General features: G+C 35.8%; 1 protein-coding gene and 4 long non-coding RNA genes across 10 annotated transcripts; 2 read left to right on the top strand and 3 right to left on the bottom strand.

The window, feature by feature from the left end:
* Positions 1 to 5900: 5900 nt before the first annotated feature.
* LOC128213116 (uncharacterized) lies at positions 5901 to 8889 on the bottom strand. Its single transcript, XR_008257684.1, has 3 exons — positions 8761 to 8889; positions 7314 to 7403; positions 5901 to 6225 (listed from the first exon to the last, which is right to left on the bottom strand). It is a non-coding gene; the product is annotated as an uncharacterized LOC128213116 (long non-coding RNA).
* Positions 8890 to 13791: 4902 nt separating this feature from the next.
* On the bottom strand, positions 13792 to 15131 carry LOC128213069 (uncharacterized). The gene is made up of 3 exons (XR_008257675.1): positions 14883 to 15131; positions 14513 to 14640; positions 13792 to 14330 (listed from the first exon to the last, which is right to left on the bottom strand). It is a non-coding gene; the product is annotated as an uncharacterized LOC128213069 (long non-coding RNA).
* A 9295-nt stretch (positions 15132 to 24426) lies between these two features.
* Positions 24427 to 30836, top strand: LOC128215233 (uncharacterized). Its single transcript, XM_052921942.1, has 3 exons — positions 24427 to 24477; positions 24725 to 25619; positions 30016 to 30836. The coding sequence occupies exons 2-3, from the start codon at positions 24725 to 24727 to the stop codon at positions 30834 to 30836; spliced, it is 1716 nt and encodes a 571-aa protein (XP_052777902.1). The 5' UTR covers positions 24427 to 24477.
* Positions 30837 to 33977: 3141 nt separating this feature from the next.
* LOC128214979 (uncharacterized) lies at positions 33978 to 48877 on the top strand. Of its 6 annotated transcripts, none has more exons than XR_008258012.1 (7): positions 34008 to 34039; positions 41920 to 42014; positions 42762 to 42897; positions 43144 to 43247; positions 44298 to 44375; positions 45273 to 45379; positions 46701 to 48877. It is a non-coding gene; the product is annotated as an uncharacterized LOC128214979 (long non-coding RNA). The 6 variants fall into 6 exon arrangements; XR_008258013.1 differs by lacking the exon at positions 34008 to 34039 and adding an exon at positions 34196 to 34295; XR_008258014.1 differs by lacking the exon at positions 34008 to 34039 and adding an exon at positions 34215 to 34295 and having other exon boundaries at positions 41908 to 42014.
* A 13764-nt stretch (positions 48878 to 62641) lies between these two features.
* LOC128214691 (uncharacterized) lies at positions 62642 to 64134 on the bottom strand. Its single transcript, XR_008257961.1, has 3 exons — positions 63873 to 64134; positions 63129 to 63530; positions 62642 to 62898 (listed from the first exon to the last, which is right to left on the bottom strand). It is a non-coding gene; the product is annotated as an uncharacterized LOC128214691 (long non-coding RNA).
* Positions 64135 to 72089: the final 7955 nt, after the last annotated feature.

The following is a 72089-nucleotide window of genomic DNA, read 5'->3' as shown; positions in this document are numbered from 1 at the left end:
GCTGTTTCAGGTGGGTGGGGTAAATTGAAGCGGTTCTGAAAACCGGACCAAAAATTGAGAATTTTCTTAAAGTTTCATTGTGAGGAAAAAACTGCTATGTTGAATGCAACTGACACCAGCAATTATGTTGTATCAAAGCATGATTATCAGGGTAAAAGCATACATTTGCATAAACAGTGGCGAGCTAAAATTATCCAAGATGGCTGACCTTTAGGTTGGATTCCCGGCAACATGGACAATTTTTCATGATTATATTTATAATAGTATTAAAAAGTGTATAAGTAGATGAAAGTTTATTAATGAACAAATAACAAAATAGTGATATTTAAACAATTATATCATTTTTCAAAATGAATTCACTTCATTAAATCAATGATGGATAACAAAATGACTTCCAAGATGGTTGCTAATATTTGATATCTTTGACAAAATAACAGTAGGCACATACAAATAATTTTTACCATTTTGCATATGAGTATATACAAGTGCATCTTAATAACACTTCTGGGAACTAATAAAATCATAAAGCTAATTTAGCAATCTTCTAACTCAACATCTGCAAGTTCAGTAAAGCCTGCTGCAAGAAGTTCTTTTTACATCATCAATTGCAAAAACCGTTGTAAGAATTATACGCATAATTCCATGACTATTGTTTTTACATTATATATATCTCGATTAAGGTGTTAAATACATGTGTGACTGTCCTACTTATTCAGTTAATAAATTTTAATGATACGATTTGTTAACCTTTAGGTACAAATTGATGTATTGTTCGGCATTGATCTTATAATTAATGTATTATATTCATGTTTCTTTATGTTTTTGTATAACATTTTAATACGTACCCTTTTGAAATAACATAAATTTATGCTTGCGTTTTCATTCTAAGCATTTATGTGTGTGTGCGTGTGTATGTTCTTTCAGAAGGCCACATTGTAAATAAGTCGTGTGTTATGTTTGTTTATAATATGATGCCTATGTCTTAATGTGTTACCTTCTTTAAATAAAGTTATTATTATTATTAGTAGTAGTAGTAAACAAGTTCTGACATGAACTTGTGTTTGTCAAGCACCCCTTACAATCGCATGCTTCGGTACAAGGTTGCTCATTCGAACAACAAACACAATTATCTTTGCATGAATTACAATGAATTAGCAAAGTTCTACAAACCAAATCACTTAGCAATTCAGTGGCAGCTGCAGATTGTGTCATCATCTGAGGAATAAAAAATCCTGAATGTGGATCAACAGTATAACCATAGTCCACTAGATCAGCCAATGGTGTTGGGGATAATGCACCTCTCCAGATCAACAATTGGTACATACATCGAAGCAAGTGGAGCATGAAACTGTCATTGGCTCGAGGAAGTTTCCTTGGTTTACTTTTGTTTTTGCAAGAACAAGATTTGTTCTTAAAACATTCAGTGATTTACAATTGTTTTGACCATACAACAAGCCAACAAAAACAACAGCTGCTGCCTTTGTCTGAGGTAAAAGTGTGGACTGAGCCCCAAGGTCTGCAAGATCACTGACTTGCTCTGCCGATTTGGTCATGACTTGGAAAGCTCTCTTTTTACCAATACCAAATAATGAAGAACATGTATCACAGCCCGTGATACAAAATACCGGTAACAATATTTGTGTAACTTCTGGCTGAAGAGATTCAACTGCGGAATGAACTGGAATATACCTTGTTTGATCAGAATACGCCACTTTACGACCCGTTTTGAAAAATATCTTTTCAACTCTCAACTGATCAAAATGATGTACAAGGAGAACAAACAAGTCGGTGTCCGGACTAGCAACAACAATTGTATTTGCACCTAAATCAGATGCATGTGCAACATGAAATATCAGTTGAACATCTGCTTCCTCCTGGTCGGATGTTAGGCCACCAACAAATGCTACTGACAGACCGGTGACTTTTAAAGCCTTTGTACCCATACCACCAGCAACAAACAATGTCTCACCATTGACAAGAATATCATGGGCATGCAATGCAAGGCGTTCTGTATAAAGTTTAGTCAACTCACATTTACTCTTTGTGCTGGTCAGTATACTTTTCCAGTCCCTGATCTGCATATTTAGTTGAATTGTAACTGGCGCATGGGAAAGAGTTTCACCCCGTTTTTGGCGCGTTTGGGCCTTCAAACTGTTAGTCGAAAACCACATGGATGTGTTTGATACCATAACTGCTGGCTAATAAACATCTCCAAAACTCTGAAGCCATTTCCGAGTAAGTGATTTGTCTATTTGTTGAAGGTTGAAGCATTTGGACAATAGCCATCCCATCAAAGACAATACAATCAGAAGCAGCTGGGATACTGTAAATAACCTCATCTTTAACAAGACCTTCAATTTTGTCTAGGAAGTCAGATTTCTTTGTCATTGTTATGGAACCTTCATCAGTGAACAAACTAAGAGGGACTGGGGCATTTTCAAATGATAAAACCCGTTGCAAAGGCACCTTTTTGAATGTATTAATGGCTAAAAGCCGAAGATACATCTCCTCACCATTCATCTGAACAGATTTTGTGACCGTTCGAACAACAGACTTAGACAGAGCCATGGCTTTTATTTTAACTCGTGCCATTGGATCAAAGAATGACTTTTTTGTTGAATGGTCTTCTTCAACTATGAACCTCTCACTAACAAAGGTTTGCAGCAATCCTTTGCCTGTATCATGACAATTTAAAAGGCTCTCCTCCACTTCAAGCAGGGCTGCTACTCCTGTAGCAATGTTTACTAGCTTTTCAGGGGGAGACGAAAGAGATTGATTCATTCTCAAAAAGGGACAACATCTGACTAACTGCACTATTGTATGCATTTGTATGGAATGGAGTGTCTGTGTGATGTTTTGTTGATGTGGTCTGTCTGCGGTTTGCAAATGCTATGGCATACTTTGCAGTTAACGGTCTCGATAAAAACCACCGTGTTAATGCACTGTCATTGTGTGTTAACCCTACAATACCACCAGAGGAGTTGAGTGCCTTATTTTCTGTGACTTCAAGCACATAATCTATCCAGACGGCATTGAACGTGCCTTTTGTGAGTTTAGCAACAAACTGACCTTGATCGAAATTCTCTGTCAGGTGATCAGGAATTCAATTCATCTTCAACACCATGTATGTCATGAACCTGACATAGATAGATCTATTTGAGGCAAACAAAAAAGGCAAAAGCATCCGTTTGGCATCCTGGTGGGCACTCCAAATACCATGTCTCGAGGAAGATAGATACACTTTGATAGGCAAAGAAACCTTAGTGAGATAGTCATCCCAAAATTTGAACAATTGTGACATTGATCTTCCCTCAGATCTGAATAACTCAATAAGAGGAATCATCTCAGAATCGATCAATCCTGAAATGCTATCAAATTCATTGCTATCAGAGTCGGAACTTTGTTTCATAGAGGCAATCCTCTGAAAAAGATTTTGTGGAAACACTTAATTCCCTTGAATAGACAATGTCAGTCATCCCTTCCCTCTGAATGAACCGCAGTTCAGGCCAGACTTGTCTCAAAACATGTTTAATGAGCTTTGACTTTCATTTACTGGCTCCAGTGTGAACATTTGTGTTTGTACAAATTTCAATAACACGATTTTTGATTTTTGAAAAATCAACAGTCTCCTTGTTTTCTATCATTTCGTAATATTCAGATTTTAAAACTGTTATAGTGCCTTCTAGTTTACTCTTTTGTTGAGTTTTATCAGTGTTGTTGCCACTTTCTCTTAAGTAATTACTGAGACAGGCTTTTTTGCGATGATATCTCGCTTCAACTGCAACAAGTTCACCACTACACCCAAGTAGCCTAGCATGTAACGCATGGTCATTTTTGGCTTCAGTCACTGTTAAAAGTTTGGTTATGAGTATAGAATTTTCATTTGTGGAGCCTTCCACTTATGACCACTCATTTCTATGTTTGTTGCTACATCTTTTACTACAGATAAAACAGTTCTCTTTCCAATCAATTTTTTTTTGTGATCTGGTAAATTTGTTTGGTTTGTTGTCATTTGGTTGCTGATCAATCATGCCATTCTATTATAGCCGTTATAAAATTGTTGCATAAACTTTGATCTGCATGCCTTATGGTAGTGAACTGCTATTTCATTGTTCCTTATCACAGACTCATACTCTACAAAATTTGCAGATATTTCATCATTTCTGCCTTTACAAGTTGTAAGCAAACTTCTTTGGATTAAGTGTAATTCTATTGCTCTGAAAACCTTTCTTACAAAAACAACATGTTTCTGGACTGAATATTAATTTTCTATTTTTGTAGTACATGGGACAGCCTCAGAAACGTCCATTATTAAACTTTCATACTGAAAATACAGTGGATATATGTGAAGGGATATCATTTACAATTGCACCGTTTTTCGTATATAGAATAGATTTATTTGCATTTCAAGCACATATTGTAATATTTATACTTATTCAGCTGTCTTATACTGAACATACATGTAAACACATGTTTTTGAACCATTTTCACTCATAACATTATTGCAAATTAACAAAACAAATAGTCTAGGACCAAAGGTGCTCGTCACATTGCCTGGATACAGTAATACATTTTTTTTATAATTTTTTATTTTTAATATTTATTTTTTTTTAATATATTTATATATATATTATAATAATTTTCTTTCATGAAAAATTGTGGAATATTTTTTTAAATGACATATATTCACTATTTTGACCAAAAAAAATAATTAAAAAAAATATATATAATTATATTAAAAATAAAAAAGTATGCTTGAAATCTATATATACTAATTTTCTTTCATAAAATATAGTGGAATAATTTTTTAAATGACATGTATTCACTATCTTGACCGAAATAAATAAATAATTTTAAAAAAAGAGAAGAAAATATGGTTAAGTATGTATTACTGTATCCAGGCAATGTGACGAGCACCTGTGTCTAGGACACTCTCAATTCAACTTTTCAAGTTTCTGATCACATAAATATTAAATAAATAAACAATCCATCCATCTCTTAAATATTTTAACATTTTATACATGACAAAACACACTTACTATGTTTAAGAAGGAATAAATGTTTAATATTTATTATAATTATACTCACTTTAGTGTCAAAATAGTGTCAAATGTTGAAAAAAGGCCTTTGTTTACATGTTTTTAAATTTTCCTGCCGAAAAAACTTCCACGGTGCTGATGTAAATTTTATCCCTTGAAAATGATCCTCACTGTATAAATGGCTTTTAATTTATAAAATCTTTAAATTAATATGCTTTGATCAAACATGATTATAGATGGCAGTTTTGCAACTTAACAGTCTGTTCTCTCTAGTATATTCTGAACTATCCTGACCTGGTCCGAATTTTAAACCACTTTAATTTACCCCACCCACCTAAAAACAGCTTTTGACAATTTATGACTTGGTGATAGATGGAAACAAATTTGTAAATAATGTATAAATGTTTATAGTTATCTTTAAATCTAAGAAATAGGTAATGGGTGCAATAAATAAAAAGATACAAATTAAAATAGTACCCTCATATACAAAATTCTGGCAAAATTTTCACTATTTATTATGAAAAAATTGTAAATCTTTTATATTTTTACCAAGTTACATCCTGAAAAGACATAAACCATCTATATTCTTGCAAATGAGATGGAAAAATATGTAAAAATAAGATAAAAAGTTCTATTAACAAGGCAAAAAAGAGCATAGCTGATTTTCAGATTGTGGCGGCCATCTTTGTCGGCCATCTTGGATTTTCTCGGCTCGCCGCCATTTATGGCAATTTATGCCGGCAGTCTGATAAACTTCAGACCTTCCCGGTTATTTTGGTATATAACATGAAATGTAGCAAAGGGGGGTCCGGGTCCTTGTTTTCAAAAGTGCTGAAAGTCACCCTACCATAAACCATTCTGACAGAAAGAAAGAAAAAGCAAAACCCAAGGTTACTAACACTCATGTAAAGTATCATGACTGTAAATACTTCTAGAGATATATGCAACATAAACACTCAAAACATAAAGACATATGAAAGGCTGGCACGACAAAGGCAAAAACCACAGTATAAAAATCTTTTTTAAGTCATTTTAAGTCTTTTTTCGAAGCCACACAGGTGATTTCTCCAATGGTTTTCCCTTCATTGAAGTTTTTGGCACCAGTCTTCAGGTACTAAGCGTGTAGCGACAACTTTCTCAATATATCCAACTTATCTTCCAAGAAACTGTACGAATCTTTCCTTGCCTGTAAAAAAGAGGAATCATATATTTAAACATTGTCACTGATAAACTGTATGATAAAGTATGGTTTAGAATCGATTTACTAGAGTTTTTTACTTTTAAATCCCATATGACCAAATAACAAACACAACACCAATTTCATGCAGACAATTCGACTAAATTATGACTTTTGGGTTAAAGTATGGCTTCCAGTGTTTGCAAGCTTTGTGTCTACAGTTTGACCTAGAGAAATATAAACATGACCAAGTTTGGAAAATGACCTACCATTCAGGGCATTACATTCTGACCAAGTTTTAAGAAGAATAAACCAATCATATTGCCAACCTTTTCTTTATTTTGACCTATTGACCTACTTAATGACCAACATGAACCAGTTGTGCTCCCATAAGCATTCAAACCCAGTTTCCTGATGACTAAGCCAAAAACGTTTTATATAGATTTGACATCTAGTTTAAAGCTGCACTCTCACAGATATACCATTTTTAGAACTATTTTATTTTTGGTCATGGAAAGAGCAAAATTTTGCGTAAATATCTGCAAACCCATAATATAGGATTGCTGACAAAAGATTAGATCTCAGATTTTCATATTTCCGTTCGAAAATTTATGTTTTATGGCTTAAACCATTACTAATGGTTTAAGGAAAATGCACAAAACATCAATTTTTGAACTTATATATAAAAATCTGCGATCTATTTTAGTTATCTTATATAAATATAACTGGTTTCCATGGATTTTCGCAAAAATGGTTCGTTCCAAGACAAAAAAAAAAAAAAAATGTCAAAACGTTCAATCTGTGAGAGTGCAGCTTTAAAATTACTAAACTTGATACAATTTCAAAACAGATTACAAAAAGACAAATATTCTGCTACATGAAAGTGTTAACAAGTTAAATTTTGGTGACAACACATGACATACATTGGATGGTTATAAAAGTTCCCTATAAGCACTTCTTGCTCGATGTCACATTATTTTAAATTGTGTTTCTAAATATTATATCTGATGATTCATTATATGGATATTTCGTAAGAGTTCATATATGAGCAGCTGAATCTGGCAATCATGTTGCATAAAACGATGAATATACTGTACCTCAGTCTTTGATTTTTTGGTCATTATCACTGTTAACAGAATCCTTCAATGTTTCTCATAGAATCTTTGGGTCTGTTATTGCCAATTTCACTGAAACAAAAATATATCAGAAATTGTAAAACCAGACCATTAACATAAATCTGTAACATTAGTTTTTATTTTTATACATTTGACAATACTCCACTTTGTCTTAGAAATGAATAAAACAATGATGTATATTGTATAATGTACCTTTCAAAAGCAATTAATACAGTCAAATAACAAAAAGGAAACATTTTACGCCCCAATCTTTTAAAACTTGTTTTTAATAACTGACAGTACTTCATAGTGAGATTCAGTTTTACCTGTATATTGTGTTTTTAGTAATAGTAACCTTGACCACACGGATCAATTTGCCCTAAAACTGAACACAATGTCCCTGGACCCCCCAAGCTAACCAGTTCACATTCTTTTAGAGATTTTTCAACCTGATCTTATTGGGAACCCTCTTACAAGCAATGATTAAGGGGACCAATATATATGGATGCCACTGAAGTTTCAAACAGTCATTCAGGGGACCAATACATGAATGACACTGAAGTTTCAAATAGTCATTAAGGGGACCAATATATGAATGTCACTGAAGTTTCAAATAGTCATTAAGGGGATCAATATATACATGGATGTCACTGAAGTTTCAAATAGTCATTAAGGGGACCAATATATGGGTGTCACTGAAGTTTTAAACAGTCATTAAGGGGACCAATATATGGATAACACTGAAGTTTCAAACAGTCATTAAGGGGACCAATATATGGATGACCAATATATGGGTGTCACTGAAGTTTCAAACAGTCATTAAGCAATATATGGATAACACTAAAGTTTAAAACAGTCATTAAGGGGACCAATATATATGGATGTCACTAAAGTTTCAAACAGCCATTTAGGGTTCCAATATATATGGATAACACTTAAGTTTCAAACAGTCATAAAGGGGACTTATATTTTATGACACTGAAGTTTCAAATGGTCATAAATGGGACAATTAAATGACACTGAAGTAACTTAATGTCATTAAGGGACTAGTATAGATGTCACTAATGTTACTAACAGATATGTAGGGGACCAGTATATAGTTGACACTGATGTAACAGTAATTCAGGGAACCAGTATTTCTACAAACTAAAATTTTGAACAGTTATTAAATGGACCAGGTTGTTTTGTTTATGCAGTGTAATATGTTTCTTTTATTACAGGGTCTGCTCAGCTAAATTTGTCCCCATTCATTAAAAAAGCCAGTTTATTGACAAACCAAATCACTATGGAGACAAGTATAAAAGAGATATCCATAAATGTACACACATTCAGGAGAACAGATAAAAGGACAAGTCTTTCTTGATGCAATTGTACAAAAAAAAGGTTTTGCTACTTTTTAATAAAAAAATAATCAAGAACAAACTGTTACCATTTTACTCTTTGCTGAGGTAACAGTTATAGGCTCTTTGTTTTCTTGGAACTCGGCATGTTCCTGGGACTCGGCATGATCCTATGACTCGGCATGTTCCTGGGACTCGGCATGTTCCTGGGACTCGGCATGATCCTAGGATCCTAGGACTCGGCATGTTCCTGGGACTCGGCATGATCCTAGGACTCGGCATGTTCCTGGGACTCGGCATGTTCCTGGGACTCGACATGATCATAGGACTCGGCATGATCCTAGGACTCGGCATGATCCTAGGACTCGGCATGATCCTAGGACTCGGCATGTTCCTAGGACTCGGCATGTTCCTGGGACTCGGCATGTTTCTAGGACTCGGCATGTTCCTGGGACTCGGCATGTTTCTGGGACTCGGCATGTTCCTGTGAGACGTTATTTTCCTGTGAGACGCCTTGTTCCTGTTTCATGTTCCTGTGAGACGCCTTGTTCCTGTTTCATGTTCCTGTGAGACGGCTTGTTCCTGTTTCATGTTCCTGTGAGACGCCTTGTTCCTGTTTCATGTTCCTGTGAGACGCCTTGTTCCTGTTTCATGTTCCTGTGAGACGCCTTGTTCCTGTTTCATGTTCCTGTGAGACGCCTTGTTCCTGTGGCATGTTCCTGTGAGACGGCATGTTCCTGTGAGATGCCTTGTTCCTGTGGCATGTTCCTGTGAGACGCCTTGTTCCTGTGGCATGTTCCTGTGAGACGGCATGTTCCTGTGGCATGTTCCTGTGAGACGGCATGTTCCTGTGGCATGTTCCTGTGAGACGGCATGTTCCTGTGAGATGCCTTGTTCCTGTTTCATGTTCCTGTGAGACGCCTTGTTCCTGTGGCATGTTCCTGTGAGATGCCTTGTTCCTGTGGCATGTTCCTGTGAGACGCCTTGTTCCTGTTTCATGTTCCTGTGAGACGCCTTGTTCCTGTGGCATGTTCCTGTGAGACGGTACGTTCCTTTGAGACGCCTTGTTCCTGTGAGACGTTATTTTCCTGTGAGACGTTATTTTCCTGTGAGACGCCTTGTTCCTGTTTGATGTTCCTGTGAGACGCCTTGTTCCTGTTTCATGTTCCTGTGAGACGGCATGTTCCTGTGAGACGCCTTGTTCCTGTGAGACGCCTTGTTCCTGTTTCATGTTCCTGTGAGACGCCTTGTTCCTGTTTCATGTTCCTGTGAGACGCCTTGTTCCTGTTTCATGTTCCTGTGAGACGCCTTGTTCCTGTGAGACGTTATTTTTCTGTGAGACGCCTTGTTCCTGTTTCATGTTCCTGTGAGACGCCTTGTTCCTGTTTCATGTTCCTGTGAGACGCCTTGTTCCTGTTTCATGTTCCTGTGAGACGCCTTGTTCCTGTTTCATGTTCCTGTGAGACGCCTTGTTCCTGTTTCATGTTCCTGTGAGACGTTATTTTCCTGTGAGACGCCTTGTTCCTGTTTCATGTTCCTGTGAGACGCCTTGTTCCTGTTTCATGTTCCTGTGAGACGCCTTGTTCCTGTTTCATGTTCCTGTGAGACGCCTTGTTCCTGTTTCATGTTCCTGTGAGACGCCTTGTTCCTGTTTCATGTTCCTGTGAGACGCCTTGTTCCTGTTTCATGTTCCTGTGAGACGCCTTGTTCCTGTTTCATGTTCCTGTGAGACGCCTTGTTCCTGTTTCATGTTCCTGTGAGACGCCTTGTTCCTGTTTCATGTTCCTGTGAGACGCCTTGTTCCTGTGGCATGTTCCTGTGAGACGCCTTGTTCCTGTGGCATGTTCCTGTGAGACGCCTTGTTCCTGTGGCATGTCCCTGTGAGATGCCTTGTTCCTGTGGCATGTTCCTGTGAGACGCCTTGTTCCTGTTTCATGTTCCTGTGAGACGCCTTGTTCCTGTTTCATGTTCCTGTGAGACGCCTTGTTCCTGTTTCATGTTCCTGTGAGACGGTACGTTCCTGTGAGATGCCTTGTTCCTGTGGCATGTTCCTGTGAGACGCCTTGTTCCTGTTTCATGTTCCTGTGAGACGCCTTGTTCCTGTTTCATGTTCCTGTGAGACGCCTTGTTCCTGTGGCATGTTCCTGTGAGACGCCTTGTTCCTGTTTCATGTTCCTGTGAGATGCCTTGTTCCTGTGGCATGTTCCTGTGAGACGCCTTGTTCCTGTTTCATGTTCCTGTGAGACGCCTTGTTCCTGTTTCATGTTCCTGTGAGACGCCTTGTTCCTGTGGCATGTTCCTGTGAGATGCCTTGTTCTTGTGGCATGTTCCTGTGAGACGCCTTGTTCCTGTTTCATGTTCCTGTGAGACGCCTTGTTCCTGTTTCATGTTCCTGTGAGACGCCTTGTTCCTGTTTCATGTTCCTGTGAGACGCCTTGTTCCTGTTTCATGTTCCTGTGAGACGGTACGTTCCTGTGGCATGTTCCTGTGAGACGGTACGTTCCTGTGAGACGCCTTGTTCCTGTGGCATGTTCCTGTGAGACGGCTTGTTCCTGTTTCATGTTCCTGTGAGACGCCTTGTTCCTGTTTCATGTTCCTGTGAGACGCCTTGTTCCTGTGGCATGTTCCTGTGAGACGGCTTGTTCCTGTTTCATGTTCCTGTGAGACGCCTTGTTCCTGTTTCATGTTCCTGTGAGACGCCTTGTTCCTGTTTCATGTTCCTGTGAGACGCCTTGTTCCTGTTTCATGTTCCTGTGAGACGCCTTGTTCCTGTTTCATGTTCCTGTGAGACGCCTTGTTCCTGTGGCATGTTCCTGTGAGACGCCTTGTTCCTGTTTCATGTTCCTGTGAGACGCCTTGTTTCTGTTTCATGTTCCTGTGAGACGCCTTGTTCCTGTGGCATGTTCCTGTGAGACGCCTTGTTCCTGTTTCATGTTCCTGTGAGATGCCTTGTTCCTGTGGCATGTTCCTGTGAGACGCCTTGTTCCTGTTTCATGTTCCTGTGAGACGCCTTGTTCCTGTTTCATGTTCCTGTGAGACGCCTTGTTCCTGTGGCATGTTCCTGTGAGATGCCTTGTTCCTGTGGCATGTTCCTGTGAGACGCCTTGTTCCTGTTTCATGTTCCTGTGAGACGCCTTGTTCCTGTTTCATGTTCCTGTGAGACGCCTTGTTCCTGTTTCATGTTCCTGTGAGACGCCTTGTTCCTGTTTCATGTTCCTGTGAGACGCCTTGTTCCTGTGGCATGTTCCTGTGAGACGGTACGTTCCTGTGAGACGCCTTGTTCCTGTGGCATGTTCCTGTGAGACGGCTTGTTCCTGTTTCATGTTCCTGTGAGATGCCTTGTTCCTGTTTCATGTTCCTGTGAGACGCCTTGTTCCTGTGGCATGTTCCTGTGAGACGGCTTGTTCCTATTTCATGTTCCTGTGAGACGCCTTGTTCCTGTTTCATGTTCCTGTGAGACGCCTTGTTCCTGTTTCATGTTCCTGTGAGACGCCTTGTTCCTGTTTCATGTTCCTGTGAGACGCCTTGTTCCTGTTTCATGTTCCTGTGAGACGCCTTGTTCCTGTTTCATGTTCCTGTGAGACGCCTTGTTCCTGTGGCATGTTCCTGTGAGATGCCTTGTTCCTGTGGCATGTTCCTGTGAGACGCCTTGTTCCTGTGGCATGTTCCTGTGAGACGGCATGTTCCTGTGAGACGCCTTGTTCCTGTGAGACGGCTTGTTCCTGTGGCATGTTCCTGTGAGACGGCATGTTCCTGTGAGATGCCTTGTTCCTGTGAGACGGCTTGTTCCTGTGAGACGGCTTGTTCCTGTGGCATGTTCCTGTGAGACGGCATGTTCCTGTGAGACGGCTTGTTCCTGTGAGACGGCTTGTTCCTGTGGCATGTTCCTGTGAGATGCCTTGTTCCTGTGAGACGGCTTGTTCCTGTGAGACGGCATGTTCCTGTGAGACGCCTTGTTCCTGTGAGACGGCTTGTTCCTGTGGCATGTTCCTGTGAGACGCCTTGTTCCTGTGAGACGGCTTGTTTCTATGGCATGTTCCTGTGAGACGGCATGTTCCTTGAAATTACGGTGTTCCTGGGGATTATCATGAACCTCAGGCTTCAAAAACATTGGTTCTACTTTCGGAACAGGAACTGAAAAGATGGAGGTGTAACAAAGTTAACTTTACCTAGCCCTGCTACATGTACAGGTATGTATCAGTCAGTTTTGAAGTACATGTAGATTCCTGAACAGAACAGATAAAAGAGTCACTAACAGCAAGCGGACAAAACATTAGTGAGTTTACAAGCATGCTTAAGCTGATCATGGTTTTAACACTTGGCCAACTGACTATAAATCTCTTGGATATCTACCAGTTGTGATTATTTGATGATGTTAGGAAAATTAAAATAGAAGGAATAGACATCAGAACTTAGCAACAGCCTCCAACAAATCCAGTTCTCAAGTAACTGCCCCTTCGAGTTACAGCAGTTTAATTGCATATACTAAGTGAGAAAATGATTACACTTTTACAACCCCATATGATGTTATGACACCAAAACAGAGACAATTGTATTTTATTGAACACAAAAGGCAGCTGATGCAATTTTAATACACATGTACCTATTGTAGAATCTGCACTTATATTGCTGCACTCATCTCTTTCAGGCACCACCAAAGCTCTCATGTCCTCAACTGAAACAATTAATTATTTTATGATGATGGTCAAACTGACATGTGGGATGTTTCTTTTCTTACAAGCCTTCTGTTATAAAGATACAATACTGTATGTTAAAAATGAAAAACATTCCAAAAATAGTTTAGGACTCATAGCTAAGGAACATTAACTTTATTCTTGACCTTGGCTAAAGGTTAAACTGCAGTGTGGGAGGATGCTTGTTTAAAAGGCTTTCATATCATAAAGCTACATGCTAAATATGAAACCTATCCCTCTTTTGGTTGGTATGCAAATCTGAAACTGTTACCTGCATTTACATCAGGGCTCATCCTAGACAGAAATTTTAGGGAGAAGTGAGAACGGGGGAGGGTGCGGGAGGGGGTTTCCCCCTCTTGCAGGTCGGAAAATTTTGAGATTTTAAATGTCAAATGGTGGGTTCTGGTGTGTCCTGGACAACTTTTCTATGCATTTAAATAGGTGTTTAAATTGTTTTAAAATAGTCATACTGGTTGTTTTTAGTTGGAATTAATTTGTTGTATATATCTTTAAAAAAAAGTCAAGTTTCAAACATTTTATTCCATGCAAACCTATCATGCACACATAAATATATACCAGAATTTAAATACATGATAAATAAATAAAATAAGCTTATAAATACAAACAAAACTAGCTGAAATCAAACAACATGACATCAATTGTAAAAAAAAAAGTAGTCAATATATCATCACATTCTAGTTCTCAAAACAAGAAGCACTATACACTTGTTCAGTCTACACAATGTAGGTCTCAAGGTCAGCCGAGATCAGCCCCTATGGCCCAGGCAAGCTGGAGGTGGTACTGAAATTCCTCCTTGGGGAGCTCCCGCTTGGCCAGGTGGTAGGCAGTCTTAAGGAGCTTGACCCCAAGCTCGTCATCCTTGGACAGTTTGGCCAGTACAATTTTCTTCATGGGTTCCTGGGAACTCAGAACTGTCTTTTCCAAGGCGGCCTTGTGCTGATTTGCTGAAAATACACAAAATATTTCACAGTATCTCATCATTTTCAGCTGTCATTTAAAATAATTTGGGCATATATTACAACATGTTTTAAAATATATTAAGCCAGACACCTTAAAATTAATACCACTTTGAACTGATTTATCTGCGGACTAAGCAATGCTTCTATTGTTTTTAATAAATACTTACACAAGCCATGTCTCTGATGATTGGTTGTTTTTGCTGGTTGGTCATGTCCACGGGCGTAGGCGTTGTCCAACTTAGCACCTCTACAAACTTCGCAGTGCCAATTTTTATCTGCATCTTCGTTGTACCAACTGAAATTATTTTGATAATTTGACTTTTTGAATGATTTCTTATTTGAACTGTCGATCATGTCATCACTATCATTCAACATCGTCAGCTTTGCGTTTCAGGCCTGGGGAATCCCGCAGAAGCCACGTAGAAAGCATGATTACTATTAAACAGAATGCAAAATATCTCATATATAGAATATTGATGTGAACCGTTCGAAGAAAAAATAATAATGAAAGCATTTCTGAAATAAAAAACAACAAACCTGGAACTGTGATTCGCACTTGCCCTTCTCGCTAACTTCGCGATAATCACACCCAATTAAGTTCATTTGTCATCAGTGCACATCATTTAAACCGCTATCGTCATGAAGTATAAATCCTAATTGGCACTAATTGACATTTTACAAACATCGGCAAGTGTAGATATTAATCCCTTACAATTTAATTACATCGATGACGTAGCACATGTACACATAGTCAATGGTGCAAACACGTGCCTCGATTAAATAAAACAAGCGTTCTCATTGGCCGAAGTCAATGGAGCATATTTACTAGGTTTAACACGATTGGCTGTTTGTCAATCGAGCTGACAGGCGGGAGGCGGAGTCGCTCTGTTTTGACAAGCGTTAGTTCTTAGCGATATCGACTTTTTGATCTTTGAAAAAGTCGGCGAAGTTGACTTCGCTTTGATCTTAGAAAATAGCGAAGTTGCCGCGGGCAGGGCGACTTAATCGCCTAAGTCGCCTGGTAGGATGAGCCCTGTACATGTTCCTCATCAGCGCTGTAATCCTTCGTCTCACTGATATATAAATGTAGCTGTCCAATTCAAAGAGATCTGAATCTGTGCCTGAAAAAAACTATGATAAATAACTCCTTGAACTTTCAGATAAAGTCATCATATATACAGGAGCATTCAGATATGAATAACATTATTGCAAAAAGTTACATGATCCCTACATCTTTATTGACAAAGTGAAAGTGTCATCAACAACAACAAGAGCTGTCGTAGGATTGCGCGCTCAACTTTACCCAGTGATGCCTGGAACAACTATGCAAAGTATTAAGTCGATTGAATGAAGGGTATAGGAATTATTTGTGAAGACCCTGAATTGCCCCAAAAGTTTAACCTGACGCAATGGTCCTAAGTTTAACCTACATTGTAAGTTTGAATGTCATTCACTTTCAGGGGCCATCAACTGTATTGAGGTTGATATGGTTGTGTTGAATGATCAGTATTGGAGTTTTTATGGAAAATGCAAAAAACTTGCCCTTAAACATTTACCGGACACTAACACTGACTAGTGTAGACTAGCTATCCTTATTTTTTAATAGTCCAGCTAAAAATTGTTTTCATTTAATTCTGAGAGCAAGTTGCTTAAATGTTAAGCTCATTAATTGCTCACGATTTATTATAAGTCATTCTTGCATAAAAGACATGTGTTTCCGGTCATGTGTACAGTGCTGGAAAAAACCCTCTTACACCTGCCATTATGGATAATGCCATTTCAATTAAGTGCAATCAAGACTTTTGATTAAAATTGAAACTAAATAATCATCAAAAACATGATTTTTAGAGAAACTATTTGACGAAAGAAACGATAAGTTTTTATATATGTACATCATGTTCAATTTCGTCTCATGGATTTGAAAAAAAACAACAACTCAAAGTGTCAGTAGTTATCATTTCAAGTTATCTGATAAAGAGCTAAGTGTAACCTGCTGTTTGCCAGGAAGATTCAGGCATGACAGATTTGTTTTAAACACTTATTAATATGGATGGCAACGAGTACTCGAGTACTTGATCAATCAACTGAGTACCAGAGTACCAAATCACTACTCGAGGACTCGAAAAAAATAAGTTGTTTTCTTATAAAATTCACCAAATACACAATTTACAGACGCAAGTATCAGATCTGGCGCATTTCCAAGACGACAATTTACGGCCCCTCTAATCCCCACTGTGTACACAATTGGCCCTAATAAAATAAATATATTAATTGACAGTTATTGTGAGAGTTGCAAACTGTCAACAAAGGGCCCTAATTTGCAAAGAGCACTGATCTCAATTAGCAAAGTTTTGATAGCAGTTCATCTCCTACACAATTGTATTGTTTACCTGTAAGAGAGTTTTCACCAAACAATGGATGTTGACAAGCGAATTAGTAACGACTGTTACAAGCACTGATTCCTGAATGGGCGTATTTTTGCAATGCTTATCACAACTGATTGGTGGATAGCTTAATTCAGGAGTTATGCATATTAATACAACAACAATATTTCAGTATCATGAAAAACTGTCATTTTTTAATATTATTTCATAGAGAACCAATTAAACAAATTTATAAATAATTTTCGTTCATTGTTATTCTGAATGTTGTTTAATATTGGGTTGTTCCCGATCATTTTGACACTTGAATATGATTCGAGTTTTACCTTCCATTTAAATTGATTCAGAAGTACATATGTATGTAATCATTGTATAAAATGAATTGAAAAGGACGAATTAAAATTATCTCAACAAAGTCCATTATTCATAACTAGTTAAATCTACATAATCTGAAATAAATTGGTATCTACACCATTCATAAATTTCTGCTTTTTGTACTATTAGCCAATGAAACGTGGCGAATTTTCATTCATAAAATATCCCGAGGCAAGTTTAAGGGACTTGTTTTTACTACAAATCTGCTAGTAGATCAAGGAGTAGTATACATGCAAACTTCTTAAGCTGTAAAACTTTGTATTACATGGATTTCCTTTATCATGCCTGTTAGCAATTTGTCACTGTACCCGGTGGTAAGATTGCCTCAATTTTATTGATATTAGGGCTGTGTATCGACGGACAAAAGGCGATCCGATTCGAATCACGATCTTTGACTTGCGATCCACGAATCGATTCACGATTTACTTGGTTATAAAGCAATACATAATTTGAAAGTAAATGAATAATAAAGGTTAACCAAAAGCTTCATTTTTGTTTAGTTTTCACTTTTTTTTGTCATCCTTTACATCAAACACGAAATATTTCCAGATTTTAGAAGAATAGGATGCTGGTTCATTTCTATATAGCGCTGGATTTGATGTTTTTGTTGACGGGGATGCCATGTTGACTGAATTGCAGACGAAAATAAATGATAGTTGTACAAGTTTCGCATTTTATTTTATTAGTGTAGATCTTCTCTTTATAACTTCTTTAATGCCCTTTGAATTTTTATTTCTTTATTTGTATTCTTTCTAAAACACTGTATTCCCATAAAACATTGACAAGAAGCATTCTCCATTCGAACACCGCACACTGAATTGAATGCTAGCTTTGTATGAATTTACTTATGGTTGCGTCAGTGTAACATATTTCGGACATTTTGGATAAACAATGCATTATAATTTTTTTTTTTAAACAGCCACAATATTTGCTAGAATTGAATTAAATCATTTTTATTCTTTTATCAAATTTTGCACTTGAATCGCGATCCAGCGATCTCAGCACTGGCGAGCATTTGTGTCAATATTTTGCTTTGACTCGCGATTACTCCGGTACTCGTTACAGCCCTAATTGATATGTTATAAAAGTCTGTTATTCATGTCTAAGATAATGGTATTTAGAAAAGGGGGGCGTATAGGAAAATCCGATAAGTGGACTTATAACGATCAGGCTGTTGATATAGTCAATTCATTTAACTACCTCGGTATTGTATTTTCCAGTGGTGGATCTTTCATGCAGGCAGCTACCACGCTGGCGGGAAAGGCATTGCGCTCTATGAATGCACTTAAGGCTCTGCTCAAGCATAACCGCGTCCCTATTGATATTACGTTTAATCTGTTTGATTCACTGGTTCTGTCTATATTGAACTATAACTGTGAAGTATGGGGCAATATCCAGACAGAGGTTATTGAAAGAGTACATAGAAAGGTTTGCAAGTGGGTCCTAAATGTCAAACGCTCTACAAATACCTTGTCACTTTATGGAGAGCTAGGCAGATTTCCATTATATATTGAGCGACATATTCGTATTATTAAGTATTTTCTCAAGTTATACAATGAGAAACAAGATAACTGTATTCTCATGGCAATTATTACAGAACAATACCGGGAACTTCGGGTTAACCCACAAAGTCTAAACTGGGTCGACAGAGTTAAAACTATCCTTCAGTCATCCGGGTTTGCGGACGTTTGGCAATTTCCTGAGTCTGTAAATGTATGTGCATTTGTCCCCATGCTCAGAGACAGATTACGAGACATGTATATAACCGGTTGGCGGGCTACCATGGAAACACATTCATCCTTGTATTTGTTTAAGGAAATCAAGGAAACATTTAAAATATCAACTTACCTTGTTTTAATGGAAAATTTCAAATATAGAAATATTTTAGCTAAGCTCCGATTATCCTCCCATAATCTAAACATTGAACTTGGGAGACATAACAATATTCAAAGACAAGATAGAAAATGTACACTGTGTAATTTAAACGATATTGAAGATGAATTTCATTTTGTATTAGTTTGTCCAATTTATAATGATATAAGGCAGAATTATATTCCTAGATATTATGTCAGACATCCTAGTATGGTAAAATTTATATCATTACTCAATTCTGACAATAAATCTCTGTTAGTAAGATTAGCTATTTTTTGTACCAAAGCTTTTAAAATAAGAGACTTGAATGTATAATTCACCCCTAAAGACCTCCTCACATTCACTTCTGCTAAATTAGTAATTTAAAGTTTGCTTTTTCTCTCTCATGGTATTGTGTAACTCGATTGTAAGTAATAGAATGCAAATTATTCTTTTTTGTTTTTTCATGCATGCAATATTGATTTGATTATGAATATTGAATTGATTAGGTGTATTTATTTTTGTGTTTATAACGATGAGCTGTATATGCTTAAGTTAAATAAACATTCTGTTCTGTTCTGTTCTGTTCTGTTCATGTCGGAAAATAACTCATTGAGCAAATGTTCCTTCTTAACACATACCCAACTTTAAATAAAGATTCTTGTATCTTGAATCTTGTATCTATTCTAAGGTATGCATTCCATTATTGCTAAATAGATTGAGTGATGCGTGGTTGGAGTGACTTAGTTTTTAAACATATATCTCGACTATGGTTATATGCAAGTAGTCCAAATAATTATATGTTGACAGTTTTTTACGATTTTTGATACATGGCAAATCCTTCATGTACAAATTGTTTTTACCAATAGTGGGTAGTTTTTCCGATCGGGATTCTGGATTAAAGCATATTGCCTCTATACAATAACACCAATACAAGAAAAATTACAAGATAATGTTATTATATATTGTACACAAAATAAATACCCAACAAATTATTATGAGTTTGATGTGGTTTTCATTGCCTTCTGTCAAAACATAACGATATATACATAAAGCCAGGCACCTGCAAGGCTGCAGTTCAGAGTCCCCCCACCCCTGTTTTTGAACAAACCCGTTTTGAAGTATGGGATAAGAAGTATCCCATATAACACGTCTATTATTTTAGACCAATATGCAAGTAAGATCATTATCATGTTTTCCAAGTTCCAAACCGAGATATCAGCTTATCTACTTTAAAATATCATTTTTATATCTCCATCCTTTTAATACAGTACTAATAGCATAAAAGCATTAAGGGCTGACAAGGTATTTCACAGAATAGCAAAATTGTATCACATGCATTTCACTTATTTGGTATAAAACAAAACAAAAATCATGTTTACCATCCGTTTCCCATTCGCCTGGTTGTCCGCCATTTTGGATGTCGCAGTAAATAATAAAATTGAAAATATAGGTAACAAAATATCGATTTTTTTATTAGTCGGAATAATTAATTTATATTTTGGATACATACAGAAAATATACTCATTTAAATAAAACATATTGACTTTTTCATATATATAGCCGTGTAATGATTTTATTTCATATTTAGTGCGGTCCCCCTAATGCACCTTTTTGGGTCAATACTAAACTGCTGACCGATTAGCTGACCATATAAAAATAAAAGAGAGTTGCTGACCAATTGCTGACCATATAGACAAAGAAGGAAAACACATGAAAAAAAAGTTTTGATATTTAAGATTTTTCAAGACATATTATGTTAAATTTATTTTATATACTCCTTATAGTGTAAGAATAGACGGATTTTTGGTGTGTTTTTTTTTTTTTTGGGGGGGGGGAATTGCATTTCAATGAAATGAATTGAGTTGTTTTTTACTGGTTTGTTGAAAATATGTGAAATATATCACGGTTTTAATTACGATGTACAGTACAATTATTTGAAAGCAATATTTTTAATTGTTAATGTAGCTTTAAATGTTAGCTTCATTACCTGTGAAAAACTATCTGCACTACATCAAAGAACGATCAAAAGAATGGTGTTTGCCAAATCGCCATCGGTCATTTTAATTAAGAAATTATTTCTCTTTAATCTGTTGTATGTTCTAACTTATTTTGTGAATAATAAGTCAATCATAGGCAAACTGTTGCTAATGAGTAAAGTTTGATAAGTATATATTTTATTTTCTTGGTCAAGAACATCACTTTCATAGTCATTGCAAAATATACTCCGAAAGATTGCCGTATTTTTCATATTTTTCTGTAATTAGTGTGATTCCATTTGTAAATTTAAATGATTTTGTCTAGTGCAGTTTTGCGTTCTCATATAGTTTTATAAAGTGAAATATTGTTTTTAGCTGGACTTTGTGTTTCCTATTAGTTTCATTATGGCTTTAATTGTTGGACATTCGCAGGCGAAATACTAAGGCAATTTAACCAAGTGTCCAGTGTTTTCATACTCTGGATTTAAAGCTCGTGATTTCCTTGATAAAAGTTTGGAATTTTATCCGTTGGTGCCTAATTAGTCGGTAAGTGAGAAAGAAGATTATATTATTTTACTCATATTATGCGTATAGGATAAATCGATATTGAAAAGTTACTGACCAATTTCTTAGCTGACCAATGTAACGTATAGGGAAACTCGATAATGCAAAGTTGTTTCTATATGGTCAGTCAACTTCACGGTTCATTGCATAGTGCTGACCAATGTAACGTATAGGAAAACTTGGTATTGAAAAGTTACTGGACAATTTCTTAGCTGACCAATGTAACGTATTATAAGGAAACCCGATATTGGAAAGTTGTACTGGTTCTATATTGTCAGTCAACTTCACGGTTCACTACATAGTGCTGACCAATGTTATGTATTGGAAAACTTGGTATTGAAAATTTACTGACCAAATTCTTAGCTGAGCAATGGAACATATGAGGAAATTGGACTATGATACAATTCCTGACTAAATACTTAATAAATTAGTTATGTAAGCAATATGTCATTGACAAATATTTTACCTATAATATTGTTATGTAGGCATTATATTATATTTATTCATATTATGTTTAATTACAAGTCCTTTTAATTCCTAGCTGACCAATGTAACTTTTAAGGACAATGGACTATGATATTGTTATGTTTTTGACTAAATACATAATAATTTTGTTATGTAGGCATTATAGTAGACTTACTCATATTATGTGTAATTACAAGTCCTTTAATTTTTTAGGAAATAATTGTGATTCGTTGTGCATACAGCATAATGAAATGTTCACACAATATAAACAAATAAAGCATTAATGGTGAAACTAGTGTACGCTTTTAATTTATATTTATTCATTAACTCTTATGTTCCATGAAGCCCCTTAAAATCTTGTAAAGATAAGAACGCTAACACTGTGCGACTATCGAGTTGTCACGATTTGCACCAAGAGCCTCGGGGTCAATTGTTGTTTTGTCACTCTATTTCATGGTTCAGTGCATATTGATGACAAAGTAATGCATCATTCATAAGATACTGACCAATTTCTTAGCTGACCAAAATGACTATATGGTCAGTCAACTTCACGGTTCACTGCATAGTGCTGACCAATGTAACGTATAGGAAAACTTGGTATTGAAAAGTTACTGACCAATTTCTTAGCTGACCAATGTAACATATATGGAAACCCGATATTAAAAAGTTACTGACCAAATTCTTAGCTGACCAATGTAGCGTATAAGGAAACCCGATATTGGAAATGGACTATGATACATTGTTAATTTTTGACTAAATATCCAATTGTTATGTAAGCGATATGTCATTGACAAGTACTTTTACCTTTAACCCGATTTATGGCCTGATATTTGTTGATAAATGAAAAAGTAATACGAGTTACGGACTTGTATCAGACTAAGTATTATCAAATTGATTTTGTTATTATAACATTGAAACTTATAGCTGTCTTTTTAACTTATTTTATATGCCGTTAACTATTACTCAATGATAGAGAGGAGCTCTTAAATCTTAGCTGGCCAATGTAACGTATAGGAAAACTCGATATTGAAAAGTTACTGACCAATTTCTTAGCTGACCAATGTAACTCATAAGGAAACCCGATATTGAAAAGTTACTGACCAAATTCTTAGCTGACCAATGTAACGTATAGGGAAACTCGATATTGGAAAGTTACCGACCAAATTCTTAGCTGACCAATGTAACGTATAGGGAAACTCGATATTGAAAAGTTACTGACCAAATTCTTAGCTGACCAATTAACGTATAAGGAAAATGGACTATGATACATTGTTAAGTTTTTGACTAAATATTTAATAAATTTGTTATATAATAACATTGAAACTTATAGTTGTCTTTTTAACTTATTTTATATGCCGCTAACTATGACTCAATGATAGAGAGGAGTTCTTAAATATTAGCTGACCAATGTAACGTATAGGAAAACTCGATATTGAAAAGTTACTGATCAATTTCTTAGCTGACCAATGTAACTTATAAGGAAACCCGATATCGAAAAGTTACTGACCAAATTCTTAGCTGACCAATGTAGCGTATAAGGAAACCCGATATTGGAAAGTTACCGACCAAATTCTTAGCTGACCAATGTAACGTATAGGGAAACTCGATATTGAAAAGTTACTGACCAAATTCTTAGCTGACCAATTAACGTATAAGGAAAATGGACTATGATACATTGTTAGGTTTTTCACTAAATATTTAATAAATTTGTTATATAATAACATTGAAACTTATAGTTGTCTTTTTAACTTATTTTATATGCCGCTAACTATGACTCAATGATAGAGAGGAGTTCTTAAATATTAGCTGACCAATGTAACGTATAGGAAAACTCGATATTGAAAAGTTACTGACCAATTTCTTAGCTGACCCAACGTATAGGAAAACTCGATATTGAAAAGTTACTGAAAATGGACTATGATACATTTATCATGTATTATACACATATTAGGTGACTTTTATTCAGGCAATTGCGCTTGCACTTATTCACTAGCACACTCATTCAATCAATCACTCACTATCAATCACTCACTATCAATAACTCTTTCACTCACACAATCACTCAATCACTCAATCAATCACTACTCACTAGCTCATTCACTCAAAAAAAAAATAGGCCATGGTAAGAGCGCCTCCACGTGGTGTGGCCTGGATGTAGACAGTTTTATTTCTATCTTTTACTGATAAAAAGACATCTACTGTATCTGCAACGAAACGCTCTTGGAATAACAAAAAGAATATTCGTCAATTCAATTAATTATTTCATATGACATTATAACATTTAAAACACTGAAAACAAACATAACAAACAGAAAAACTTAAAAAATAAAAATCCTTCTTTGTTTATATGGTCAGCAATTCGTCAGCAAATCTCTTCTATTCCTATATGGTCAGCTAATCGGTCAGCAGTTTAGCACGACCCACATTACAGCGTAGATGGGCCTTTAAGAACGAGCATGCGCTAAGGAGGACATCAATCTACTTCCTTATTGGTTTTTATGATCAACGCCCATCAAGGTAAATACAATTTGTATTTCTTTAATTGTGTGTTTTATTCAGTTAACGGCACACCATTGCTAGCTTCTATGGGGTTTTCTTAAAAGAAATCATGTTTAAAACGTCATTAAAGGACTTCTGAATGTGGATTTCGGTCATTACATGTACTTCCGTTTTAGACAAACAAAATGTTATATTCGTTTTGGCTGCTCTTGGCTGGTTTACTGATTTATTAATATCTCGTGAACTGTCTAATTCGTAATTATAGATGGAAGTATCTGGAAAAAGGCGTGACCCTGACCTTAACAAGGGCTCCGATGACACAACTGTCTTCTGTCAGCCGTGTGAAGAGGAGGGCAAACGCTCTGTAGCCCAGGGATTCTGTCAGACCTGCCAAGAGTACATGTGTGATCCCTGTATCAAGGCCCATAAGAAATTCAAGGTGTCCAGAAACCACATTATGTTGTCCAAAGATAAGATGCCGTCCTTCTACCCGTCCACTAAGCAGTCTGACATCGGTGTAACTGAATATTGTAAAACACATCCGAATGAGATGATCAAGTTTTACTGTCCGACCCACAGCGACCTTGGTTGTGGTGACTGTGTAGTCATCGGTCATCGCACGTGCAAAGTCGACTACATTGCTGATGTGTCTAAGGATTTCACCAATGAAAGGGAATTCAGGGAGCTGGAACCATCTATTAAACGAGCGGAAGATCTTCTATCTGGGTACATAAGTAAAGTAAAGAAGCTTTTTGACGAGGTCGAACACCAGTCTAAGGATGAGATCGACAGACTGAGAAAGTTCCGTGCAGAAATCAATACCTACCTGGACCGACGCGAGAAGGAGTTGCTCGGCAATATCCAGGAAATGAAGACCAATGAAGAAAGCGCGCTGACTGAACTGAAGACTGATTGTGAGTTGGCAAAATGCGGACTTGTGGCCACTAGGACAGAACTGACTTCCGGTACCGACTCGGTGAACCAGCGGTACGTGACGGCAAGGAGAGCTCAGAAGGAACTACGGGAGATTCATAACAAGATGGAAAAGATGGCTGGTAGGATGAAGGCCCGGAAGTATCGATTTGTTGAAGACGCGGACACGATACGGCTGCTGGGATCGAAAATGGGCCTTGGAACACTGAACATGGCAGGAGAGCTTGGTAGGAATAGTATGCTTAATTATTACTATCTCCCAATAAGTTAGACTTAGTGTAGTATGTTGTGTTCTTGTTAAGAATGGTCATAAAAGGTAATTGCTAAAATTATGAAATACAGTTTCATACTTTGGTTTAATGTTTTATTACAAGCTTATTGATCTACATTAAATATCTACTGGTCAATTGGGTAAACCAGTCTAGTTTCAAGTACACTGTAAATAAACAAAAGAGGGCCTTTGAACGAACAACAACGCTCGTCTGTTTTTCCCCATTCGCTATAACTCGTTAATTATAACAGTAATTGAACTTGCTTAATACGTGCTTATTGTCTGTAGCACCATTGAGTACTAAGTTTCAGTTCGAAATACTATTTAAAAGACAATTATCACCGTTTTCATTGAAGGGATGCGTTTATATATCCAAATTTGTCCATGGGGTAAGTTTTGGACCCTTTTTATGGCTATTGAGAAAATCAATATCTTTTGTAATGTTGAATCTTTACCGCCCTTACCAAAATAGAAATACGACTGGGGACAAATTAGTATTTGCATTATATGACAGGGGACAAAATTGTTCAACCTCCAGACATGGGATTTAGCGTTTATATGCACATATTTGCACCTGAGGTAAATCTGGCCACGGTAGCAAAACTGTCCCCGAGGTAAATCTCGTCACAAAACGTGGTTTAAAATAGCAAATAGTGCTTTAGGATGGTATTAAAAATAATACTTGTTAATACTTTTAAAGATCAGCACTCATTTAACTCAATAAACAAGCATCTTGACATGCTTAAACATTTGATTGATTTAACAGAGAAGATTTTAAGTTGAATATCATACGACTACAACGTTATTACCATAGATGCATTTGACATCATTAAAAGTGTAATTTTGTTGATAAAAACTAACCTGTTGTTCACAATATATCCAATTAGTGTATGTGTGTGCGTGCCTGCGTCGGTGCGCGCGTGTGTGTGGTGTGCGTGTGCGTGTGCGCTGTGCGTGCGTAGGTGCGGTGCGTGACTGTGTGTGTGTGCACGGACGCACGTGCGTGGGTGCATGTGTGGGGGATGAGTGTTTGCGTGAGCGGATACGTGTGTGTGCGCGCGCGCGTGTGCGAGAGTGCTTGTGTATGTGTGTGTGCAGGTGCATGTGAGAGTGTGAGCAGGTGCGTATGAGAGTGCGTGCGGGTGAAGATGAGAGTGTGTGCGGGTGAGAGTGTGTGCGTGTGAGCGGGTGAGTGTCTGCAGGTGAGAGTTTGTGCGGGTGCAGGTGAGAGTGTGTGCGGGTGCAGGTGAGAGTGTGTGCGGGTGAGAGTGTGTGTGGTGCGGATGAGAGTGTGTGCGGGTGAGAGTGTGTGCGGGTGCAGGTGAGAGTGTGTTGGTGCGAGTGTGTGCGGTTGCGGGTAGGAATGTGTGTAGGTGCGAGTGAGAGTTTAGCGAGTGATAGTTTGTAGAGGTGCACTTGAGTTAAGAGTGTTTTTGGGTGAGAGTGTGTGCGGGTGAAGACGAGAGTGTGTGCGGTCACGGGGAAGAGTGTGTGTGGTTGCTGGTGAGAGGTTTTGGGGGTGCGGGTGAGAGTGGGTTCAGGTGAGAGTGTATGCAGGTGCGACGGTGTGCAGTAGCGAGTGCGAGTGAGATTGTGAAGGTGCGAGTGTGTGTGTGTGTGTGTGTGCGAGTGATTTTGTGTAGGTAACAGTGAGTGCATGTGCGTGAGAGTGTTTGCGGGTGACGGTGAGAGTGGGTGCGGGTGAGAGTGTGAGCGAGGGCGGATAAGAATGTTTGTGGGTGTGGGTGAGAGTTTGTCCGGTTGCGGATGAGAATGTGTGTAGGTGCGGGTGTGAATGTATGCGAATGAGAGTGTATGCAGGTGCACCTGAGAGTGTGTGCAGGTTTGAGTTAGTGTGTGGGGGGTTGAGAATGTGTGCGGGTGCGGGTGAGAGTGTGTGCGGCCACGGGGAGAGTGTGTGCGGTTGCGGGTGAGAGTGTGTGCGGGTGCGGGTGAGAATTTGCCCTGGTATGAGTGTATGCAGATGAGAGTGTGTGCGGGTGCGAGTGAGAGTGTGAGCGGTTGCGCGTGAAAGAGTGTGCGAGTGAGAGTAGAGTGGGTGCGAGTGTGAGCGGGTGCGAGTAAGGGGATGGGCGGGTACAAGTGAGAGTTAGTGCAGGTGCGGATGAGAGTGAGTGCGGTTGCGGATGAGAGTGTGTTTGGCAGCGGGTGAGAATGTATGCAGGTGCGAGTGAGAGTGTGTGTAGGTGAGGTTGAAAGTATGTGTGGGTGAGGTTGAGAGTGTGTTCGGATGCGGGTAAGACTGTTTGCAAGTGCGAGTTCGAGTGAGAGAGTGTGCGGTGCAGGTGTTTGCGGGTGCTAGTGTGTATGCGTGCGAGCAAGAGTGCGTGCAGGTGCAAGTGAGAGTGTATGCATGTTTAATTTAGAGTGTGTGCGGGTGCGGGTGAGATTGTGTGCGGTTGCGAGTGAGAATGTGTGCAGGTGCGAGTGAGAGTTTGTGCAGATGCGAGTGAGATTTTGTGCAGGTGAGGATGAGAGTGTGTGCGGTTGCGGGTGAGAATGTGTGCAGGTGCGGGTGAGAGTTTGTGCATATGCAAGTGGGATTTTGTGCGGCGAGGATGAGAGTGTGTGTGGGTGCGGGTAAAAGTATGTGCAGGTGCGATTGGGAATGTGAGCGGGTGCCGGTGAGAGTTTGTGCGGGTGCGGGTGAGAGTGTGTGCGGATGAGAGCGTGCGGGTGAGGGTTAGCGTGTGTGCAGGTGCAAGTGTATGCGGGTGCGGGTTTGAGTGTTTGTCGGAACGGATGTGAGTGTGTGCGAGTGAGAGTGTGTGCAGGTGCAAGTGATAGTGTGTGCAGGTTTGAGTAAGAGTGTATGCAGGTTTGAGTTGAGTGAGTGCGGGTGCAGGTGTGAGTGTGTGCAGGTACGGGTGAGAGTGTATGCGGATACGGGTGAGAGTGTGTTCGATGCGGCTGAGAGTTTATGCAGATGCGGGTGAGAGTGTGTGCAGGTGCACCGGTGTGCAGTAGCGAGTGTGTGCGCGTGCGATTGAGAGTGTGCGGATGCGAGTGAGAGTGTGTGCGAGTGAGAGTGTGTGCAGGTGCGAGTGAGAATGAGTGCAACTGAGGGCTAGAACGTGTGGAGGTAAGGGTTAGAGTGTGTGCGGGTGCAGGTGAGAGTTTGTGCGGGTGCAGGTTAGAGTGTGTGCGGGTGAGAGTGTGTGCAGGTGCGGTAGCATCGGTGTGCGGCTGCGAGTGTGTACGGATGCAAGTGAGATTGTGTGCGAGTGAGAGTGTGTGCGTGTGCGAGTGAGAATGTGTGCGGGTGCGATTGAGGGTGAGGGTGTGTGCGAGTGAGGTCGAGTGTGTTGGGGTAGAGAGTGTGTACAGGTGCGTTAGTGTACGAGTGAGAGTGTGTGCGGGTGCGAGCGAGAATCTGTGCGGGTTCGTGTTAGGTTGAGTGCGAGTGAGGGTGTGTGTGGGCGAGTTAGAGTGTGTGCGGGTGAAAATATGTGTAGGTGCTGATAAGGGTTTTGCGGGTTCGGTTGAGAATTTGCGCATGTTCGAGTGAGTGAAGGTTAGGGTGTGTGCGGGTGCGGTTGAGATAGTGCGTAGGTGCGAGTGAGAGTGTGCCCTGGTGAGAGTGTGTGCGGTGCAAGTGATAGTGCGTGCGGTTGCGAATGAGAGTGTGTGCGGATGCAAATGAGAGTGTGGTCGGTTACGGGTGTGTGTGTATGCAGGTGTGATTGTGCGGGTGTGTGCGGGTGCGATAGAGAATATGTACGAGTGTGTGCTGGTGCGGTTGAGTTTGCGAAGGTGCGCCTGAGAGTATGTGCAGGTGCGAGTGTGTGCGTGTGCGGGCTGGAGTGTGTGCAGGTGCCAGTTTGTTCAGGTGCGAGCGTGCGAGTGCTTGCGTCAATGCCTTTATGACGTGAAGTCCAATTATGTAAAAACAGTGTTTTAATTAGCCTGATGAATATGTATACAAGGACAACTGTACTCGATAAATTGTGTGTTTCGCTGACAATACGGCATTTATAGTGATGGGAACATTGACATGTTTTTAACACATTAATTTGATTTTAACAACTTCTTTGTCCTTTTCAATGAAAAAAAGTACTCATTTCATGTACTTTTGATCAGAAATATTTTTATTAACGCTTTATATTTAAATTCTGAGTCTGCACACGAAAATTGTTGAAGCAAACATGTTTCTAAGTCGAAACCCTCATCATAACATGTATTTAAAATTACTGTTTATTCCGTGGTGTCTGTCGTGTAAGTTTACCTTAAACAAACTGGCTATTGAAGTTGTGACTTTATACAAGTACTTACACTTACATTTATAAGATCAAAGTGACTAAAGATATACATGTAGTCCTTATTATTTTTAGTTCCAGTTCCTGACCTCGCTACTGTGACGTGGAAGGAGGCGGATATCCTGGTCAGAACATCTGAGGACCTGGGCACCTGCGGGATCACGGGCTCAGCCCTGATCTCGCCTGGTCTCTTCCTCCTGGCTGACTTCGGTAACAACTGTGTCAAACTGGTAGACATCAGCACCTGCACCGTCACGTCCCGCCTCCAGCTACCAGGCCAGCCATGGGGCGTGTGTGTGTTTCATGATGATCAGGCCGCCGTCACTATCCAGCCTGTTATTATTCAGCTGCTGTCTATAAAGGGAGGACAGTTATCGTTTGGAAAGAATATTAAAGTATCATCTGTGTGTTTTGGTATTGCGTTTAACAACAATAGATTATACGTTTCGTATACACAAACCCCGCGTGTTGAAGTGATGACATTGGATGGGCATATCATAAGTACATTCCAAACAGATGATAGAAGACAACTTTTCAAAGCACCATGTTACCTGACTGTGTCAGCTTCAACACCACCGACTCTGTACGTGTCTGACTACCGTGCCCACACCGTCCTCCAGCTGACCCTTGACGGAAAGGTCCTGCGGGAGTACCAAGATATTCGGCTCACCAATCCCGGGGCCGTGTTGAAGGTAGGGCCCGGCCAGCTGCTCGTGTGTGGATATGCCAACCACAACGTGATGCTGCTAACGGAGAGGGACGGCAAGATGGCGGAAATACTGGGAAAGAAGAACGGACTGACCAAGCCCTGCTCCGTGTCCTTCTGTCCTCACACACGTGCCATAGTTGTCGGAATGGGCAGTAATGACTCACTGAAGGTCTTTAATGCAAAGTGACACCTTTTCTTTATCAGTCGTGAGTTTGCTCTCTTTGGCGGAAATTACCATGTATTCAATGCTTTTTGAGCAAGTGAATAGTAATAGCAATCATATTTAATGTTCAACATACGCTTATTTATTCGTTGTAACCGAGTTCTATCAAACTGAATGAACATTGCTAATTATATAAATCAAGAATGGAAATACTAAAATAATGTTGTATCAGTCTCAGAAGTTTTGTAATTAGTATGAAAAGCCATTGATGCTTTATGACAGTCATGTATCTAATAAATATTAAGCTTATTTTGCAGTTTTATTTTGCAAAACACTAGGATAACGAATTTGTGTAAATATTGTATTACTATTAAACACTCATTCAATTATATTTTGGTGTTTACTACTTTTGTTTTTTTATGTTCTTTATATAGATCTTTGATTTTACAAAATGATCATTAACTTATAAAAATAATTATTTAAACAGATGTATACTTTTATGGGTTTGAAGTTAAAATAAGGTGTTGACTTTCAGTAAAGAGAAATTTAGTAGGTTTTCATTATCATATGTTAATGAAACTCAGTCAGCATTTCAACGGTGGCAAGTCTCAGTCAAGTTCAATTGTGAAGTGAATCATGTCAGTAATTTCAGAGTTATGCCCCTTTAACATTAAACAATAATATGTTTATATATTATGAAGGAAGTAAGTTAAGTTTTTTACTATCCAATAATGATGAAACTCGGTTACAGCATTTGTGGGCAAGTCTCCGTCAAGTTCCATCGTGGAGTTAAACATGTCAATAGATCCGGAGTTATTCCTCTATATCAATAGGAAATTGGTATTTTAAGCATCCGACAGGAAATTACTAACTTGTATTGTCCGATCATGATGGAACTTGGTGACTGTGTTTGTGGGCATTATGTCTCGGCGTAAATCGCTCCAGTAACTCTCATTGGTTATGGGCATACTGTCTTGGGGAGAATCACACCAGTAACTCTCATTGGTTATGGGCTTGCTGTCTCTGTCAGGTTCTGTTATTGGGTGAATCGCCTCAGTAGCTGATAGTCATGCCCCTTTTATAGTGAAATATAGAATAGCATAATTACTTGCAGAGACAATTACTTAATTATAAAACGATCAGTACAATAATGAACTAAGTTACAGGATTTTGGATGAATGTTCTTATTCAAATCATATATTAGAATAATTTAAATGTGTTAAACCTGACATGCATAAAATAGGACTACATTTTACGTTTATGCAAACCATTGCAAAGTTACTATGAAGAATATTTTAAATGGAAATTTCCGCGTGAATATTCCATAGGAATAGTACAAATGAAAAATCTCTTAAAAATGACAAACATATCTTTAGATCTCAGTTTATCTTCTTTGGACGTTTGCCTACTGAATGTTATTGTATTGTTATTGACAATGTATGTAACCTGTCTTAATTTTGACTTATAATGAAAATAACCGTATATTCCTTACAAGGGATTCTTGGGTGTAATTACTTTCACAACAATTTTGTAGTATTGTGCGACTTGATTTCTGTATTAACCTTTAACTAATAAATGAATTTAATTTTTAGCCATCTTCTTATGGGTTTATGTATCTAAATTATTGATTTTTGAAATTTGATTATAATCTGAACAAAACCCAACCAGCTTTCTATTATTTGCATGTATGTATTTAACATGCGGTGATAAACCTTTTTGACTGTTTCAATTTCAATGAGCTATTTACAAGTCATATATCAACTAAGTTCAACTGCATTATTTTCAAAACCTATATAATTATTATCCAGTTATGAGCCACTCGGTCACAGTGCTTGTTTGTGGGTTTCAGGTTTCGGTGAAGTTTGATCTTGGGGCTATTCGCCCCAGTTTATCCAGAGTTATGCCCCTTTTACATTAAAAATAGTAGGTGTACATATCATGTACGCAGCTACTTAAGTTATAATTATTATTCAATTATGATGCAACTCAGTCACAGCATTTGTGTGCAAGTTCCAGGCAAGTTCCATCATGGAGTGAATCAATTGTCCGAGTAACTCGAGAGTTCTGCCTGTTTTTCCATTAAAAAATAAAAGTGTATATTGTGTGTATAAGTGTATATATATATATATATAATCAGATATTAAGGTGACCATATATATATTAATCTAGGCATTATGGGGACCGCTGGATTAAGGCGACAAAAATTGGTCTCCTTAATATTTTCAGTCCAGATTTGATGTATCAAATGACATGTCAATAAAAATGTCCATTGACAGTAAGTTGATAAGCTTGAATGTTTATTTACGAGATCATTTCATTGTTTTAAATATTATTCTCTTTTAATATTAAAAAAAAATATTCTTAAACTTTTGTGTTAGTATATTTGTGTATCCATAAAAATAGCTATTAAGGCGACCAGGGAAAAAATCATAATTTTGGTCAAAAATAGCTATATACTAAGCATTTTTTATTTGTTTTACTTTATTTAAAGCTTATTGTATATTATCCCGAAGTTTCATTCCATAAAAAACAGAAATGAGGAAATTCGATATTTCGTGTACCATCAGCATCCAAATTTTCAGTACAGAAATTTAACTTTCCGGAATATAACGGAAATGTTCGGGTATCTCCGTGGTACCATCTCCGTGCAATTATGCAAACTCCGCGCAGTGTTACTTCCCTTGCAGTAAAGTAATGTACTGCAAGGGAAGTAACACTGCGCGGAGTTTGTGCCACCACAAGATTTTCATCCAAAATTGGATGAAAACTTTTAATGGCATTTTTTTTAATCATATATATTTATTCTTATATCCTTTCTTAAATAATTACTTTACGCCAGTTGATAGGCATAATATGTTTTATAAAAAAATAACAATTAAAAAAAACATTCGGAAATGTTCGGTCTTTTTTCAAATTGAAAGTAGGATTTACAAATTACAATATCAACATGGATGTGTTGTTAGCTATTCAGACATGTATCGAACGTTTTGCATTTTTTCCTTTTATGGAATAAAATCGTTTATTTTCTAAACAAATGAAACATGTTGCTGGAATTTCTTTTAAAGGTGTTCCGTCCATTTTGTAAATTGCAATCACGTGCCGTTTCTATCATCACGTGATATTTGTGAAGGCAGTGATTACTGTACTGCAAGGGAAGTAACACTGCGCGGAGTTTGGCAATTATGCAGTATGGCGTTCATCTCTTACAGAAAGAGAATGGTAACTTGGTAAGTGTTTAAAATACATATTCAACGTTTTTTTCGTTTATTTTTATGACTTTTGTACAGTTGTATAAATCGTCCACCCTTTGGATGAAAAGCAAATGATTTATCCGGATTTTGTTCATCCGAAACAAAATCACGGGTGCCCTAAATCACTAGTATCAACATCCGGTGTAATTTTTGCTTGTATTTTGGAGAAACTCGATTGATTTCTAGCAAACTTGGTTTACCACTACTGTACATCGTCGCTTATTATTATTTGGTATGTTCCAATCTAAAAAGTGATTTGCTCCCATAACATCTCAGATTTTAATAAATAAAAGACGAAAGGATACAAATGCCTTACATTTTGTTTGTCAATGTCATGTCATTAGTCATTCTCATCACCTTTGAATAGCAGAACAGAACGAACACTATCACCAATTCGTATTGTGGCTTTTTGCATGTGTCTTAAATTCTCATATTTGATAATAAATGCAACAATAAAATATTTCCCTTATTCTGCCACAGTTATGCACCAGTCAATTGTAACAATGGCACCCAGGTCTTGTTTATACCGGGGATAGCAGGGGAAATGGGCCATGTTTTTACCTTCCAGGTGGACCGGCAGTGCTGAGTGAATGCGGTGTTATTGTTTTTGCGCTTATAACAGGGATTGGGCCTAACCTAGGATGTCCCCAGGGGCATTTGACGAGGATCTGGTCATTTCGTAACCTTACCATTTCGTAACTGCTGATCTTGGTTATTTCGTAACCATTCTGTTAGTCAATTCGTAACCGTCAAGTAATCAATTGCTCATATAATAACCACCATTTAACAAGGTGATAAATAGTACACTTAGCACCTCGTTAAGTGTATTGTTCGAACCTGGATGTATATGGCACAGCAACCAAGACACCAATTGGGAGACATTACTCGAATTCTCACTAGTAACAAGCCAATAATTTATGTTACTCAATAGTTATTAGATATATATATATCATGCTAAAGTAGAAATGATTTGTTATACTACCAAAATATGTTAATTATTTTCTTACATTTTGCTTACTTATAAACAATAATTAAAGACTGATCGCGATGTATTTTTGAGTAAAATTACGTTTACATAAATAATCATTCTTGACCTATTTCATTGACTATATTTGTTTGAATTGTTTAAAACGAACAAAATTTTGTTCTGTTTTTTTCTCAATTGATTCATATTCTGCATACTTTATATTCGAAACCGACAAAAAACAACCTTAAATTATTTGTTAGGCCAAATAAAAAAATAGGTCTCTTTCAGGTTACCCGACCGACCCTATTTTTTCCCGCCGACCCTAACCTATTTTTCCCTGAAAAAAATGTGATTTGGGTACGAAAAGCATTTGTTACGAAATGTATGTACGTAAAGTTGACAATATTAGAGTTGGATTTTTTTAATGTATTTACCGTACTTCACCTTAGAGTTCGGACACCTAAAAATAATTAATTTTTCGCTCTACGAATTCATAGAAAATAACCATTTTTACATTTTATTTACATGTATGGTAAACCTGCCTTTTTTCTTCATGTCTGCATTTTACCACTTATTAATTTATCCGTAGTTATCAATGGTTATTACGCCTATAAGTCACTGTAGCTCCTTCATCAAGATGGTTAAAATCCCATTCAACACCATTTTATACATGCATTGAAATGAATAAACACCTTTTATCGGCTTCAGATCAAACAGTCCCATTGTGTGACGTCACATAACTCAGTTATACCCACGAGGATCTCATGGAGAGCATGGATATTGTTATGCAGGATTAATGTGTCTGGTGTTTTTTTATTGTAACTTGAGTATTGCATTTATAACTTTAATTCATCACATTTAATAGTTACCTGTATCATTGAATGTGTTGACTTTATTGTTTTCATGCCAAGAAATCCTATCCAATTTTCAATTAAGAAGGAAACCCCTGTATGCCAGCATATACCTGGATTTTAGCAGCATATGCATTATGTTCCATTCAGTGGTTTTGTGCTAAGGGTTAAAGGACTGACTTGGTTCTCCATGAATTTTTTATCAGTTATCTGCTGTACAGCTAATTCATTTCATTTAATGGCCATTACGACCAGCATGAAATTCAGGGGAGCAATAATTTTGGTCATTTTTCGGAAAAATCTTTCTATAGTGCATGGTTCTTAGATTTAACGCTTCATCTCATTTTGTTGATTACGACACTTGTCAAAAATAAAAATAAAAATTCAATAATAGTTTATTATTAAGTATTGACATGATTTTCTTAACTATAAAAAGTATAATTATTAATTAACTAAGCTAAGCATTACATCTTTGATATTGTTTATGAACAATCTCCTTGATAACAATATTTAACTATCTAAACCACACTCTTGTTATTATGTTTAATTATGTTTAAAGATTGAAAACATCAAGTACAAATGTACTAACTATATTTCTTAGTTCCCCGACAGCTAAATATTATCCTCACGCTGGCCAAATCCTAATAGCCTCTTATAGAACAATACCGTAATCAAGTCGTTTAATTTAACAACTTGAGTACGGTATTGTTCTATAAGAGGCTCTTAGGATTTGGCCGGCGTGAGGAAGTTTTTTTGAAACAAATAGAATCACAAACTTTCACTTTCAGTCAAACTTATCAACTTCCGGCTCAAAATGTTATGACTCATGTATATTTAATAAAATGATACCGGGGAGTTGTTTATCTGTGGATGTCGAAAATCTGCTTAAAGGGGCTATACTCCGTATGATAAAATAGCGGAAAAAAGGAGAAAATTTTCGAAAACTGACATAAACTTGGCATCGATGAGTACAATGCATTGAAACTTACTAACTGAAGAACCCGGTCTCCGACACAGTTTTTTTTTTACATTTTGGTACTTTTTTTTACAATTATGATAAAGCGTAACACAGTCCATTAGATAATTGTCCTGAGATTCGTTACAGAAGAAAACTTTTTTGGTGCGAATCTGGTGTACAGTCCCTTTAAGGGTTCATTGTACTTTGCGCTCATTATAAATAGATAAATAAGGGTCTTCGCATTGATACAAAAAGCTTAGTTCCTTCATTCACAGCAACATATAATTGATTAACGCAAGATTAGCAGCATCAGTAGAAGTTATATGATAGTTAGTAGAAGGAATAGTAGTAGCTGTTGTTGTAGAAGTGGCAACAACAACAACAACAATTCAGCAGGAGCGGCAGTAGTTTAGGGGTATCATCATCATCATTATCATCATCATTATCATCATCATCATCATCATCATCATCATCATCGGTGGTGGTGGTGGTGGTGGTGGTTGTGGTGGTGCTGACGGTGGTGTTGTGGCGGTGGTGTTGACATTGGCAATAGCAGAAGCAGTAGTGGCAGTATCAACAACAATAGCTGCAGCATTACCACCTGTATTACTAAGACTTAAGAGCACACATATTAAATGACCAACATAGTCGGTTCTGTTCGGTGGGGTTAAATACCTATTTACAGTAACGTTCTGAGTCATGTTATTATTTGGGGTGGGTCAATATTTTACAGAAAAGGTGTCACTCAAGGACAGCGACCATTGTTGTGAGTTTATGTCGGTCAAAACATGTTCTTTCACAGGTCACGGTATGAAGACAATGCCAGATGAACACAAAACTAAGCAATTTTTTTAGATTGAAATATTGCAAAAACAAATCCCAATCAGTTATACGAAAATGCATTTTAACCGCCTCATGTGTTCATGATAATATGAACAAAATTGAAGTAAATTTAACATTCGGAGATTCAGTTTCGCCAATGTGATATATTTTTTCAAGTTTCGTTTATATTTCCCATTTTCCATGGTGTATACGTATACTTACGAACTCAATATTTTTTACAGTGAAATAAAAACAACAAAGCTTTAAAAATGAACAATAAGAGTGTGTGTTTTTGTTAAAAAATGTGAACCCAATAAATCTGACATTTTAAAATCAATATCCATACGCTTAGTAAAGCATACCCTTAAATATAATTCGACCTACGAGACGGCCAGATTCATATATAATGTAATATAGGTTACATTTTCATTCCAAATAAAACGGTTGGTTAAGCATACCATTTTCATTAACATCTGTCATACACATGTATGTCTAAAACGATAATGTTACTCATTAAAAACATCATATTTTTGTTTAAGAATAAGAAAATAATAAGTTTTACTAAATTAAGTACTCTGTAATTTTAATTAATTGTAGTGAACACTTGATACTTCTTCACGTCTTTCTGGGCAAAATTAAATACATTCTTCCAAATCTTGACCCAAACCACAGCAACTCCCTAGATATGAAAACATGATTAAACACATGGTCAGATTCTCGGTCAATTAGGGGTTAATGTGTAGCTGAAATTGGCTCTTGTGTAGAAATGAAAAGTGGAAAAATTGGCTGGTATTTCTTGGCATGATTGATGTTTCAATGAGTATTACTGTACGATTATTGCTTCATAAAGTCTATATTAAAAGTGTGATACAAGTTTCAAAGTTAATTGGCGGATCGTTTTACAAACATGTCATGTCTGTGTTTTCTTAATCTCTGCATTGCCCTTGTTGTTTCTTTAATCCTCCATTGAATATATCACACATCCTTTTCACCAGGCAATAAATCGTTTAGGATGGGTAGTAACCAACTAACTTATCACAGTGATGTATACGGTTAGGTAATCTAGCCAGGCATTGTAACGATAAAGATCAATAATTTTTGTCTGTGAGACTTAGTAACTGTAAAAGTTCAGTCGATGTCCTTTGGGTGTCCGAAAATTAGGTACCTAAAATAAATTATTTTTGAAAATAATAATGGATGTCCGAATTTATAGAATGTCCGAACTCTTAAGGTGAATTACGTTTGTGCTTGTGTGGCAGGTATGTTTCAATTCTTGAACTATATTTTCTTGTCAGATACAAATGTGTCAGATACTGACTTTCGGATTGATATGTCAGACTTAAGTGTGCAATTTTGGCAATAAAACCTGCATGTTACTTGTTCTTCAAACCTGAACCCCCAGGTCCTCTTGACAGCATTGAGGTTTCCTTGGCTAATGGCTTATATGGTAAATTTGCCGTCCCACTCTTCATGTAATTATGTTTCAAGGAGGTTAGTATTCTACAGAGGGTGATTGAAAGCAAACGGGTGCATAAAGAAAAGTAAAACCGTTCCTGGAAAGTCTCAAATAATAGCAGAGTGGTGTACCATAACTTAGTTGAAATCCAACCATCATTGTCAAAAGTATTTAACCAGACAAATAAAGAATGTTTCCTTTGAAGCATGTAACATGTTTAAAAACTACTGATAAACCTGAAAATTGATGACTTTTATTTTTGTTACTTTCTGAGTCAACAGTTACTGAAATCAATATATCAAAAAAAAATAATAAAAAAATAAAAAAATAAAAAAAATATTCCGACCTACCTACCCTATTTTTTTTAGCAGTGTTACCTGAAACACACCTATTTTTTATTTGGCCTTATGGTATTAATTTCCAATAACAAGATACAAAATTAAACATATCGGCACATTCTTAATACAATAAGCATATAAAAAGCGCATAATCTCATTCGGCAAACTCACTACATTTTACAATACTTCTATGCAATTTAATAAAAAGAAATTCTAAAGTAATATGGTCTATATATTTAAAAGTATTGGCTTAAGGTCACAATTCCTCTCAATGGTAGAACATCTATGAATTAAAAAATTATTACATTTAATATTCAGCCTGCTTATAATATTTCCTTCGCAACATAAAAAAATAGCTAGTGTGAATGTTTCTATTTGTCATAGTTTCAGAGTTTATTGGCAAATCGCACTACACTATTAGGAATAAAGAAGGAATACAACTACTAGATTTAACTTTGTTTATGTTGTTATTTTTATGTTTTATACTTACAGTAAACTTATTTTGTAAATTCAAATGGTATTAAATTAATTCCTCATAATTATAGGAGTCAACGGTTAAGATATGACCATTCGATTTCTTAACGGTTACGAATTGACTAACACAATGGTTACGAAATGACCAACAATGAGCGGTTACGAAATGATCATAATTCATTTGACAGGGCTTTTACCAGCTATTTGTCTGTGCAGAGCGGGAATTTTACCTGGGATTGGCTGGACCGAAAGTCAAAGTCCCCGCTATTAGCAGGACCTTGGGGGCCCATGCTGCAATTGACTGTTGCATTATTTGGATTTTTTCTTAACTTTACGACACGCCCCCCTACAGTATTTTATAGTCAAGTTTAGTAATATTTTTTTACAAAAATTGGATAACTTAACAAGTAAAGTAAACTGTACTGAGCTTTTAAACAAACCTACATACTTATAAATCAAAATTGATATTTTAGGGTCTACACTGAATAAACCCAAAATGTTAGTTTTGATTTGCTAAATTCGAACAGTATTTAGTCAATCCACACAAAATTTACAGGATCATCAGATAACAAATTTTCTAAAAATTCTCCATTTGCCAAATAGGGAAGACAGGATTAAGTGGGATTAAAAGGTTGCTATCTGTGACCAAAAAAATACTGTTCAAAATTGTGAGTATTCATTTATCTTTCGTTCAGTAAAGAGCATGCAATGGCATAGTGGTTGGATTAGATAATCTGACAGCGGTGCTGGACGTCAGGAGTTCAAATATTGTTGTGAGTTCAATGTACCAAAAGAATACCTTTGGAATACACTACCGGGTATTATCTATAAAAATGGCAGAGCAAATTGCCCATATTGTAGTAATATCTTAGATCCAGCTTGGATAACTTGGACACAGTAAGCGGTTCACACCCAGGGAAATTCTCAGATAAAACAGCGCCTATAAACTTGAACATTACATTTCTCATTGAGACAATTAAAGAAAAAACATTATTGCTGATCTTCTGAAAACAAATCCTCTAACATTCAAATATTTAATTTGTTGGATGAACTAAGGTTTATATTGATAAGAGATTGCTTCAGTTGGATTTAAACTAATCACCAACAAAAATATATGCATTTAAATCACACAATGTAAACAACTGCGCCACAGTTAAATATAGATTAGCATACTGGTAGGTCTGGTTGATCTGTTGCTTTAGTTGCTAAGTAAACATAATGTCAGTGATTTCATCACTATTTCTATTAAAATATCAGTTTTCCTCTTCAGGGCTTCTCACATTTGCACCATTTTTTTACCATTTGAATCATAAAAAGATAACAAACACATGAACTTAACACTTTGTGAATATTTAAGGAATGTAAGGGGTCAGATTTCAGATTGCTCATTATTGCTGGAACACTAAATACTTTATTTGATTGTGTACACTGCACTTTCTTGTTAAGCATTCATCCAAATCATTTGGGTAAATTTTGGCAGAAAAACTGCTTTTGGATTTATACTGGTCATCAAAACCGGCACTGACAAAACATAAGACGTGTTTAATTAATGTGCGGGAAAGAGGTTTAAAGGTGTCGGCCCACAACGAAAGGCTTGCGGGTTGCAGTACCCCTTTAAGTAGTTCTTGAAAAAAATGATTCTCTGAGGTAGCATTTGATTATGTGTACAGTGTATTCTTGTATGTATTTTCAAGTTAACACATGATTTATATAAGGTTTGTATAATTTTAGTTTTATTTAAGTTTTAAAATTTTGATATTTTTTTTAAGATTTGCCTGCCCCTGTCTGAACACTTAAATTCTTGGTCTTTGGTCTATTGTCAAAACACACTTTTTGGAACAGGACACATTTTCCTGATATTTTATCCAGTTTGACTGCAATATAAGTTGTATTTATCAATAATTTAAGTAAAAAATGACATTTATATTTCCATAATTACCTGGTAGTTATTTGTTAATTTGTTTTAATTCATGGATAGGTTTATTGCGAGTGTCATGGAAAGCTGGAACTTTTCAGTACACAACATGCAAACTGAGAATGAACTGTGTGTGCCGGCTTTGTGAACAAAAACGCAAGGCGGCTATGGTAAGTTGCGTCAAGATATCCTTGGGACCCCCCCCCCCCCTGGACACGCAATACAATTCGTGTTTCGCTGATCTGTTGGCTGGGATCAGATCATCCATTTAGGGATTTAGATATGTTACCCCAGCCACCAGGCTGAATGTTTAACCGTCACCAGACACTCTGCCATGAATGTGAGAGAGTTTAAAGCTATTTCTTATTTTCCTGTGTAACTATATTGATGTTTGATTAAATTTACGCCGTCGTGTTACTGAGTAACAATTTGAAATTGGGCCAAAATCATCAAGCTAGAGCTTTGCATAATCTTTTTCAAACTTCTGGGAGATTTCTGCCCTTGAAAGTATTTGCTCGCAGCCCGCCTCAAAGTTACACTTCGTTCAGTATTTAAAGCTTTCGGATACACTTTTTTGTTAATTTGAGATCTAAATGACGCTACATTGTACTTCTAAGTAAATAGATGCTCAAAGTAACAAGATGCTCTGGGTGTTCACTGGGTGACAAAGGCTACCCAGTATTGGTTGTTTCTTTTTTCTGAAAAGATGTTTCTAGTGAATTGCCAAGTTGCAGTGGTTTTGACGCCACAGAACCAGCACAGCTCCATGACAGATATATATGTTTTCGTCATTGATGTCAGTACTGCTGTATTGGTGGCCTCACAATTTCTGTGTGGAAATGTCATCTGATAAACTCATAACGGCGTATTTCTAGCATAGCTTTCATAAGTGCATGGCATTTCTCTGTCATTTTCAGATACACTGTGTTGTGTGTGGATAAGAAATGCAGAGTGGTACCACCAATTACCTAAGCCACCATTCCTCTAACAGACAAAAGGCTCATGGGGACAGTTCCTGCAGTTTACAGCAAATTGTAGCCCTACAAACTTCAGGTAAGTGATAAATCTGGGCTTCAAGATATCTCTGTACTCACTTTAAGTTTATACTTCATTTGAACAAAACTTACAATTTCAGCATCAAAATCCAGGTTTAGATCCCAGACCGAACCTTGTCTCCTTTATTAAACTTCATTTCAGATAATCTATAAGCCACATACATGTTCACTACTTATGGCGGATAAGAACTTTCGCAAATTGATTATAAATGCGTTTTTCCAGATATACACCCTCCTCTTGCAGATACTGCCAAGCTTGGGTGCACTGGGCCGGTTATCCAGCCGTGTGGAATCAACATCTCCAGCTGAACTTGGGCCGGGAATTATATAAGAATCCTTAGCAGCATGGTGAGCTTTTGTGTATTTATTTCCAGGCTCGTATACCCGTCCAGACTTCTGTGTTTAAGCTTTCCTTTCGTCATTTTTTTAAATAAGGTATCTCAAGTCTTTCAATGAAATCACAACTTTGGAGGCTAGATTTAAATTAAGGAACCATTATGTGTAGAAAGCCTTTTGGGTGATTTAAAATCAAATTAGTAAACAGGATTCTCATGGTTCATGGTTTATAATTGGCCTTGTGGACCTTTCATTCTTTACTTTGGTAAGAGCCGCTTATGGTATGTAAGAAGGGGGGAGGGGGTTGGGGTACAGATGTGATAGTAAACAGTGTTTAATAAGGTATATTTGTTTTTATTTTATCACCATTTTGAAGGTAATGATTGTGTTATCAGGGATAAGTAACAAGTTTAACATAAACACTGTAACATGTTTTTTATTTCAAATAAAGCTATAAATTATCTCTGGAGAATTTAGTCTGATCTCCATTTCTCAGAAAATGTAGCTGTCTAAGTGCCTATTCCATCAATGAGTATCACTGTCTTTAAATTGCTGTTGTGGTACAGTTTAAATGGCAAAAGTTTTATGGCCCTGCTTGTTTGCAACTCCTCATTCATTTTTGTACAGCGAGAAAAGTAAGGGAATTCTAGAGATTTACTAGAATTATGGATTGTTTTTACTAGAATTATGAATTGTTTTTCTTGAGTTACACAGTACATAAGGAGGAATTAGTGTGTACACAACTCCTCATTTTATTCCTGTTTATTATTTATATATGTAACATAGATGTGTACAAGACCTACGGTACTGTAGAAACATGACATAAAAGAGCTCACTTTGATTAATTTCCTCAAAAAAAGATATCTTTACTGTTAAAGTAAGAACTTTTACTGCATAGTAAGTAATGTCTTCTGCTCATCTTTATGACATCATTACATGGAATGATGTCAACTTCCCAAGACACATTTCCACATGGCGCAGCTCATTTATATATATTGCTGATGGATTGTTTAGAATGGGACAGTTTTAATTGGACATAATGTTTTAATCGCCATTTTACAGAGTGCCAGCCAGTCATTGCTGTTCTTTGCATTGCTGAGGAGGACAGTCCTGCCAACATAACAGTTTGTTCAATAACAGGTAAAAAACTGGTCTCACTTTACATTTTCAACCACTGTTCGATCGTAACAATTATCAAAGAACCGGCTAGTCTCAATCATGAAGCCGCTCTAATTAGAGTCAATGAACGATATAGATCTGGATACAAGCGTCTAGATGATCGAGACTAAATTGGCAACATGAGAACATTTATTTCCTTTCCTGATTTTTGAAAATTACATGAACAAATGACAATTCTACTACCATTTAAAGCTTGATTAATTTTCGGACAAATGTGTTTGTTTTAATTTGCCTTCCGCTTAAAGTAAACGTATATATACTGGGCAAGAAGTGCTGAATTTCATCGTGAATCACAGTGATTATCCAAAGTTTGAATTTGGTTTGGACATGTTTGACGGGAATTCAAAGACATTTTTTGTCAGCCGTCTTATATCACAGGTTTCCATGCATTTTGCATACATTGGTTCATTCCAAGATAAAAATTATAACCTTTTTCAAAACGTTCAGTCTGTGAGAGTGCAGCTTTAATAGACCTGTAAAGACTTGTCGATGTGAAACTTAACTCTCAATCAAACTATGGTAAAAGATCAAATGCGGGGCTCCGTGTGCGGCATAGACTGCTAATTTTTATTTAATATGATGAAGAGCTAGTTAAGTTATCTTTTTTAAAAGTCTTCATTTGAAGCAAAAAAATGTTTCAATACCCTGTATGAATTTTCTTCACCGGATATTGATTCATAAAAATCATTGCTCCAGGGTGCGGAGTTACTTTTTGTTATATGTCTATATGGAAAAATCTTCTCCTCAGAAGTCAACTTTGTTCCCCAATGTGCAAGGCACAATCGGTGAAAATAATTTCAGTAAAAGTCACTGATTATTATTATTGTGATTATTATTAATAAACTTTTACTATTTCAGGAGACAAACAGAAACACAGAGGTGCTATACATTCCGATGGAAAATACAACAAAAGCATCTCCCATCATTTTGGCGTGGCTCAGATCAAGAGGAGAATTTTAAGAAAGGTAATAACTGAGCAACTAAGAACATGCACGTTGCACTGGTCAGAGTGTAAGATCCATCTCGCTTCATAAGAATTGATAATCATCAATGTATTAAATCAAGAAATTGAAATCAAGAAATTGAAACGTAAGTGTCTTGTCTTTTGCAGTGTTTTTGAAATAGAATATAATTTAAAAAAAAAAACTAAATTATTTTTTAATATGATTGTAAATGTGAGATGTTTTCTTCCGATCATTCTCTCTCAAAAACCAGATACAAAAAACATATTTGTAGATTTTTATACGCCCGAAGGGTCGTATTATGTTATGGCCTCCATCGTCTGTCCGTCTGTCTGTCTGTCCGTCCGTCTGTCCGTCCGTTAGCAATTCCGTGTCCGGGCCATAACTTGGTAACTAATAAAGCAATTTTCAAATAACTTTATACAAATCATCACTACATTAAAAGGATGTGTCGCGCGCAATTTCCAGGTCCATACCTGAAAGACTAGAATCACCATGGGGGGGCGTTAGCAATTCTGTGTCCGGGCCACATCTTTGTTACTCGTCCGTTAGCAATTCCGTGTCCGGGCCATAACTTGGTAACTAATAAAGCGATTTTCAAATAACTTTATACAAATCATCACTACATTAAAAGGACCTCGAGCCGAATCTTCTTCGGGCGTATAATGCTCCGTTTCGCGGTGCTCTTGTTTTGTTTTACTTGTAAATATAGTTTTAAGTTTGTATTTTAGGCAAAGCCTTTTATTCTGCTCAATACAAACTTAAATATTGTAAGAGTTATGGCCCTTTGTAATTTTTAAACAAATACATTTTATTTCATGTTTTTGTAAGCCCATTATTTAGGGACTTTTAATATTTTCACCAGCAGCATTATAAAGTCAGACCAAAAGTGTCCAGTTAGTGTCCAAACAATAACTAAGTTAGAATCCTTTCTCAAATCAGGTGAGCGATATAGGGCCATCTCTGTGTTTGTCTGACAAAAAAACAATAATCAATCTTTGAGTTAAATTGACAAAATATTGTTGTAGAATGGTTTGTGAAGACATACTATTGGATTACTTTTGTGTCAATAGGATTAAGGTTTCTGCACATAAAAATTATTTAGAATAGCATTTGGGTCAGTCGGTTCACGTTCAATATTACTGATAGTATAAGTGGAAGCAGTGACTTAAAATTAATTACCAAACAGTTTCTGCTCAATTGCTTTGAGTTAACATACCAGTTATGAAACTTGGAATACTAGTTCTTGGTGGCATAAATGAAAGACCTTGTTTTGTCACATTGACTTGTAATCAAGCACTAACTTCCTCTAAAACAATTTCAGGTGATGGTTGGGCACACACAAGAAGACATAGATCACATGTGTCCAGGCATATGAGTAGACAGGAGTTTCACACTCTGCCAAACTTACTTCATCAGAGGAGCAGAAAGCTTCTCAAGATCCCGCACTGCACACTTAGATATAGTCTTTGACTACAACAAGGGGATGAAAGTACAGAGAGGTCCAATTGAAATCAATTCTGTGCTGCGTCATTTCTTCATTCTGGAAGTCGATGGACATGATTTATCATGGCATCAGGTGTGCAGTTTGTCGACTATCAGCAGTCTTGTTCACCAGTTGTGCAACTTGAGCTGGTAGCTTTATTGCTTGAAGCCACAGCATAAGAGGGGGAAGGTGCAGGCTCATCAAAAAGTCTCAAAAGTTGAAACTAGGAAAAGAAGTTTGTCAAGAGTGTGAATATTTGCTTTGAAAACCATCGTTACGATGATTTGGTTTCCTTTGAAACTTGATACATACTATGTGTATGTTGAATGAATTGAGATGCTTAAATAAAGAACCGCTATTCAAATATCAGGAAACTGCATTTTTCATACTAAAGGGTAAATGATGTCGCCATTTCCTGTATGTATTTAAATGAGATATGTTTCCACAATTAATATTTTTAGGGAATTTTTCTCATCCTAATGAATGAGATTAAATTGTACAGCGTTATATGAGCTTAATATGTGTTTTCTGTTTCTTTAAAATTGGTGAAAAATTGTCAGAAGATAATTAGACCATTATCCATTACTGCAATCATACAATCAAATATACAGGGACAAACCCACTGGGCATATAATATAATTAAACCCTGTTCAGGGGCACGAGGCAAACAGAGTTACTTTCAAACGTTAAAGCTGCACTCTCACATTTTGGACGTTTTGACAACTTTTCTCATTTTATGTCTTGGATTGGAACCATCCAATTTTTGCGAAAAATTAAATGGCAGATTTTTCTATTTAAGTTAAAACATTGATGTTTTATGCACTTTTCTTAAACCGTTAGTAACATTAATTTTTGAACGGAAATATGAAATCTGTGATCTGATCTTTTGTCAGCAATCTTTTATCATTGGTTTGCAGATAATTACGCAAAAAATTGCTCATTCAAAAAAAAAAAGTTGTGAAAACGGTATATCTGTGGGAGTGCAGCTCTAAATGTTTAATTTCTTGATTTTACTACTGTATTAGAAATTACAGGGGTTGGGGCATATTTTTAGTGTTTTTATTGCTTTTTATGATTCATACAGTCATACTTTATTCCTCAGGGCATAACTTACAAATAGACAAAACTGGAAAATGGTCGTTTCAAAAGGCCAAAGATAATGCAAGTTGAACAATCATATTGTTCATGGCTTGTATTTTTGGTATATTTTGTTGCATATGCTATAGAAAAGTTGAAAGTTAAAAATAAATTCATAGTTGAAATGATGGCTTTGAATGGTATTGTCAGATGAGAAAAGGCACTTTTAAGAAATAGGTATAATGGTACTTTATTTATTTTGATCAATTTTAGATATTGTATGAAAATTATTATCTTATTTAGTACATGAGACCTTTTAAACAGTTATTGACAATATAACAATGTGTATATGAAGCTTTAGATCAACACTTAAAGCTGCACTCTTACAGATTGTCAGTTAAGACACAAAATTGTCTCAAAATCTGCTGATTTGGTTATCATTCCTTTAATTCAGTCATATTAGATAATTCACAATAGAACCCATCAGAAATGTAAAAGTGCCGAAAATTTCATTTACATTAAATTGTTCGTAATGCTTTTAGCCATAAAACATCATTTTTTTAACATAAATATGATAAACTGCTATCTGATCTTTTTTCAGCATTCTTATATCACTTAAAATTGGGTCTAGACATTTATGCAAAAAAATTGTCCATTTATAGACAAACAATAAAAGAGTACCGGTAGTCAAAACGATCAATCGGTGAGATTGCAGCTTTAAATACACCTTTTAAGACCACTGTAAAATTCCAATGGTTTGCCTAAATCGTTAAAGCTAGCATACTGTTTAATTAACAACCATACTTATTGTTTAAAAGTGTCATGATATCTTTGTACAATGTTTTTTATATAATTCATTAAAGAAGTCAAAACAAATTTGTTTATCTTGTAAATTGTTTTCTATTATTTAAATGACCCAGACAAAAATGGGAACGTCAGTGCTAGTTCTTTTACTATTAACATCCCATGAAGTTTCTATTGGTGTAGCAGCAAGGAGGTGTTATATTAAGGATGCATCATTTAAACCAAATTATACATTTATATGCACAACATACAGGCGTGTAGCCGCCTATACATGAATACGCGGCTGAATCCACATGATTCTGACAAAAAAATCAACCAAAGTTGCAGTATGCGAACTTGACTACATGAATCTAAAACTGGTTATTTTCCAGTACTAAATAATGCACATCGGAACGCCCAGAATGCACTAGATTGCACCATGGTTTTCAAAATTTTCAAGTTTGCCCCGAACCCCCACCACATTTATGAATCCTCATGAATAGAGGGGTAGCTACGCCCCTGACATAATTGAAACCACAGTGTGGCTAAACAACACTTGTATGTTTATCCTACGCAGTGATCTCCCATGGAAATGCAATCGTCAAAGAATCTGAAGGGGATGTTTATATGGACTACATTTAAAATACACCAAGTGTTTAAAAAAGTTGATTTCAGTCACAAAGAGAATCAACCATACCCCACACTTGTTGGAGTAAGATGAAATGTCCACTTTCCGCGAAAAAGAAAGTACATTGAAAATGTTCATTTGATTCAAGTGACTATTTTTTATAAATATGTTACAATACATAAAATACGTTATTTTTTATAATTGTTTACCCATGTTGAATTTTATTTGGCAAATTTATAAGAGATTTATATACAAGGGCATAGCCAGAAGTTCGTGGAAAAGCTTGATAAAATGAAAACAATATGCAGCATATCTTTTAAACTTTCATACAATAATAATCAGGTAATTTGAAATTAAGAATGCGAGATTCATCGTAAAGCATGTTATAACGACAACGTAGTGATCACTATGGAAACAGGTGGTCGCGCATTCCTCCGCAGTTGCTAAAATAACCCATGACAATATCTTGTTTTGTTGACCACTCACATTGAAACCAATAAAACGGCGCGAAGGTTTGCACATTTGACGTGACGTTAATAACGTGTGATGAAGTGAAGTTTTAAGTCAGTGCGTTTGTTTGTTTATTTCAAAGGAAACATTTTAGCTTGAACGGAATAGTTAAATTTTGTTTAAAATGACGCCAGAAGACAGATTGATAAAACGGGCAGTGATACAGTTCTGTGTAAACCTAGGGAAAACTCCATCGCAAACACTTAAACTGATGAATGAAGCATCGAGTGAAACTCAAGTGAAGCGAATGCTCGTTTACAAGTGGCACAAGCGGTTCAGTGAGGGGCGGGAAAGCATTTGTGACGACGTGAGGTCTGGGCGACCGGTTTCACAAACTACAGTGTGTGACGTCGAGGCCGTAAAAAACATCGTTGACGCTGATCGTCGAGTCACTCTTTATGAAATATGCAAGATGTTGGACATGAGTTATGGGTCGGTACGGAGGATAATGAAAGACAGTTTGAAAATGAGTCGAGTGAGTGCGCGTTGGGTTTCACGGCTGCTGACAGAAGATGAGATGAGCAAAAGAGTACGGGAATCACGCCGATCCTTAGCTCGGTACTAAAAGGAAGGAAACCGTTTTCTTGAGAAGATAGTCACTTGCGATGAAACCTGACTGTTTTATTTCGACCCTGAGACAAAACAGCAAAGCAGTCAATGGAAGACTACCAGTTCCCCGCCTCCGAAGAAGGCACGACCATCCTGCTCGATAGGGAAGTATATGTTCATTTTCTTTTTTGATGTGCACGGTGTTATCCTACTCCATGCAGTTCCGCAGAGCCAATCTGTGACGGGTGCTTCCTACTAAAAGGTAAAGTGATATATAACAAAATTCATTTTTATCAATATTTAGGACTTGATAAAATCTGCATAAAACAATGTTTTAAAAAGTTTATGATTAAAAATATGGGATTGAATAAGTGTTAGTTTTAATTATATTTGATGAAGTACGCAAAACGCGACAAATGTTATAAGCCTCAGTTATGTTCTCCATTTAAGGCGTGACTTGTAGAGGGCGATGGGATTTAAGAGACCACTGGCGTTGCATGATGGGTGGATTCTTCACCAGGAAAATGCATCAGCACATAGATCGGAGGAGGCACCGACTACCGCGACAATCCAGCTTGAAGCGGAGATCCTTCCCCACCCCCTTTATTCGCCAGACCTACCACCATGCGATTTTGCCTTATTTCCGAAACTTAAATGTGAACTAAAGGTAAACGCTTCAATGACTTTCAGGCACTACAGAGTGAAGCTCAGACACGCCTGTATTTTTACAAGTCAGAGTGGTTCAGTGACATTTAGCGGCAGTGGGTAGCGAGACTTCGACGTTGTATTGCGGCGAACGGCTCTTACTTTGATAAGTTATGACGTTGACGTCAGATTCTGACGTTTGAACTGCGCGGGCTATACTGATCTCATGTTAATGAAAAAGCTGTAGTTTCCTTTATATTTTATGTATCAGTTTGAAGTTTTCTATGTCATTTACAGCTGAAATAGATTTTATAGCGAGCGTTGAAAAATATTAAAATGTGTTGATTGTATTAAGGAATTCCACGAACTTCTGGCTATACCCTCGTATTAAGAAACTCGGAAAGTATGTGAATGGTTTGGACCGGCTTCCTCAGCCGCTAAAGAGGATATGATTATGAAGCGTTAAGGGTTTTAAAAATGCATCTCTTACTTGGATTTTATAGATTGTTATTACGAAATAAAGTATGGCGTATCAAACGAAGTGTTAAAGCTAAGCTATTGATGGCTGAAACCCTTCAATAAATGTTGATATGTGCTAACATATAGTCTTTGAAGTCCAATATTTGGAAATGCGTTACTAACCCGATTCAACAAAAGGCTGTTGCACAATCAGTTGATTGACATAATCACGTGATAAACCAATAACTTCCATTAAGGTTAAAATATTCAACACCTTAGTATGAGTCCCTGTGGGCGAGTGGATAAGCGATCCGTTTTTTATTCTATGTGTTATCTGCTCCCAACTTGAACAAGATTATTTTTTAATACTTCAATCGTTTTTTAAAAATGCAATTGAAGTAAGAAAATCAACCTGGTTACTATTATTTCTGCAATTTCAGTACCAAGGAGTAAAATAAATATACATATAAGTGTTTTCAGATGCATTACGAGAAAAAATATGTTTGGTGCCAAAACATGAGAGAGTCTCTTTAACGGAAAAGTTTTGACTGTTACTCAGTCAGTCAGATGGTGATAAATATAATGCATAGCATCATCGCTCTGGAGTACGAGAACGTTGTATACAGAGTATTTATTTTACTGAACATGCGTCTGTTTATGTTGATGACATAAAAGGTTTAAACTGTTTAAAGGAACAATAACATTATGAAACAACAAATCTGATTACAGATATCAGTGGCAGATTCTGGAATTGACTTAAGAAGGGGTACGTGAAACTCATGGGCTTAATCTTTCCACATCCGTCCCTCCCTCAGAACAGAAATTGAATGGCTTGAAATGTTGGACCGGGGTGGGGGTTAGACTTCCCCAATTTATAGTCCGAAATAGTGCATTTTTATCTTAATATTGTATTTTTCCCGATATTGACTGAGAACATATTATAAACGGACGATTCAAAGGGGTGGGGGACGGCGCGCGCGCTGGGACCGATTCCCCCCACCCCCAACCCGCCCCCTGAATCTGCAATTGAGTACATGCATTAAAACCGTCTCCGTAGCCTATTGGTTAAGGCGTTCTATACCCTTCATTAAATTGACTTAATACTTCACACAATTGTTCAGGACCATAAGCCAATGAGGTTACATAACTCCATGTCCTTAATACAAGTTATGGCCCCTGATTGACTAAGGTTAAACTTTTAGGCAAGTAAAATTTAAGGGGAAGTTGGAATTTAATAAAAAAAACTTCCATGGGTCACAATGAACCCAATGAACAATGTTCTTTAATCATGAGCTATATAACTGTTCAAGCGTTAACAGACACATTCGTGTGCAGACGAAACTTTTATTGTTTTTACAAGCACAGAACTTGTATTTAGCATTTACAGTTTCTATATAATTCAACTGAAAGTTCTATTTAACCATAATATATCAAATATTAAGTCACCATTCACTAGCGGATTGAGAAGGGGTGCAGTTGGCGTGCGCTCCCTCTAAAATCATCCAAGTTTACTTTTTGTGTCAATATATGAGAAGAAAATAATAAAATATACACATAATGCATCATTTCCGACTACAAATTGTTAAAAATTACTTGATTGAGTAACCCTCAATCCTCCTGCAAACGCCCCTAAGTAACGCCCCATTCTAACGAGAATTCCTGGATCCGCCCCTGGTCATTATATATTTTGTTTATCAAACGGTACAGAGATCAAGTGACTGAATCTGACTTGCATTTAATGAATGAGATGGTCTGTAAAAGATTTCCGATGAATATCCTATGAAATTTGCAGTCCTCCCATTTCGACTGGTCATTGTTTGTGGATTTATTATACACAATTATAAAAAATACTATCACCAAGTTGTCTCTTAAGGTTACGGGAGCCTATACTGTCAAAAGTTAAATATATATAATTTGTCCCCCTAATGCCATAAAATATGGATGGTCCCCTTAATGCCTCAAAAATAATATTATATATACACTGGTCTCCATAAACCCTTCTACATATATACCTGTCCCCTTAAAACCTGCAACATACTTACAAATTATTAAGGAGACCGCAAATTACGTATATTTTTTGTTAATTAATTTAAGAAACCTAAATTTTGTACTCATAATAAATGATCATCTCAATACTAAATTATCAACAAAAAAGCAAAATAAAGTATAAAACAAAAAATATACAAATTGTCTCCTTAATGCCGTAAAAAATATACGGTCACCTTAATGCCCTAAGTAGATTTTTTAAAGATAGTTTCAATTTCTGTATTGATCAACGCAATTAATTTATACATACTAGGATATTGTCTATAATACCTAGGTATAAATCTCATTCTTAGTTCATAAAACAATGTGCACTCTAGAGGAAAGTAGTATTCATGTTCTAATAAAGAACAAACAGTGCATTTACGATCATTTAGTGGCTTCGAATGCGGTCTATTCCATCGACCCGTTTCAATGCTTAATCTATGTGACGATAGCCGCAGTTTGGACACCGACATTCAAAATTTAGTAATATTTAGTATGGTAAAATATGGTTGAAATCTAAATCCACACATTTTTGTAAAATCAAGCCCTACTGGACATGTCTAATCTACTTTGCCAATCTTGAATACAATTATCTTTCAACCTTTGTTTAACAAGACACAGAAATATCTTAACATTTCCAATTTCTTGATAAAACCAGGAATCATATAAACCTAAACTACAAAGAAGATCTTTTGTGAGTGAACACCAATTTGGTTTGTTGGGAGGCTGTTCTATATATATATTCATACATTGTTTTGTATGCTTTGACACGTTTTGTTTTCAATCAACTTTTATCATAATAGTATTTCTTCATCATTGAAATAATTGAACCTCATTTCTTTGCTATACTCTGGCCTCCATTTATTTAGAGTCTAACTGTGTTTTGCTACATGACCCCGTGATCCATCCATTGAACAAATGTCATTTCACAAGTACAACTCTTGAAAGCGCTGCATGATACAACCGGAAGTTAGTACCGTCCTCATTGGAAATTACTTTCTCTGACATGGATATTGGAACTAGGCACAAAACATACAAAATACGTGCTATCAATCCGTATCGATTAACTTCTATATAGTAAATGTTCGTTTATCGAAAATTCTTTCATGGATGTTATCCAGTTAGTTTAATTACTATAACTTTTTGAAACTGTATTTTGAAATTATGATGTTTGGAATGTTTAACGTTTGATTTGATAGGCATGTTCGTTCAAAGGCATGCATTTAGGAGTTCTAAGCAATTCCCATTGGTGATGTATCTAATGCCGTCTAATGTAAAATTGTATTTTCTTACAAAGTAAGTTTACGTCAGGTACAAATAAACGACTGATTAAGACATTTTCATCTGACTCTCGCATGTGTACATGTTAATTCCCAGACGACAACATTAATGGCCAATATGACTGAACTTTCTTCATAATCTGAATATTCGAGTAATTTCATATTTTGCATATTGTATTAGGCAACATATTATAACCTATAAAAAGCCTAAAATCCGCCAACTTGATAGATCTGAATTGAAAATAAATTATGCTTACTGTATTGATTATGTGCGATGTATATGCTACGCCAAAATGATCAGGTTCCGTGAAGAATAAACTGACATTATCTCTCCGAAATCGATTTCATTACGAGAAATGTAAAGAAGCTGTTTTATAATTTACTGAAGGTATCAATTTAAATTATTATTTGACGTTTGTTATTTAAGTTGAAAGATTTTAAGACAGACATTGTTAACTCAACGTATATCAATGAAATAAATTTGAGCATAGTTGGCTTTATTTAGAGGGTTTTATGGAATAGTAGCATTTGTTTGAAAATGTAGAAAACATTTCCCAATATTGTTTATTTACAAGTACATGAAGACACATTGACTCTGATCGTTTCTTTAATTGTATCACATTTAACATTAGTATAGGTTTTAAGACTTCAGCATGTCTCTGTGCCATGTCAATGTTAGGTTTAACTACTTCCAATGTAGACGCCTTCATCATTTACCCTGTTTAAATAGTAATTGCTTTGACATAAAGTTCCAGTTGAATCAGATTTGCCAAACCGTATTTACATCATTTACCAATGGAAGGCAACCTCATGTAATTGGATTTCACTGTCTCCATGGTGACTGGTGCTGCTTCTAATGAATTTCATTCGTTTTGCATGTACTATTGCCCGTGTATGAACAGGTACAAATGGATTTTGTGAGTTAATTATCACTGGCGCTCTTGTAGTGGTCTGATTCTGACAAGTATTAGAGATCGACTTGTGGAAAGACGTACGGATAGGGGGCTGACACTGTATTGAATGACTATTGCAATTGTTTAATGCGTTACATATTGCAGTATTAGTTACAAAATTGATCGTAGCATATAGCAGGATCGAGCGAAGCAAAATTACAAAGTGTGAAAACAGCACCTAGTGCCAATAAGTACCACGAGCCAATAAAACATAGGAGCTAAAACCAGCCATGCAATATTTATTCCGCATCAAAACATAATAATTATCTTTAGTCCAGGTCTATAGAGCAATTATATTACATGCGCACGGTCTGCACTCCGAATTATGTGTCGGAAATAAATGTATTTAAAAGCATGTTTAATCTGTACGCGCTGATTTTGACGTTTTGATTATCTTGTCTAGTGTATGTTAAGCCTTAACCTTGTGCAATTAACAGGAAATTCTTTCATGTGTTAGCTGCTCGGATTGCCCCTCTTGTTTCAATTGTTTTATTTCATGGAAATAATAATCTTGACGAAGAAACCTCAAGCAAAAAGCACTATATATTTGTGTTTTGGAGTGGTATTTAAAGTTCATTTGCCTTGAACCTAAGACTCATTGTGAACGTGCTTCCAGAAGATATTTACCAATGACCAAGAAAGCAATCCATTTAGGGATTATATACGAGAACACGTATCTGCTTGTCATGCATGTTATTTCTATTTTTCGAATATACGAAATAACACAATGTCTACAAGTATTCAATTTAAAAAGAATATAATATGTAAGTAAATTATCACAAGTCTTCTTTTATTGTTTTATTACGTCGTGTGTCCCTTGTTTAGTGTATGTTGGGCCCAAATTCGGTTTCTCTTAACACGGTGTTTGTTGAATGTTTGACTGCAGAGCGTGTCTCCAAAGTTTCCATATAGGCATTGTATTACTAATATGATCACTTCAAAACATTATAACATTCTGACCTATGACAGCCATTTAAATAATATTAATATATATAACTAAATATTTTATATGTCCTTGTACTTTAAGTATCTTTTATATTTACAATGTGCATCATAATGTTTTATTCTATGAAAAACTCTTTTTATAGATACTTAAATAAATGTTAATTCTGTACAACCATTTTTTGTTCGTTTGGCTATAATTTGTATGATAGTATCAGACATTTCTACAGAAATGATCAATTTGTCATAAAAATTTGCAAGCAAAAAAAACCCCAGAGTTCATGGTGTTCAATAGATAGGTTTACAATATAATTGTTTATGAAATATGTCAACTTTTTGTCCCAAATCTTTTCTTTTAATTTACCTGATAGATCTCATTTTCCAGAAAAAAATAAAATATTTTTCCTACCTACCGACCCACCTGTAAAATTTAGGGTCGTTAAAGGCCAAACAAATAAAAAAATAATAATTTAGGCCTTAGCGTTGTTTCCTTTTGATATAACACTCAACCTTGAATGCGGTATACAGCCAAAAGGAACAATATAGCCCAAAAGTTTGGTTCTTTAACAACGATGAATGACAGTTGCGCAACCGAGAGAAGAGAAGAAAGGGATAAGCCGCAGTCAAATGAAGGCCGACCAGTTTTGGGGCGCGACAACTGGATTTTGATGCAGTGAATCCCTCGTATTTATAAATTGACACTTCTTGACTTTCAGCGAATCTCTACGTTTTAGCCCCCCAAAACAGTTAATCTTTCTGTTTGCCACTATGAATTATTGATATTTTTATTTGGCATTTGTATACCTTAATCTGCCATGTTGGCTTTTTTTTACTAATACTCGGAGTCTCAGAGGCGCCGTCCGAGTATTTGTTTATAGAATAACTTTTAAATTATACTAAACGCAATGTTTTCTACTTATCTTTCATCTATATACCATTAAACGACCCAATTCAGAGTTGTTTTCCATTTGCCGTTATGAGTAAGTAATACTTCGATAACGCGCTTTGATACTTGTATCTGTTATTATAGTATTTGCCAGAACATAAGGACAAAACGAGCATATTTTGCGTCTTTAAGAACTTTGGTATTTTAAATTAGTATTTTCATGAGCGATGAAATAAACAGTTAATTACACTTGAAAAAGTTGTCCTTCGGATGGTAACTTGGCTCAGTGGTAAAACTAATACTGATGGTTATGCTTTCAATAATTTGTATAAGTTGTAGACTTAGATAATAATAGGATGGTGCTTTATTTCATTACATATTACAAGGGTTCATGCGTTTGTCGTGCCGAATTGTATTTGTATTACTCATTTTCAATGATCCAACCTAATGCACAACGCATAAGGAGATTGAATGAATTATGGCTGTGACAATCCTAAAATCCGATTGTGTTTACATGAAGAGTGTAGAGGCTTGGCTGCTAAATATAATTATTACCACCGATGCTCTTTTATTTTGAAGGCCAAACTGGTTAGCAGATAATGGTCATTGCAATGATTACCATTTGTAGATAAGCATATATTTTAATTAACTCATATGAAATGAGATCGAAAACAATGTATTTTTCATATGAAGAAACCTGTTATTTTGCGATTTTCTGATATCGCAAAAAGGGGGGAGGATTGGGCTAAAAAATAAAAAATAAAAAGAAAGAAAATGCCCATAAAAGGATTTAAATAAAAAGAAAAGAGACAAACTGGCTTTCTAAAATGTATTATATAAGATGATTATAAAAGAAAAGCCCATTTTTGCAAATGGACATTTAGCTTATCTTTCATAATAGCTATTTCACGTTCGATATTGATTCGAATATATAAGTATTTTTCAAAATTTCGGAAGTAAGGAATTGTTTCTCTGTTTTTTGAACAGAAAATGTAGTATTTTAGAAGTATAACTATGAAGTTAATGCAGCTATAGTTTATTTCAACTTTTATTCCTAATAAAACATTTTTTTAAATTTAGTTAGATTCTAATATTTTTTGAGTGGAGAAAGCGTTTCAATTCATTCCACAGGTCTTGTATGATATAACACTCCCAGAACATGTGGTTTATTGTTTCCTCAAAGCTGGAACACAAGTTGCATAAACTCGAATTGGATAATTTGCATTTCAAAAGATATTTATTTGTTGATATAATTTCTGTTAATTATCTTAAACTGAAAGGCTCGTATACATGTGTCGATTGTTGCTATATATGGCAGTGAATATACTTCCTTCCAATTAAGTGTTTCGTTTAAAGACTTTTCCCATATATGTTTATGTTTTATTTCAATAGTGTTATTTTGAATATGTTTATTATACAGAAACTGTGTGATCTTTTTTTGGGTCTTAATTTTTTCCAACATCGAATTTTTTTCATCCAAAACAGTAATATCTGATATTTTTAGTTCATTTTTCAAATGTTGCGGTATATTATTGTAAAATTGTAGATACTTTAAATAGTCAATATTGGGGATTTCGTAAAGAAGTTGCATGTTATCAAATGAATAAAACTTCTTAAATCTAAATGCGAAGATATGTTCGAGATTGAGCATCCCCTTGTCGTGCCATTCTGTATAATATATTGTTTCATTATTACATTTTAATTCAGAGTTGTTCCAAATTATGACTTTTCTTATGTGTGTGTTGGCTTGTTTCTTTTTAAACATGTTCCAAGATGTAAGGATGTTTTGAAAAAAAATGTTTTGACCACATAAAAATTTGATATCGTTTTCATACAGATTACAATCAAATATGATATTTCCACCCTTTTTATAAAGTATTTTATTAAAAAATATTTTCCATTTCCCATAATTACTATCATCAATTAATCTTTTAATCCAGCTTGATTTAATAGCTTGTATAAATATTTTTAAATTCGGGATACCTAATCCCCCATTTTCACGGGAGAGGTATAGCTGTTCTCTTTTACTTTTGTCAGGTTTATTATCCCATATAAAAGCAAAAATATATTTTGTTATCTCGTTTATCAGTTGACCAGGAGGATTTGGTAACACAGTAAAAGGAAAAAATAGCTTAGGTAGGGCGAATGTTTTGACTAAATTAACTTTTCCAAAAAGGGTTAATTTTCTAAGTTGCCATTGTTTAAGACATTTGTTAAATTCCTGTTATTTTGATATAATATTGTTGGCAAAAAAAGAATCTCTATTATTGGAAAATATTATTCCAAGTGCTTTTGCAAATGTTGAGGTCCAGGTAAAACGACTTCCTTTACTAAAATGTATATTTTTTCCATTCACCTACCTTAATCTTGAGGTCAATGGTTACTTTGTTATGGCAAAAAGCTTCTAAGTTATGGCAACAAACTTCTTAGTTGTGGCAACATTATAAATAAAGTGTTGCGGATATCGCCTCTCTGCAACATTAATTTTAGACGAGTTTGCCTGTGGTAAAATCAAATACGCTTTGATGCTTTTTGTATTGTATCATTTGCCTATTATCCTTGAAAAACCAGAACATGTTTACTGAACATTAGCTCCATAATAGAATCCTGAGTCATAGGTTCTCGTCGAATGAGAAAATTGTAACGCAGATCTGAAGTACTCCGAGTGTTCGTCTTAATCATTTTATGGCGAGTTGGGTGTCATTTTACAGATTTGACGTCCTGTTAAGCTTTGTTCTGGTCGCGTGTTTGCAAGATGAATCCGTCTTAAACATCAGTTGGATATCATTATGGTCAATTTAATTCATTTAGTAAAATTATCGCTAGATCTCGTCTTCCCCAATTTGGGTCATTAGGGAAGCTGGTATTTTTCGAAGAAGCCATCGAAATTTAAGTTAATTATGTGTTCCTGCCATACTGTTTTCGAAATATTTGCTGTTAAACGCTTGTAAATTATTTAAATGTCAACAATTTAGGTAAGTTTTATGTCCATGCAAGCTATGTGATTTTAATTGATATTAAACGTTAAAATGAATCCTTGGAAATGTCAAAGATGAAAATGCAATTTATTGAATTTTTCAAGGTATGTTAATATTTAATTTTAAACGCATACAATTATTTGACAAACAAACTTTCAAAAACTATGTTTTCTAATCACACCATACAAAGAAACAAACATATGCAAAAGGGTTAGACTTTTATAGTATTTCGAGTCGTTAATTTACTGTTTTGCTCTGCAAAGAACCCACTACGACGCAAAGATATTTTTTCAACATTTCCCTCAAAACAGATGCAATTAAGTCAATAGAAGATTGGCAGCATAATGCCCTTGGGCATCGCGAACTTATATGGCAGGAAAAACGGCATTCTTTTAATTCCTTGCTTATCAATCAACGCTAGGAAAATCGGTACTTGCGTTTATGTTACTTGTCATAGATAAACAATGTGATATCAATATCGTTAAAATAATTTATTTCATTGTTAATGATTTAATTATTATTTTCAAGTGGACTGCTTTGCCTCCAAAAGAAGGATTGTTTGGAGAAAATATTGCCTATAATCGCCGTGCCTTTTTTACTCGTTTCATCTTTTCCCATAAAAGAATTGCTGTGTGAGAACACCCTCTGAACTTGTTCAAGAAAGTTATAATTAATAATTGACCTTACGACAGGATTTGATTGACAGGTCCTATCAGCCAATCAGAATACAGGGCTGATAAGCCGTGTTGCTATCCGCCATTTTGTCCGTCAAACTGACCAGAGTCCGTCATATACATGCGCTGGCAATTCCTCGCCTTTTTAAGTATTATGGTAAAAAGGTGTTGTCATGGCACTTGTAATTCGGATACAAGGTAGCTAGGCCGACTAAAGATGGCTTCCAATTCGTTCCGTATTCGAAACCAGCGAGTTATTTAGAAAAATGAAAGTGCTGTATCAGACTCTGTGGAAGACCTCATCAACAGCTGAACTTGGAAATTTTGAAAGATCGTTCAAAGGCGAAACATCTATAAGTCTGTACAAAAGTATTTTTTGAACAAAACTACTTATTTCAATCCGCTCAAAATTTATTTAATACTGAAATTGTCCGTGCATGACCTAAATAAGTGTTACTATTTTTAAACTATAAACATCGTACATTTATGCTTTGGCTTGTGTTGTCAAATCGGCATTAATGGCCATTTAATATCAGGTTCAACATGGACACGATTGATTTCATTCAAGAAAGAGGTATTTTTGTTGATACCGTTATGTAGTTTTTATAAACTGCTTTGCTTTCAAAGTAAATCAGGAAATATCGTACAACTAAATTTTTGTCCGAACCATCGCATGCTTCCGAATCTCATCTACTCGTATGGTTCCTATGTAAACAATGGCTTTTGTAGCTGTCATTCCGACACATTTCATAGATTTCTTATTTTCATATCAGCACTTTGTCGACGGAAAATCCAATCAAGAAAACCCTGTCCCTCAAGCAGCTACTGTATTTGACCAGCTCACACCAGCTAGGCCTCCTCCAAAACTCAGATAAATATTTGAGCCACCAAAAAAACGAGAACAGATCGGTCTGAATCGTTAAGGTTTTATTTTCTGTATAAAACAATTTATTTCACTGTACATTTAAATCAATTATTATGTTCATTAGAACTTGATTCTGCCAAACATGTGCTGTCAAGACTTATTATGAATAAAGAACAAGTCAAACATGTACATATTTTCATTGTTATTCTTATATTTTGGGCCATTTACGTAAATCTACAATATTTAATGATAGTTCATCCAATGTTCACAGTCCGGATCACATGCACACTCGATTAACAGTATTCTTAAAGTTGCACTCTCACAGAATTCTAGTTTGACACTTTTTGTCTCAGAATCGGCTTATTTTGGCATTCTTTAAATTAAGACCTAATATATAAATCACAAAGCAAACTTCTCCGAGCCAAAATATGATAAATGCAATCGAATCCTGTGTAAGTTGTCAAAGTGATCAATCTGTGAAAGTGCAGCTTTAACAGTGAAAAATAACTTCTGCTAATGCTATATATTTTAAAATATATTTGCCATTGCAATAAAGAGATATTCACCTACAATATCATACATAAACACCAAAGAAATATCAAAGTTTAAGTAATGTTTGCAAAACAACAATGTATTTAATAAATCTGATATTAAATATGCAACAACTGGTGTTATACTCCAGAACTGAAGCTAACATCATAGAGGTACATCCTTCCAAGAATCCATCAAAACAACATGCTGAACAACTTCAAGAACTCTCTTCAAAAGACCATACTTTCCTGAAATAAATAAATTTAAAAAGATGCCAATATTAAAATAAATCAGTTACATGTATTGCTAAATATTTTAATACTAGCTGTAAATGCTACTGCCTTTGATGTTTGCTTTCTACATGTACAGATAATAGCTAATGTTTTGTGGTTGTTGTTTTTCTCTGGACAAATAGTCCATTACTTTTGTACAGCAAAGTAAAACTAAATGTTATAAAAAGCTTTAAAATAGGTCCTACCGATTATTTGTAAAACTTGTCATCACTGGTTTTCTCTTGCGTTTGACATTGCCTGGACTGGTAAATATCATGTGTGTGTGGGGGGGGCGGTTTCCGGTCTTATGCTAGGTCCCCTGTGGCGGTAGGCTTGTTGAAGACAATAATAAGGGGACTTCCTTATCTCCATCAATCAGAATACTTTAATGGTGTCAACGGTAAATAGCAGGAGACCCTCCACCAGCCTTAACCGGTAAATGGGGGGAGGGTAGTGTGTGTGGGTTAGAACCAGCTGCCCGGTCAGCTTAGTTGGTTAGAGCGCCGGGCTAGTGTTCTTGTGGTTGTGAGTTCGAGCCCCACACCGGGTGCACTTTTCCTCCCAGGTCTACTTTTACAGCCAGAGTGTGTGAACATGTTCCACAATTTCTGTAAGAACAAAAATCAAAGCATGTGAATGTTTGAGCAATGCAAAAGTTACAGATTGGTATCACCCACGATTGTCACTTGTCAACTATTACATTATTATTCATAAGGGGGAGTGTTCAATCTCTTAGAACTGTAACTTTTTATGCATAACCCCAATAAACCATTTCTGCTCATACTATAGAATACAAGGTTATACTGTATAGCTGGCATGTAACTGTTATTTAATGTCACTTCCGGGTTCCCCATTCGGGCCATTTATGATTTACTCATATTGTGCGATGATTTAATCTTTGTTTCAACAATACTGTAAGAAGGACCGGTGTTATTAAAAGTTAAACTTACCCTTGTTTGCATTTACAGTATGCGTCACACACACGCTTTTCCTTTTTATCGATGTCAATGTTGACAACATGGCGGCTATCCGATTTTCTCTGACTTGGATAGATTTCACCCCGTAAATGTTAGATATCGTCATTTTCTAAAGATATATCGAGTCTTCCGATGTAGCAACCAGTTACAAATTCCTTTGACTTCTATTTTTTTCGCATTGTAATGTCACATTTATGATAATTTGTCAGGAATATCGGAAAGCGAAACGACGCGAGACGCCTTTACTTCCTCGTTTGTTTGACGGACATAGACAGAGTTCGCTCCCTTGATATCAGGGGGCGTGGCTTAGAAGCCGCTGTCGTAAGGTCAATTGTATATTGTTTTCTTCAGCATTTTTTTCACATTAGAAAAAAGAGTATATGTTGCATTTTAACATATGCAGAACATATTCCATTTTATATTTTGCTATGTCAATAACTCCATTGTGCTTTTTACGATCTATTGTAATTTGTAATAAGCCATTTAATCTTAAGCTGATGAAAATTTGCAATAATACTGTGTTAAAAATATTATTCAATAAAGTTCATTAAGTTTTTGAATATATTTTGGATTAACTTTAAATGAATCATACTGATATGCTATGTGTTTACATATCATCTGAGTGTCAAGAATTTAACAAAATATTTTGCAGCGCTGACACTACTCTATCCATACACGATTATCCCATACATAAATTTTATTATAAGAAAGCACATCTATATACGTTTACATTTAATTTGTTGCCTCTTTCTTATTTCCATTTTTATTACTTCATATATCCATGCATGTACTGACTTGGCCAAACCTATAAGAAGATCAAAATATCCTTCCAACATTTCGAATATTACATCACTTTCAATATTATATATCGTATTGTAACGTTGTCAACATTTAAAGAAAATACTTTATTGCCCAGGTCTGTTGTTGCGTGTTGTTACGCTATTTTCGTGACTCAAAAGCTATGGGGATTAATTTGTTTCCTTGATTCAGTTTATTACCCTTTCTAGCCGTGAAATAACATTAACACTTTCTTTCAACATTGACGAGTGTGAATCAATGAAAGGAAGTTCAACGATTGGATGAAGCCGAACAATAGATACAGATAATTAAGACGTGAATGCAATTTATGATATCTGTTGTAATGGACCATTGATTTGAGAGGTTGGCAATATTTCTGAGGACAGTGTCAGCAACAGTGATGACAAGACAGAATAACTTGCCTTAGATAAAATGTATTGCCTTTCTGTAGAGAGGTTTAATCTTTTTCTTACAGCAACTAATAGATAACGCATGACAACTATCTTATCCCTATTATATAATAATATTTATTGCCATCTTTTTCAATCAGCATCACATCTTCAACCTGGAGGCTAAATTCAAAAGTCATTGTAAGTGCCTTAGATTTTATTAAGCAAATACAAATGAATAGCGAATGTCTGGTTAATGAATATCTGTATGGGGATTTGAAATCAGACTCAAATGAACCATTCTAGATCAGAAAGTTTAATGACATGAAGCGATTGGTTTGACGATACTTCTTTTCTGAGGAAACCTGAAGTATAAGCAATTGATTTCAGTACAGACAACAAGGTATAATATAATAATGAAGAAGAAGAAGAAGAAGAGGAAGGAGAAGAAGTCTAAAATGAATAACTTCCAAATTCAAACCCATCGGCTGAAATGGGAGTGCGATAGCGTTTTTTTTTAAAATGTGTTTTGTACGTTTAGCATTTCATTGTGATAGCACATGAGTCTCCTTTTTTAAGTTAAATCGGAAATAAACATGATGTATAAAACATTCCAGTTCATTGTAGAAACGCTCTGCCGAGAAATTTCAAAAAGGTTTGACAGAATAAATGAAATATAAAACAAACGTTTTTGTTACCATTATTTTACTGTAAAACCCTGCAAAATCAAAATACCCCCTTGGACAAATCAATTGTATATGACATGATTTACCAACGGGGGTTAATTTACCCTAACTCAGGGCATGCCTAAAATGAGGTTAAATGTAGTTGTATAGTGTACGCATGTTATTGCAACGTAGTGTCTTCAATGTTTTTGTAATCTTTATAACATGAATATTTCCAATTCGCAAACAAAAAATCAATTTAAAGAAAACACAAGTAAAAGGTGTCAAGATGGCCATGGCCCATGTCAACATATACAGTATATTGTTTTAAGGTAATTTAATGCATATATATTACAAAATTAAACAACTAACATGAAAAAGACCAAATATCGAATAAGCAGCAACTACATTATAAAAGTTAATCTAAATATGTCATGTCATGAATTGATCACTCATACATGTATGCAAATCAAAATATTCGTAAGTAACTACATTTACGATATCATCAACGGTACATGAATAAAACGAACAGACACACACTACAAATACAATCATAAAGATGCATACATATCAACTGATCTAACCAAAACTGCGCTATAAAGAAACAAGTTTTAGTAACCTCTTTATCAGATGAAACCAATTGAATAAACTAACGCATTTGTGTTTTTTTATTTGCATGTAACGTCTTTTCTGAAATATTCATCAGAGGTGTGGGGGTTTACAAAATAGAACGACATCGAACTGATTCACTTACGATTTCGTAAACGTTACTGAGTGTTAAACTGTCAGCAAGCAATGTCGCAATATATGGGGAATTAAGCAGATTTCCATTATTTGTCAACCGTAATATTCTAATAATAAAGTATTGAGTACATTTATTATTATGTGTATATTTAGCATGTGAAGGTCATGTGAGTAGTACAGATACAATTTCCGATGCTATTCTTAAATTCACTGAGATTTACGTGGTAGACAAACCAAGTAAATTTCGCATTGGAAAAATATGCAAAACCTGCTCAAGATACCTATGTAAGCGATGTGATACATCGGTAAGTAAGATTCAATTTTCTTTTATCTTGCATCTATTGTCTCTTCCTTTTAAAGTAATTCACATCCATTTTCTTTTACATTACTCGTCTTTGATAATACTATAATTATGTACTTGTCAAAATACACTATATCACTGTGACAACATGAACTGACCACGTATAAATGTAATATTTATGGCAACAATCTTAAAATTAATTTGCATTATTCCTATCCATGTATTTCTTCTCAACATTTCAATATATTCCAGGACCACACGTTCGCTGGTTCATCAATCATGGCTTAGTACTCCTGCAAAAAAAGAATGCAAACCTGATGTTGTTCACCAGAGAGGCGACAATTGCTAGGATTAAGGCCGAGCCGAGTTGGTAATACTAGTTAATCTGCAAAAACTGCTCAAGATACCTATGTAAGCGATGTGATACATCGGTAATAACCCCGTTTAGATAATATCTGTAATTTAGAAAACAATATTGTGTATATATTTGAACATTTTATGAAAAATATAGCCTTAAGTATATACTATAAAATACATTACTAATGTTAGTAACAATTGATTCTGTCAGAGTATCGGTATAAACTATTATTTTCACAATAGTTAGATTAGCACGCTGTATCAACTACCTGACTTGTCTAAAACTATCCAATGCAGAGTAAGCCTTCTGATAATTTTGCTCCCTTTCCGGATCTAATTATGTACAAACAAAAAGTTAAATATAATACTTACATGCTATGGTCGTTTTGGTTGTCATGTTCTGCAGTTTCGTTACCTGTATATCTTTTCTTGATCCTATTTCATTGCCAGTATGTACTCCCGACCTTTCAATCACAATAACATTGATTGCTAAAGCTGTCAAACATGCTCCAACAGACACATTTAAGCTTTTTTATTTAAGAAATAGTATCTTAAAATGACCGCTATGGCTATTTCACATGCTATTACGGCCTCGATATCGGGTTGAGTCTAGTTGTTTTCATCATTGGAAATAGGACATTTAAGCAAATTATAGTAAGCAAATTAACAAACACACACCGTGTAAACGAAGTCCAATTTGATTATTTCTGTTGGATATGCTCATGACTTTTTTCTAAGAAGGATGAAGCAGTTTCAGTTGATAGATCGTTCTATTTAGGTATTAGACATTTTATTCCGAATCGCTGCATTATCAAAGAATAGGAGTTGAAACAAATAAGTAACGACCATAAAGAATAACTACAATATATTGTTTGGAATTGAATATATGTTACATTATTTATATGATTACATTTTAAAAACTCGGTCACACGCACACGAGGTTGGGTTTTAACCCATGAGTAGGTTTTCTTGTTAAAATTGCTAATGTGTATGTAACCAGTGAAAACTATATTCAAATTCAGACAAACTAGGGCAGAGAAAAGACATAATAGATATATGGTTACTTATTGGAATTTAAAAATTATAATTTCAGTATTTTGGAGTCGTCTATTTTAAGACGAGTTTTTGCAGTAAAATCACTACGCGTTGATGTTGTTTGTAGTGTATATTTGACTATTTTCCTCCAACATCCAGAACTAAGAACATCGGCTCATCAATAGACGGCTAGCTGAGTCATACGGTCTCGCCAAAGGAGAAAATCTAACTTAACGCAGATCTGAAGTGCTCTGAGTGTTCGTCTTAATCATTTTATGGCGAGTTGGGTGTCATTTTACAGATTTGACGTCCTGTTAAGCTTGTACTGGTCGCGTGTTTGCAAGATGAATCTGTCTTAAACATCAGTGGAATATAATTATGGTCAATTTAATTCATTTAGTAAAATTATCGCTAGATCTCGTCTTACCCAATTAGGTCCATTAGGGAAGCTGGTATTTTTCGAAGAAGCCATCAAAATTTAAGTTATTTATGTGTTCCTGCCATACTGTTATCGAAATATTTGTTGTTAAACGCTCGTAAATTATTTAAATGTCAATAATTTAGGAAGGTTTTATGTTCATGCAAGCTATGTGATTTTACTTTATATCAAACGTTTAAATGAATCTTTGGAAATGTCAAAGATGAAAATGCAATTTATCAAATAATCATGGTATATGTTAATTTATATGTTTTAACGTATACAATTATTTGACAGACAAACCTTCGAAAGCTATGTTTTTTATGGCACCATACAAAGAAACAAACATATGCAAAAAGGGTTAGACTTTTATAAATTTCGAGTCGTTAATTTACTGTTTAGCTCTGCAAAAAAACCATTATGCGCAAAGATATTTTTCACATTTCCCTCAAAACAGATGCAATTAAGTCAACAGAAGATTGGCAGCATAATGCCCCGGGGCATCGCGAACTTATATGGCAGGAAAAACGGTATTCTTTTAATTCCTTGCTTATCAATCAACGCTAGGAAAATCGGTACTGGCGGTTATGTTACTTGTCCTAAATTAGCAATGTGATATCAATATCGTTAAAATAATTTATATCATTGTTAATGATTTAATCATTATTTCCAGTGGACCGCTCTGCCTCCAAAAGAAGGAAAGCGTTTGAAGAAAATGTTGCCAATAACCGCCGTGCCTTTGTTACTCGTTTCATCTTTTCTCATAAAAGAATTGCTGTGGGAGAACACCCTCTAAACTTGTTCAAGAAAGTTATAATTAATAATTGTATATTGTTTTCTTCAGCAACTTTCTTTACATTAGAATAAAAGAGTATAGGTTGCGTGTTTACATATGCAGAACATCTTCCATTTTATATTATGCTATGTCAATAGCTCCATTGTGCTTTTTACCATCTATTGTAAATAGCAATTAGCAATTTTAATCATCTGATGAAAGTTTGCAATAATATCATGTTAAAAATATCGTTTAATAAAGTTCATTAAGTTTTTGAATATATTTTGATTAACTTTAAATGAATTATACTGATATGCTATGTTTTCACTCATCGTCTGAGTGTCAAGAATGTAACAGAATATTTTGCAACGCTGACACTGCTATATCCATACACGGTTAAGATATACACAGTCATAAATTGTAGTATAAGAAAGCATATCTATATACGTATACATTTAACTAGTTGCTTCTTTCTTATTTCCATTTTTATTACTTCATATATCCATGCATGTACGGACTTGGCCAAACTTATGAGAAATTCAAAATATCCTTCCATTATTTCGAATATTACATCACTTTCAGTATTTCATATGTTATTGTAACGTTGTCAACATTTAAAGAAAATACTTTATTGCCCAGGTCTGCTGTTGCGTGTTGTCACGTTATTTTTGTGACTCAAAAGCCATGGGGAGTAATGTGTTTCCTTGATTCAGTTTATTACCATTTCTCGTCGTGAAATAACATTAACACTCTCTTTCAATACTGACGAGAGTGAATCAATGAAAGGAGGTTCAACGATTGGATGCAGCCGACAATAGATACAGATATTTAAGACGTGAATGAAATTTATGATATCTGTTGTATGATGACCATTGATTTAAGAGTTGGCAATATTTCTGAGGACAGTGTCAGCAACAGTGATGACATGACAGAATAACTTGCCTTAGATAAAATGTATTGCCTTTCTGTAGAGCGGTTTAAACGTTTTCTTACAGCAACTAATAGATAACGCATGAACCTATCTTATCCCTTCACTATAATAATATTTCTTGCCATCTTATTCAATCAGCATCACGTCTTCAACCTGGAGGCTAAATTCAAATGCCATTGTAAATGCCTTAGATTTTATAAAGCAAATACAAATGAATAGCGAATGTCTGGTTAATGAATATCTGTATGGGGATTTGAAATCAGACTCAATAAACAATTCTAGTTCGGAAAGTTTAATGAAGCGATTGGTTTGACGATACTTATTTTCTGAGGAAACCTGAAGTATAAGGATTTGATTTCAGTACAGACAATAAGGTCATTCGTCAATCTTTGCCCTTGCCTTGCTATGGTTAAAGATCATATCCTACCCGTTGTTCAAACCAACAGTTAACATCTCATTTTGCATGTTTAACATAGATGAAACATTGAGTCATATGATAATAGAAGATATCGTGTGTGTTTTTTTCTTCAGTATATGATGTACCGTGTTTTATATTGATATTGCTGTTGTATACATATAAATGAAAATAATAATAAAAGAAAATGAATATTGACGAGTGTGAATCAATGAAAGGAAGTTCAAAGATGGATGAAACCGAACAATAGAAATGGATGATTATGACGTGAATGGAATTTATGATATCTGTTGTAATGGACCATTGGTTTAAAAGATTGGTAATATGTCGAAGGACATTGTTAGCAACTGTGATTGCTTGACAGAATTTCTACCCACATATATTGCCAAAATGTATTGCCTTTTTACACAAAGGTTTACTGTTTCCTCAATTTACAGCAACTAACAGATAACATATGCCAACTATCTAACTACTAACTACAATCGTATTTATTGCCATCTTATTCAATCAGCATTACATCTTCAACCTGGAGGCTAAATTCAAATGTCATTACTACAAAGCCGAAAAAGAAATGACACAAAAATTAACCTGATCGAAACAAGCTGAAATATAAGACGACATATGTGAATTTACAATACACCAGCGCTGCACTCGATATATCAGAAAAGAATAAAACAGAATACTTGAGCTGATCGCATGAATGCAGAATAAAGCTAAGAGTCGGTATGCATATAATAACTTATTATACATCAGTTGTTTTTGGAGGACACAAAATAAAACACAACAGTCAGGCTGATCACAAAGAGTCTCCTATAGATGACGACTATAGACGTTTATCATATACCATTTATGTTTGGCGCTGCACACGATAAATAGATGATTAAATATAATAACACTTGGGTGGATCATCATTCAGAATGTTAAGTCAAAAACGACAAAAAATAGTAATATTATACTGGCTAATGATCATCACTCAGAACGAGAAGTCAAAAACGACAAAAATATAATATTAACCGGCTATTGATCATCACTCAGAATGTAAAAGTCAAAAAACGACAAAAAATAGTAATATTGACCGGCTATTGATCATCACTCAGAACGTAAAAGTCAAAATGAAAAAAAATAGTAATATTGACCGGCTATTGATCATCACTCAGAACGTAAAAGAGGAAACGACAAAAAATAGTAATATTGACGGCTATTGATCATCACTCAGAACGTAAAAGAAGGAAACGACAGAAAATAGTAATATCGACTGGTATTGATCATCACTCAGAACGTAAAAGAAGGAAACGACAGAAAAATAGTAATATCGACTGCTGATGATCATCACTCAAACGTAAAAGAGGAAACGACAGAAAA

This window comes from Mya arenaria, chromosome 13, assembly GCF_026914265.1.
Source record: "Mya arenaria isolate MELC-2E11 chromosome 13, ASM2691426v1".
NCBI classification, from domain to species: domain Eukaryota; kingdom Metazoa; phylum Mollusca; class Bivalvia; order Myida; family Myidae; genus Mya; species Mya arenaria.
Note: the sequence above shows the minus strand (reverse complement) of the source record. Positions and strands in the feature narration are given on the sequence as shown.

Coding starts and splice junctions, on each gene's coding strand:
- LOC128215233 (XM_052921942.1), top strand. CDS start 24,725: ATGGAAGTATCTGGAAAAAGGCGTGACCCTGACCTTAACAAGGGCTCC. Junction 25,620..30,015: donor GAACATGGCAGGAGAGCTTG/GTAGGAATAGTA, acceptor TATTATTTTTAG/TTCCAGTTCCTGACCTCGCT.